The sequence below is a fragment of the Vombatus ursinus genome, unplaced genomic scaffold (assembly GCF_900497805.2).
Source record: "Vombatus ursinus unplaced genomic scaffold, bare-nosed wombat genome assembly UNPS02014812.1, whole genome shotgun sequence".
In the NCBI taxonomy this organism is placed as follows: domain Eukaryota; kingdom Metazoa; phylum Chordata; class Mammalia; order Diprotodontia; family Vombatidae; genus Vombatus; species Vombatus ursinus.
In genome coordinates, this window is record NW_020954590.1 from 61,545,716 (window position 1) to 61,617,804 (window position 72,089).

At 36.8% G+C, this 72,089-nt stretch overlaps 1 protein-coding gene across 2 annotated transcripts; it reads right to left on the reverse strand.

Annotated features, from left to right (window-relative positions):
* Positions 1-297: 297 nt before the first annotated feature.
* On the reverse strand, positions 298-42,997 carry LOC114053895 (desmocollin-2-like). Of its 2 annotated transcripts, XM_027877014.1 has the most exons (17): positions 42,796-42,996; positions 36,470-36,554; positions 30,754-30,953; positions 30,359-30,478; positions 23,893-24,048; positions 22,903-23,047; positions 18,802-18,968; positions 15,353-15,487; positions 14,406-14,591; positions 12,429-12,682; positions 12,146-12,288; positions 10,123-10,350; positions 7,752-7,988; positions 7,058-7,182; positions 2,394-2,660; positions 1,713-1,758; positions 1,537-1,629 (listed from the first exon to the last, which is right to left on the reverse strand). In XM_027877014.1, exons 1-16 carry the CDS (start codon positions 42,862-42,864, stop codon positions 1,723-1,725), a joined length of 2,553 nt encoding a protein of 850 aa, XP_027732815.1. In that variant the 5' UTR covers positions 42,865-42,996; the 3' UTR covers positions 1,537-1,629; positions 1,713-1,722. The 2 variants fall into 2 exon arrangements, with proteins under 2 accessions (XP_027732814.1, XP_027732815.1); XM_027877013.1 differs by lacking the exon at positions 1,713-1,758 and having other exon boundaries at positions 298-1,629; positions 42,796-42,997.
* Between the last annotated feature and the right edge of the window lie 29,092 nt (positions 42,998-72,089).

Consider the following 72,089-nt stretch of genomic DNA (forward strand, 5'->3'; position numbering starts at 1 on the left):
CTTTACCCTGATTCCTTCTTTGATAAACCTAACTGAAAGTGTTATTTCCAGGCTCAAATTTTCTTAGAAGACTCTATGTTCATCTCTCTTCTGCTGTTGTCACACCCTACCTTATTTTCTAGGAATTTGGGTACATGTAATGAACTGTGATTTTTTTCATCTTTGTTGTTTATCACAATGTTTTGCACAAGGTAGGTATTTAATAAATTGTTGAATTGAATTCTAAACGCTGTATATTCACATATTGTCTTTGTCTCTCCTTTTAAAAAAAAAGTTGGTTTTACTGAAAGCATGGAGTAAATTTTATTTTTATCATTTTAATGGCAAAATTAAAGACTCTAAAAGACATAGCAAAACAGTCACCAGAGACATTTGATACAATTATAATAACACATATTTCCATAAAATCAAGAAAATATAGCTTTACATAAAACAAAGGGAGTTGATAGGGCAAAGGGGACGGGTGTTGAGGAAAGATTTTTAGAAGTTTTAGGTTCCTCTAGCCCATATTATAACTATTTTTAGGCTAAACATTTTAAATAAAGAATATAACATTCAGGATATAAAGATTATATCAAAGAAAAACACTGCAAAAACAAACTTCCAAAAATATGCAAATACTTTTGAAAATATATTTGAAGTCTACATTTCCATGGCATTCAAAAGATAAAATGTAGATCCAGTGCTGATTATTTTTTTATACAGTAAATCATCAGAAACCTGGACTCCATTAAATTGTAATAAGTGATAATTTAGATGGACAGTCTTTCAACTGAAGCTTATCTTTGCACTGCTCAAAATGGGTATGCTAAACAAATTGTTACCAAGACTAGAGAAGACTATTTAAAATAATGAAGAAAACTGTTTTTACGCATCCTCACAATTACCAATGCTGAACACATTTGATGAGCTAAGTGACCAAAGTAATAATTAAAAGTAGGGCCTCTCAAAAAAGCTTTCCTAAACTTTGTAATTTTAAGTGCTTGATAATAATAAAACTGTAGTGCTTTTTTTTTAAAAAAAAAAAGGTACTTACTGCAGACTTACTAATTCAGAATGCTCATCCATGAATTAACAAAATATGACTATATTTATAATACTTCTAGTGCAATCTTGCAAACTGCCAAGTGCCTTTACTATCCACTAGTAAAGAATGCCAAGTTCATTCATTTTACTATCTGTCAATCTCCTCTAAGGAAGACAGGTAATTTTTGTGTTTTAAGTGTGACCATAGGTAAGTTTTTATGCTTAATTTAAGATGTGAACATGCATTTTGGCAAAACAGCTTCTCTCAAATGAAGAATAAAAACCTATAATATGTTGTATTCAAGTTTTAAAATATCCCAGCTTTGAAGTCTCCAAAAAACAAAAACAAAAAAAACCACAACTCCACTCCAAGTCCCAGTACTGAATTGTTAGAGAGACAGTTATCTATCTCTTCATGCATGCTTCTGCTAGAGTCCTAAATTTGGGTTCCAAGTGATCTAAAAAGTCAAGCCCTTCTTCATCATGGCGCTCACTGCAACACCCTACAGAACCAGCCGTGGAGCCTTTTCCTTCATAGCTGTATGTAAGGACATAGTCTCGAGCATGGGTCTGATCTTCATTCTGATTGCACAGTTGCACCTTCTGCACAGGGGAAAATGAACAACACATTATTATTTTTTTTAGACACCTAAGCTTATTAACATAAAATTATTTCTTTGATTTACCTTTCATTGTTTAATTTTTAATCAGAGTGTGTCCTCTAATGGATTCCTACATACAAAAAATGCACATGATTGGTGTATATATCATGATTATACTATAAAATCAATCTTTAGCATGCTTCTAATAATCAGAAAGGAGGCAATATACATACATGCACATATACAAATTTTCTTGTTCAATAATAACTAAGACTTGTATAGTGTTTTAAGGCCTTCAAAGAACTTTTTACATATTATCTCTATGTTTCCTTCAGAAATCACAACAAAGAGAAATAATAATTAACTAATCTTGAGCCAGGTTTTTTCTCAGATCTTTTTAATAGAGGTAAGAGTTACTAAATATGCTAAGTACTACATTTACCATGCTTGATTTCAAACTCTGGTTCCCCAAACTCGACAAACTGGGATAATTTACTTAAAAAAAAAAGGTACAAATAACAGTCAAGGACATAAATGGAATGAGTAAGTTAATGTATCTGATTTTTTTTTCCTTAGACATAACCAAATCCAAAATTCAAGGGAGGAAATGTAACTTCTCTGTGAATAAGGCTAATAATTTTAAGGAAGATATAAGCTAATTTTCTATTATTGAATCAGAAATCTACTGCTCATTATTTATAAGTTTGAAAGAATCATAACTTAGATGTACTCTATATTATCTTTAAAAAATTGGGAAAGACTTACTTCACCAAGACGGGGTTGAGTAAAATTCTGCCATTCAGAATAAGTGTATTTGCAGTTGTCCAACTCAACTTGTCCTCCCCTACAAGAATCCAGGGTGTGATGTCCTCCCCTGCATGAATCCAGGGTATGATGCCCTCCTCCCTGACAGGATTCCAAAGTCTGATGCCCTCCTTTGATCATTTCAAAGCTTTCTTGCCCATTTTTTGCTCCTGATATTAATGTGCAACCAGTGCTCACATTCTGCGTAGTCAATCCATTTGTGCAATACTGAAGAAAAATTGAAGAGATTGTGTTTGGGGTTAGGAAGAAAGTGAACAAGGATACATGGAAGAAAACCCATCATTTAGATAATGCTATGTTTTTCTAGTTTGTAAATGTTAAATTTCCAGAAATAATTTTATTTCTAGAATTAGTGCCTAAAAAAAAATCACTAAAATTAGACATACAATTCAATTCAGTGCACATTCATTAAGTTTTTTGTTGATGTAAAGCATTGTGTTGGTCAAGAGTAGACACCATCCTGCCCTGGCTCATGATGCCCCAAGTCTGAAAGGCATTTAAACATAGGTATTATCTTGTCTGTTCCCCTCTTTGGGGGCATTAAAACCAGTATTCACTGTATCCCAAAAAGATATTCCTTTTCTTAAAACTTTCAGAGGAGATTCTCTAGTCTCCCTTGACATTATTTCTGGGTCTTACCCCTCAGAGTCAAGTAGTTAGACATCTTAACACAAATTTCTCTTGCTATGTTTGAAATCTTTTCACTTAGTGTATGGCAGATATAGAAGCGTTCCTCACCATTTCTCAGAAAATGCCCTATGAAGATTTGGTTTTAGATTTCTTATAAAACCTATCACATTTTCCCATATATTAAATTTTCTGTGACTGTCTCCCCACAACTAAACTATGAGCCTCTGGAGGGCAAGACCAGTTTCTTCATTTTTATTATCTTCTCAATGCCTACTGGGAAGTTCCTCGCATAGAACAATTGTTGGATTTGACTAACACTTCTTATCATCAACTTTAAAAAAAAATGATCAGGAGCAAGGATTCTCTAAAAACCCAAACGTAAAATTATAGTCTTCTAATCAAGAAAGTTCAAGATCAACTAGTAACAGGGGCTGTGTTTGTAATGAACTAAGCACTAACCTCGGAGTCAATAAGGAATTAATGAATGAAAATGAATGAAAAAGCATGTATTAAGTACTAATTGTATGTAAAGAATTGTGTTAAGCACTGAGACTGCAAACAGAAAGCAAGACAATCCCTACTTTCATAAAAGATTTGGATCAAGTCCTTCCTCTGATACATACTAGCTGTGTGATCCAGACAAGTCACCTAACCTCTCAGCACTGTAGCACTAAAACTAACACAGACCACATGCTAATCTATATCAGTGAGTGGAATTTCTGCACCAGGAGTGCCTCATTGATGAAATTAAAGTTCTGTATTAAAGTACTGATAACAATTTTAGATAATAGGATGACCAAAATTTTAGGTGCCCTGATATCCTTTTTTTCCCACTCATCAAAATATATTTAATAATTGAAAGGTAGAAGAGCATAATAGAGTGTTAGAATTGGAGTAAGTAAATTTGGGTACAAAATTAGCTTGTGGTACTTGTTAGCTGAGTGACCACAAGCATGCCACAACGTCTCAGTTTCCTCACCCATAAAATGAAAATAGTATCTGTTGCACCTACTAGACATGATGGTCAAGCTCATATGAGTTCACATGAATTATCTAAAACATTTTGCAAACCTTTAATTGCTACATTAAAGTCAGCTATTACCGTTGTTGTTAATCACATAAAAACCAAAATAAGCTAGTAGATGGGGTTTACTGTGCATCCATTTGTTGTCCGCTGTCCAGTATCAACTACAAATGCTCTGAATATCACGGTTGGGTCTGACACTGAGTTCTTTGTAGTCCTTTATCCCCCTTCAACTTTTCATTGCTTTATGAAGTGATTTTGTCCACAATCCTCCTCCTCCATAATGTTTTGCAAATTAGCTTATATTCTTTATCAATGTTGCCCCTGGCTATTCTTTTTCTCTCCGTTTGGCAAAGAGATCAAATATTTGCTGCCTGAGGTAGCTTCTTCCTGCCTCTTTATAGTGGTGATTGCTTTGAATTTGTTAAACTATAAAAATTATAATATAATCAATATCATACTTTCACGATTTACCATCTGCCCAAACCAACAGCTAGGTTAAACAGGTCATGTTGGAACTGCTATAATTTCATATTTACTTTCTCACATTTATCCCTTTTTCCAACTTGGCATTAAATGTTTACCTTTGCTGGTCAATGACCTGATTAGACTTAGACAATTTCCTCTGAAATGATTCCCACATCAGTAACTAGCTGCTGCCAAAGATAAGCTGCTTGAGGAGGGTATGGAAAAGACAACTGACTAGTGAGAGTAGGCAGGCCTGTTCAACTATCATTTTGCAACTGTTTTTCTACCAAGAAGCATAGTCTTTGGATGCAATAAGGACAGAACAGAAATGGAGAACAGACAATAATCAAGATGACTTAAGGAGTTATGGAAGATTGCATCTCACTAACCATGTGTTCAAGTCACCTGATCTTAAAACAGACAAATGGTATTACGACTTTCAAAAAATGGAAAATGGAAATGGAAAATGGAAAAATAGCCTTTGACTTCAATTCTAGGAAAAATTAAAGGAAGTATAACTAGAGATGTGATTACTGAACATCTAAAACTTTTTTTTCTTTTTCTTCCAAGGAGGAGAAACAAAACAAATTCTTGATAAGTAGGGAAAAAATTACAGAAAGAGAAGGAATTTTGATCCTAAGGAGCCAACATGACTTCATTAAGAATATAATATATTGTGTTAGATGGTGTGTTAGTTTTTTTCTTTCTTTTTTTTTTGTTCTTTAATACATGTGATGGCTTGTTGGGTATGAGAGAAGAAAGGGATGTATTTAGAAATGAAAGCCCTTTAAGAACAAAAGATACCAATTTTAAGAAAGAAAATAAATACTCAGATTATTCTGAGATTCAAAAAAATCCGTATCATGTTAAACTAATTTTATTTCCTTTGTTTTTTGTCAAAATTAGATTGACAGAGCAAGGGAATACTACAGCTATAGCTTACCTAGATTTTCAACAAAGCATTTAATAAGCCTCTGATGTTATTCTTGTGAACAAATATAGATAGATGTGGATTGGAGGAAAACACAATTAAGTGTATTTAGAGCTAGTTGAATGGAGGAATGAAAGAGTAGTCATTAATGGTTTGATGAAAACTGGGAAAGAGTTCTACAGCAGAGCACTTCAAAATCTGTGCTGAGGCTTGTGCTACTTAAGATTTTTATCAGTGATGAATAAAAGCACAGACAGGCATTCCTCTCACATTTATAGAATGCACAAAGCTGAGAGAAATAGTTAATATACTGGATAACAGAGTCAGGATTCAAAAGGTCTCGACAGACTAGCAAATTTGAACTAAATCATTAATAGAGGTGAATGTAAAATTGTACACTTGGTACAATGAATCAACTTCAGAAGTACAAGCAATTTCGGGGGCTACACAGAAGTTAATCTTTTAAAAAATGGAGTTTGAAGTGGATTTAAAGTTCTGTAAGTCAACAGTGTGAGATTTCAGCTAAGAATGTCAATTCAGTCTTAGACTACTTTAAGAGAAGTATAGGATCCAGGAATAAAGAGGTGACTGTCTTTCTCTGGTTGGACGACATCGGATAACAAATTTTAAGATGGACATTAAAAGTAGGAAATGCAAATTCATGGTTTTATAGTGAATCCTCTTTTATGTTCTGTATACATGGAAATGTTCTTTTTCTGTCTATATATTTAAGTTCAAAATGAAATTTAAAAAATTTTGAAAGGCCATTAATTAGCTGGATAAAATGCAAGGGAGGGCAACCATGATAATGAAGGGCCTGAAACAGATGCTATATGATGATCACTTGAAGGAACTAGAGATGTTTAAACTGGATTATAGAAAACTTAAGTAGTCTGCCAGTCTTTAGTTTATTTCATTTCTTAATCCCAAATAGTATGTTACATCAAAAATTTCATCGTCTTCTGTGCCCACTTTTACATAAAAGTCATCAGATATCAATGTAAAACCTTAACTGTGTGTAATATCTTAGGACATTCTCTACTTTATCATCCTTTGCAACATATGTGACCAGGGTATAATCATCTTAATGGTTACTCAGTTATCATGAGGTTATCATGGAGAGATGACCAAATATCCTATGAAATGAAGGTTTTGGCAGCCTTTGGTTACATGATGTTAGCATGATATCCTTTATTGGACAGCATAAGGAGAATCTGTGAGCCCGTAGCTGGGCCCACACTCAAAACCTTTCCAACTTGTCAGAAGCTGACACAACTTGTGCTCAATAACACAGTCTGTGAATAATCTTCAAAATTCCATGGTCACCTTAATACCACAAGGAAGCATTGCAGGAGGGCTTTAAACAGTTAAATTAAATGTCTGAGGATTGTTTTATTATTAAGTAGCATCATGTTATGAAAACTAAATATTGTAAAGACACCAATGACCTATTACTAGATGAATACCTCTTGGTTATCAATAAGACTTTCTTGTGAAAAAAAATGAAGCTTTTTTAGCTAAATATTTGTTCTTAAAATATAACCCACTTACCACTCTGTCATCTCCAGGGGCTTCGGTGTTTGATACAATAAGGTTCTGCTGAGCCAAATCATCAGGGAAGGTTTTTTTTGTTTGGGAGGAGCCAGAAGTTCCACAAACTAATGTAAATAGGATACCTATGAGGAGAAAAGAACCACTTGAATAATTTATATTAAAAGAGCATTATGGAATGTATGGAATTATATGGATGAATATGTATGGAATTAATTTCAACTTGACTACTTGGACAACCTGAGTTTAGTCTTGTTTGCATAAGCAATGAGACACACAAGGAATGATGTGCTAAAGTATACCTCCCTAATGGATCAAAATTTTACCTAATTCAAACCAGCTTAATTTATAAAACCAGAATTTTTCTCGTAGTTATTCAGACTAACTTTTGGAGAAAGTTTTTTTCTATGTAAATAAAAGCATTCCTTCAGGGAAAAGATCTTGAAAATTTCTCAAAGAATTGCTTATGTAAATAAATTCAAATCATAAGACAATTTTGCCCTAAAATGACAAATGACATTGTTCTCAGACTAAAGTCACAATATGTATTGTTCATACTTTTAATTATATACTTAAGAATTGGTTGGCTGTAAGACTATATATAGTTGCTGCATTGTATGTACACTTTAAATATAATACTAATTTTCAGAATGACTTAAAATTATTTATATTTGAAGTAAATCAAAACACTTACAAGACAGTAATGCTGCACCCAGTATCATGGCGAGGATGGCCCACTTTCCAAGTGTTACATCATTTGCACCTCGTATTGGAGATGTACGAGATCTACATTCACTTGGAACAACGCAATCACACAGATCAACACTCACTACGCTGGTTGTAGACAGGCCAAGTCTATCTCTGACTGAAACAGGTATCTCATATATCCCAAATGCAGGATCATTGCGGAAGGATATGCGTGTAGCAGTATCTGAAAGAAAATAAAAGGCAGTATTTGTTATAAAACATTCAGATAAACATCTATATCTCTCTCAGGAATTCTCATCAACTATAATAATGATATTCCAAATGATATAAGATATAATGCAAGTGTTGGAATGCAAAAAGAAGATAAAAGGATCCAAAACAGAATCACAGAATTTCAAAGTTAGAAGGGACCTCATTGTCCTGCTAGTACAATCCATGCCTAAAAAAAAGAATTGTAGCTACAACGTATCTAACAAGTGGTCAAATAGCCTTTGCCTGAAAACATTCAAAGAGCAACTACCTTCAGAGGCAGAAATTTCCAAAGGAATTTATAACCCCATTTTTTTCATATCAAGCCTATACTTTTTTGCCTGTAACTTCTATCCTCTACTCTTCATTCCACAGCCAAAAACAATAAATCTAACCCTTCTTCCACAGAACACCCCCTAAAATGCTTAAAAACATCTATAATATCCCCCAAGTTTTTTCTTCTTAATTATAATATCCACAATTCCTTTAGAAGCTGAACATCTGATAGGAATTTGAGATTCTTAGTAATTATTATCATCATCATCATCATCATTAGTAATATTAATAGTAATAGCATTTATATAGTGCTTTAAAGTTTACAAAGTATTTCTTTACAACTCGGTGAGATAGATGTCATTATTTTCCCCATTTTACGTATAAGGAAACCAAGGCAAACAGATTAAATGACTTGCCCAGGTTTACACAGCTAGTAAATGGCTGAGAAGATTTGAACTCAGATCTACCTGGCTGCAGTCCTAACACACTATCCACTGCACCACTTAGCTCCATAGCTTTAATAAAAGAAGAAAATAAGATTGGCATATATACATTACCAGGGCATTCAGTGATGAAATATTTAAATTTCTGGATTTCTAGGTTCATTTGATTTAGTTCAACTCAACAAGCAGTTATTAAGTACTGACTATGTGAATGACAGTTCAGTAGAGAGAGCCAACTTCAGTGTCAGGAAGATCTGGGGTTCAAGTCTGCTCTCTGAAACATACTAGTTGAGTGATCCTGGGCAAGTAAATTAAAACCTCAGTGTCCAAGCAACTCTCTAAGACTTTAGTTGTAGAACAACTAATGATCTACATGATTAGAGGGAGTTTCTTCCCCACAAGTACCCCTAAAATAATAAAATGACAGGGCCATACCAAAAAAAAGTGGATGATACAAAGCCAAAAAAAACAGCCTTGCCCTTTAGGAGCTACTACTGGGTGAATACATCATCTACATATCTAAATAAATACAAGATAATAATGACAAGTGAAGAAAGCATTAACTGAAAGGATAAAGAAAGAATTCACTTAGCATGTAACATCTGAGTTGAGCCTTGAAAGCTGGTAAGGATTCCAAGAAAAGGATGTAAGTAAGGAAAGAGAGCATTCTAAACATTCAGGACAGTCTGTACAAAGGTTAAGAGATGGAAGAACAAGTGGGTCAGTTTGGCTAGAATGGAGAATATATGAAAAGGAATCATCTGAAGTAAGTTGGAGAGGTAGACTGGAGCCAGAAGATGAAGGATTTTAAAAACTAAGCTGAGTAGGTTATATTTTATTCTAGAAATAATAGGAAATAATAAAATAAAAAGTGGCTTGGTTAGACCTGGGGTTTAGGATGATTATTTTGTTTGGACCAGGATGATTCAAGGAGGGTGAATGAAATCCTCAGGGATTCTTGAACCAGGCTAAAGAGGACAACACCTCCTAGGAAAACAAGTGAAAATGTTGCCTAATCTCCACTATAAATGTTATGAGTATGTTGTTCTTACACTGTAAACAAGAAGTCAAAATGGGCAATGATACCAAGATTTAGGTACATCTAAGTGATGTAGTGAATGGAACACTGGCCTTGGATTTAAGAAGACCTAAGTTCAAATCTAGCTCCAGACAGCTTGCAAACTGTGTTACTTTAAGATATCTACCTCAATTTTCTCAACTGTAAAATGTAGATAATAATAGAACCTACCTCCCAAGGAATTTTTTTAGGCTAAAATGAAATATTTGTAAAAAGCTTTATAAACCTTAAAGCACTATATAAATCCTAGCTATTTTGATGATGTTCCATGGAATAAAGTCTTTTAAAAGAAATTATTTATGAATACACACCATTAATTTTGCTAAGTCTCCATGTTCCACCACCAACACGTTCATTATTGCTTGGCAAGGTGAATTCAAAGGGTGGACCATTGATAGGTTCATCAGGATCCACAGCAACGATCTCTGCTGAGCCCATTTGCGTTTTACAGATTATCACTTTTGTTGTAGGTATGGATGGACCATTATCATTCACATCATCAACAACAACTCTCAGGGTACCGGTACATGTTCTGCCACCTAGAACACAGAAATAATAGTAACAATGATGGTGATAACATATTAGCAACTGACATTTATTAAGCGCATTAAGGTTCACAAGACTATTCAGTATATTGTCTCATCTGGTTAAAATGTAATGTATCCTTTAGCATTTGATAATTTCCTGGTGAACAAAATCCAGTGAACATATTTCAGCACTTACTACGTGCAAGGCACAAGTGTCATTTGCAAGTGGGAGATATAAAATATAAGACAGTCTTTTCCCTCAAGAGACATTACAAGACAAAAATGATTCATTATAAAATGAATTGTACAGTCAACAACTCCCATAGGAATTTGGAGAAGGGTACAACTTTTTCTGGCTTGAGTAGACAAAGAAGAGTTTACAGAGTAGGTAGAGTTTGAACTAAATATGGAAAGATGGGTAAAATAGAAATAAGAAGTGCCAAACACATGGTCCACAAGCCACATGTGGCCTAGACTGCCAAGTGCAGCCAAACCAAATTAAAATATAACTGAAAAATATTTAACAGAATAAATAAAAATACAATAAAACATAGATAACATTATATTTTAAAACAAAGTCAACAAAACAAAGTCAGAAACACAGCCCACAGGGATCCTTATGTACAGAATAATGGCCCTGTTTCTATTTGAATTTGAGACCACTGTTGTAGATAGATCATTTCAGGTGGGTAAAGTAGCATGAGCAAATTCAATGACAGAATAAAACAAAATATGCAATGCAGTATGAGCACATAGTTGAATAATTGAAAAGAACTTGTAAAGAGGGAGGGGAAGGGGCTGAATGCCAGCTAAGTGGTCTGAACTTAACCATATAGATAAAAAAGTAACCTGATCAAAGCAGTGTTTTAGGAAGATTAGTCTAGCAATAGGGTAGAGGATAGATTGAGTGGTAAAGGAAAACTGGGAACACCTGTGTGACCTTAGACAAGTCACTTCATCCTTCAGTTTCTTCCTCTGTCAAATTCATTAGACTAAACCAAGAGTGCAGAACCTGCAGCCTCTAGACCACAGGTGGCCTTGTAGGTCCTCAATTTAGGCCCTTTGACTGAATCCAAACTTCATAGAGCAAATCCTCTTCATAAAAGGACTTCTGCGAAGTTTGGATTCAGTCAAAGAGCTGCACTTGAGGATCTAGAGGGCCACATGTGGCCTCGAGGCCACAGATTCCCCATCCCTGGACCAGACAATCTTTAAGTTCCCTACTAGCTCTAAATATGTGATCTTTGACATCACTTTTAGTTTCAATTTTATGATCTAAGATTGTTCTCATATCCTTTCAGTTTATTATTAGTAGACTATTAATGACAAGAAGCTTGACTACCTACTCCCTACCCTCCATCCTGACCAAACATGCAAGTCCTTTTGTGACTTATTTTCCACTTGAAGGCAACCCTTAATACATGGTTTCTCAAAAGTCTTGATGTTTTAATAGCTTCAAACAGCACCAAGACTTTCAAGACACTGTATTTCTTTCAGAATGCAGTACAAAGTTTATTAATGATAAATTAAATTAAATAAATAATTTTAAATTTAATTTTAAATAATTAAATTAAATATATTAATTAAATATTTAAATAAATAATTAAATGATTTGAAATTGAATAAATAATTAAATTGAAAGTGTACATAAATCAGCAACATAGGAATCTCTATTACCCTGGGCCAGGAATGGGGGGTGGGGGTAGAGGGGCATTGAAGATGCAAGCACTGATAATATACACCAATTTCTGCTGTTCTCTTTCCTGGACTATTTTAGTTTTTAGGAAAAAAAAATTAACGTTCTTACCATTGTCTGCTGCCCGTACAGTGATATTATATAAGCCTTGTCTGAAGGTATTTGACTCTCTATCTAAACTTCTACGAATTTTGAGCGAACCTGATGTTTCATCAACTGTGAACAATCCTGTTGGATCATTTAATGCTTGATACCTGTTAATAAGGAATTAAATTCAGAATCTTACAAAATGTCAAAAGTATTACAAAGAGTAACTGTGATACAAATACTTAACATTCTCCAATTTAAAAAATATAATAAATGTATAATTATTTCAACACAAACTTATTAGTACCTTATGCCACTACTGCTTCTGGTTTCTGGGTCATAGGCTTTATAACCAGTGACTTGTGTCCCCAGTGCTGTGTTTTCTTTCACATGAACAGTCTGCATTTGAGGGCTGCATTCAGGCCCTTCATCTTGATCCTTAACATTAACAGTAACTGTAGTCGTGCTTATTGTCTTTGAACTACCAGATCCAGAATATGGAGCCTGATTAGTTACACCAATTTGCAGGACTACCTGGCGTGCTTCCTCATAATTCAGGCCCTGTAAAATCAAGGGTATTAAATCAGAGTCAATTCTATGCAACCCTCAGTTGCTATTTGTCATTGTTGATTATAATCGGTTTAGATGATCAAGTGATTTTTGAGCTATGTAAATGCCGTTCTATTCTCCCAAATTTCCTTTTTCAAGTCCAGGGAATAAGAAGTATTAATAACAAAGAATAAGGATATTCTCCCTTCCTTTTTTTCTCTCCTATTCCAACCAAATACTTTTGGCTTCACCTCTCCATCAAACATGCTAAATATGGTTGAAAGTTTGATTCAGTATCTTGACCCTCATGCTCGGCTGGTGGTAAGAACAATCCATAGTTTCTGACCGAAGCAGTTTTCAAGAAACTAGCAAATCTACATTACTTTATCATAGATGTAGAAGTGGAAAGAATTTTTTAGAAATGACATAGTCCAAACTCTAGATTTTACAGATGAGAAAACTAAGGCCCTGAAAAGATTGTGACTTGTCCTAGGTCATATACATAGTAATAAGTAGCAAAACTGAAACTTAAGCCTAGGTCCTTTAACTCCAAATTCCATACTCTTTCCACTCAGTATTGTGCCTAGACTCCACAAGAGTACAACAAGACAAGTCTCAAATGTTTGTGTCTTCACTGAGGCTGAGAATCAAAAACTCTCATCTACAAAATGTATGTGCTAATATGATCCCATAAAAAAAGGGGCCTCAATGTTTCTGCCCTCAGCTCTCACAGACTATAACAAGCTCACTGAATCATATATGAGGTAAAGAAGTGAAAGGGAATTTCCCTTAAAATGTGGCGGTCAGCCCAGGTCAATTTTCATTAGGTTATAGGAGCTACCTTATTTTTCATTGGGGAAGTCTGCCTTCTTATCTAGCAAAAAATTCCTCAATGATGAAAGAGAATCAAGGTTCCCTTTTACTTTGAGAAGCTCCTTAAACCATGTTTTGGAAAAGCTTTTTTATATGTTAGAATCTGTGATGATACTGATGTGAGAAATTACCTCCCTTCTCATACAAAATGAAGCAAGAAATCAGACCCTGTCCACTCTAGGCAAAAAAAAAAATATATAATGTTCAGGACAAATTCCTCTGTGCTTTTTCCTCCATCAAAGCACATCTGATGTACTGCGTTTCACTCTGGATGTAATAGTTTAAGCAGGATACTGACAAACTAGCTAGAAAAAGTGAGGATAGTAAGGGAGATGAGGGGTCTCTAAACCATGTCATAAGAAAAATTATTATAAAGATTGAAGGGTTTTAGCCTACATAAAAGACTTGAGAAAGATATGATAGTTTTCTTCAACCATGAAAAGCTATCATGTGGAAGAGGGATCAACCATGTAGTTCCAGAGATTAGAATAAGGACTACTAAGTGTAAACTGCAAGGAGTTGTATTTGCCATATGTTTTTAAAACTTTCTAAAAATCTACTATTCAAAAATAGAATGGTCTGTTTTATGAAGTACTGCACTCTCCATTTTTGGAAGTATTCCAGCAATGCTAAATGACCCTTTGTCAGGGTTCTAGAGATGAAGACTACACTTCTTGAGAGGTTGAACTTCATGTTTCCAGCATCTCCTTCTAGGTCTGAAATTACATGATTCAAACACAATAATTTTATTCTTTATATGAATATTTTACTCCTATAGCTATCAAAATAAATCTTTAATTTGCACTAAATATATATTTTTTTATTTCTTAAACTGAATTCTTAATTTTTTTTACTTTCTTACCTTAACAACACAAAGAATTCCTTCATTGGTTTTGGGGTCTGTCACAATGTGGAAATTCCCATTTTCATTACCCCTTAAAATGGTGTAATTAGCCCTCCAATTAGGAGTGTTAATCAAATCTTTATCTTCTACACTTAATCGAAGTATTTCCACATTGCTTTTATTTTCTTCTACTTCTGTCACATACTGAAAAAAAAATTGTTATTACTAAATATTGCTATAGAAAAACACTACCATATAAAGGAAGTGAAAATTATTTTCCTGATTCCTAAATCTCTCAATCTCTGTCTCTTTCTCTCTCTCTCTCTCTCTCTCTCTCTCTCTCTCTCTCTCTCTCTCTCTCTCCCTCTCTCTCTCTCTCTCTTTCTTTCTCTCTCTCTCACTTTCTCACTTTCTCTCTCTTTCTTTTTTCACACACACACACACATACCCACACGCCGTATAAAACATGAATTTAAACTGTGATTATATCCCTGATTTACAGGCTAGAAGATTTGTTAAGCTAATCTTACATGTTAGAATAGATAAGTACATGGAGATATATAGTCTCAAGGGGCAAGGTTAGCTTCTTACCAAAAAATGTCTTGCATAAGACACAGTCCCTGAGGCACTTAGATCTGATTCAGAGTTATTTTTTTTTCCAGAGAAGACAATAAAAGAAACAGGGGAAAAATGGAAAGACAACATAGAAGAAAAATTTGTCTAAGGCTGACCCTGTCTGAAACTGAAATTGTGTTAAATTTAATTATAGTGGAGAAATAACTACAGTGGTAATCCAAATGGCAACTTAACTCTTACTAATTATTACTCAAGTTACTGACTATTATCCTAAGTGATAAATCTTATATTATATTAGACAATATGACTCAAGTTGGGATGCAACAACATTTAACACTGGCATTAAACATTTTTTTGAGAGGTTACATTTGACAAAGACATGCCCTTACAGAAGCTCTTGTAAAAATCGGCAAGTTGTCATTCACATCTCCAACTGAAATGATGCAAGTTGACTTAGTGGACAGTCCAAAATACTGACCATTCATATCTTGTACTTTTAGTGTCAATTTGTATTTGTCCACGAGCTGAAAACAAAGTAAAACGTTCATTACTAGGCTGAAAGAATCAACCTATATACATTAAATATCATTTTTCCCAAAACATGGTTAATTATCATTATTACCACTGTAATACAAACTCAAATTTGTGTAATGCTCTTCAGTTTTCTGGGAATGGTTCATAAGCTATCTCATTTGATTCTCCCAACAATTCTATGATGTAAATGGAGCAGGCATTTTTATGCCTTTGAAATCCTTTCCCTCTAATTTCTCTGTTTCTGATGATGGTACCACTATTCTCACCCTTAACCAGGCTCAAAACCTTAGTCACCTTTAAGGCTCCCATTCAATTCAAAGAGAACATTTTTCTTCCTATTAAATCAAATGCAAGTTCTTTTGTTTCTACCTCTGAGATATTTCTTGGATCCCTCCCCATCTTTCCACTTCCTTTGAGATCTTTAAACCTTTTTTCATCATACCATAATAATATCCTAACTGATTTTCTGTAAACCTAAACTCTGTCCTTTCCAAATTACTCTTTATCCTCTTGGCCAAATAATTTTCCTAATGCCCCTGCTCTAATCATGTCACTCCCCTACTCAAAATAAATCAGTGATCACTCGCTTTGCCTACTAAACAAAATATAAACTCCTTTTCCTGTCTTTCAATATACTCTACAACTTGAATCCATCTTCTAGGAAATATAGGAAGAATGGGTACAGAAGTTACAAGTAACCAGGATGTTTTCACAATGCCATTACTGCCAAAAATAGGCAAAACAAGTGGTAGCTAACTGTACTAACACTTGTACCAGGATATCTAGAGTAGCAGATAAGGGAAAGAGACTGGCATATCTTAGAGCCAATAGGCCAAAATATGGTTACGGGGAAGACTGTAGCAGGAACAAGTATGGCAGAGAGAATGAAGGTGGAGCAACGTAGTTATGGTGCCCATGGTTTTTCTCCCTTTGTGTTTTCATTATGGCAAGTGGGGGTGTACCCTAGCATTTGTTCAGTGTCATAGTTCATGCTGCTTCAGTGCCATTACATAAATGTGTATTGGAGAGTCAGTCAATAAATATTTATTAAGTACCTACTATGTGCCAACCACTGTGCTAGTCACTGGGAGCAAGCAATGATGAAATCATGCTTAGTCAAGCCCAGAATTGCCCATCTGAATTATACCAGCTGAGTTTACTCATAATTTCCCATTCCTAGAGGAGAATACTTAGTGCCAAGCAAACTTTCTAAATAGTATTTCCAGGTGAATTGGTCTATTCATTTTTCCACCTTCTCATTCTGCCCTTTTCAGTTTCCATGCTTTCACCTATGCCATCCCCCATGCCAGGATCTCTATCTCCTCCTCAAACCATCCTGTTGAAATTTCTCTCTTCTTTTAAGGCCAAACTCAGGTACCACCTCTTCCCTATTCTCCCCCACCAAATGAAAGTGATCTTTCCTTCCTCAAATTTCTCATGGCACTTTGTCTGGATCTTTCCTGCATGCTAAACACATTCTGTTGAATATCATTTATTTGTACTCACCTTATGCTACCTATTAGACTGTAAGCTTGTTAAAAATAGGGCATGTTTCTTAATTCACTTTGATCCTCCACTACCAAGCAAAGTGTCTTACACAGTAGTTACTTAGTAAATATTTGTTGAATTTGACTTCCCATTTTACAGATGAAGAAACTGACTTCCTGAGAGAGTAAGTGCTTTTCTCAAGACCACAGTAAAAACACTGTCCTAATAAGACTCTTCATTATACAATGAAACAGTTCTCAGATCTTCAAGCTCTGCTCCAATACGGAAAGTAGCCCTTTATATTCTGTTCCTTCTACTCTGTTATAAATAATCTGCTTCACCTAACTAATTAAAAGTAAATTTTGATGTGTTTGGGGAAAAAATAGCAAGAGAAGTCGGGAGACCTTTGTCCTAACTCCCTACATCTTCCCTCTTAAACATCCACCCTTCTTAAACATACTTTTCTATTCATAAAATGAGGATTTTAAGATCTGGATTATGCTACTCACAAGATTACTGCCTCATCAGATGAGAAACAGACTCCCCAAATTAATCTTCTGCCTAAAATGTCTTTCTTCCCACTCCAACTCCTCCTTTCCTTTATTCAATTAAATCCTGCGATTCCATGTCTTCTATGAAGAGTAACTTGAGCTGAGGTAGTATTTCTTTCCTGATCCCCATCCTTACTAAACTCATGCAAGTCCTACATAGCATCTCTTTCCCTTACCATAAACACCTATTTAAAAAAGACATGAGCTAGTTAGTTTTCTAGAATCTAAAGCTTCAAACCTAAAACATTTAGAGAATGGAGTATGTTATTTATAGGCATATGTATTGGCTAAACAGGCTAAAGTAAACTAGGCTTATTGCAAATTGCAAAAATCAAAATAAAAGAAAAAAGCTGAAATGTGAGTGTTCTAATACTATCTTAACAGATACTCAGGTATGGGAGAAATACCAAGGATTGAGCAAAGATGGAGAGCAACAGAGGAAAAATGAGATATCAGGGTTAGGAAATTATTGCAAAGTTTGTTGTTTATTTTTTTAAGTATCATATTAAATATGCCATAAAACTAATTTCATCTCTGCTATATGAGATATAGTATTGCACAGTGGATTGGATACTAGGTTTGTCAGGATGACCTAGATTCAAATCTTGCTTCACATATGAGCTGTATGACCCTGGGCAAATCATTTAACCTTTTGGTTCCTCAGTTTCTTCATCTATAAAATGAAGCACTAAACTCAATGGCTTCTAAGTTTCCAATCTATGATCCTATCATGACTGCTTTTCTTGTTGAGATTGTTTTTTAACTCAATTAGAAGAATCTTTTCTATGGGAAAATATCTTTTAAAATAGAAGTCAATGATAAAGTGGTATTTGCCTTATAATTACTTTTCCTGAAATGTATTTCATAGAGCAAAGAATACAAATAACCTATAAAACATACAACTTGTGAGTCATGTGAAGCAAACCTTTCTTTGCATTCTTGTATTCAAGTGGATTTTCTTTGACTTTTAGCAAAATGACATTTCTTGAATTTGTCACAATTTGTACATATTACAGAATAACTGATCAAAAAAGTCTAAACTTTTAAAAATTAGCTATTAGCATCATAAAAGGATTCACTGCTCGGGTTCACAAATTCTGCTAACACAATTTTTAAAATTTAAAAGAATTTACTAGTTCAGTTTAAATTTTGAACTAGTGAAATTCAAGGTACATATTCCTTTACTAGAATACATATTTAGCACCAAACGAGTTATTCCTAAATGTTTATTCTTTAAGTACTTAGTCTTGTAATATTTATGATACCTCTCTGTCAGACCGAGATGATGTTGTGATGATCACACCTGTGACTGGGTGTATAGAAAATAATATAGGTGATGGTGGCTGTTGCTCTATAATGGAATACTTCAGGCGAGTATGCATTGTGTCAGGTTCATCAGCATCTGTGGCACAGACTTGACCCACTGTTGTACCTACAAATTGAAAAGGCATCTTTAATACACATATACTTTACACGTTTCCATAGTGCAGTGGAAAGAGTACTGAACCTTGGAGACAGGCAACTAGGTGGCAAAGTGAACCGAGTGCTGTACCTGAAGACAGGAAAACCTGAGTTCATATTTAATCTCTGACACTATGTGACTTTGCATAACTCACTTAAACTCTGACTGCTTCAGTTTCCTCATATGTAAAATATAGCTAATGATAGCACCTACCTGTCAGGGTCGTTGTGAGGATAAGAGGAAAATATTTCTAAAGTACATTCCTTTAGAAAGAGCTATATAAATGCTAGTTGTTATTGTTGTTTAAAAAAATATTGTTGCTGTTATAGACCAGGGTTGTGAATCCTATCCCTGATACTTATTACTTATGTCATGATATATGAGCTATGCAATTTCTAAAAAACCTCAGTTTCCTAATTAAGAAAATGAAGATAATAACCATAGTATTTATTTACTTCTGTTATTGGGATATTCAACTGAAATAATGTATTGTAATCCACTTTGCAATCCACACTTATAATGTCCTGTAAGTAGCAATTATTATTACTCATTTATCTTCATATCTTAAGTGGAGGAAGGAGCATGGTATAATAGAAAAGAATCCATCTTGCAGTTAGGAGACTGATACTCAATTCCTGACTCTGTCACTTACTTACTGAGTAGCCCTGAGCAAGTCACAACCACTTTGGGCCCCAATTGACTCATCTGAAAAATGAATGAATTGGCTAAGATGTAAGGTTTCCTCAAACTCTGATGTTCTATGATTCCTTGAAGAGGAAGAATGACAAAGCAGATAGAAAGCTGGACTTGGAGGCAGGAAGTTGTAATACATTGATATTGTGCCTCCAACAGTGATCAACTCCAGGCAAATCACTTAACCTCCTTCATGGCTCAAAAGAGACTATTTATGTAAAGCATTGTGCAAACCTTAAAGACCATGTAAGAGTCAATTATTTCTACTACTTCTACATTAATGATTGTCAAATTGACATCTCCAGGCCTGACATCTTACTCAGACTCTATGCCCCAAATTTCCATACTTTGGGACATCTTCACTCATATGTCCCATTATCAGTTCAAACTAACATTAAACACAGTTTGTTTGTTTTTTCAACTTTTCTCTCAAGCTGGTTTCCCTTAACAAATTTCCTTTCTTTATAAATGGCACCAATACACATCTATTCAGCCAAGCACAAAATTCTGGCATGTTCTTTGGCTCACATGCTTTCCTTATCTACATGATATAGAATCTCTTCCCTCCTTCCAGACTCAGCTCATGCATCACCATTAATATGAAGATTTTCCACTTCCCTCTTATCGTTAGTGCTTCCCTTCCTAAGTAGTTTGTATTTAAGTCCATTGTGTTTGTTTTATTCATATTCGCCTCTTTTTGTATACTGAGTGCTTAGCATAATGCCTGACACATAGTAGGTACTAATAAATGTTTACTGATTGATTGATTGTGTATATACTTACATATGTACACACGGTCTCTCCCAACAGAATGTAAATTCTCTAAGAGCAGGGACTATTTCATTCTTTGTTTTCATATCTGGGAAACCCAGCATAGTGCTTGGCACATAATCAGGGCTTGATGAATGCTTGTGGATGATTAGTACTTTGCTCCTTATATTTAGTCAACCACCAAGTCTGGTTAAACCTTCCTTTACAAATTCATCCTTTCTTCAATAATCCAATTGCCAGTTTTTACTTCAAGCCCTTATAATTCTCTTCCCTAAATTACTAAAATAGTTTTCTCCCTGTTATCCTTTCTTTCTTTCCTCTGATCCAGGGGTCATTAAAAATATAAAAACCATTCTCAGCTTAAGGGCCATACAAAACAGGAATGGGCAAAGGCTATAGTTTGCTGACCTGCTCTAATCCATACGACATAGACTATTGTCAGATCTTCTTTAAACAATATTTTCTTTATGTCATTTCTCTGCTCAAAAAACTTTGTCAGCTAGGTAGCACAGTAGGTAGAGTGCTGGGCCTGGAGTCAGAAAGACCTGAGTTCAAATTTTAGTTTAGCTCCTTACTACCTGTGTGACTTTTAGCAAGTCACTGAACCTTTGTCTCAGAGGATGATAATGGCACCTTCTTCACAGGGTTACCATGAGAATCAAATGATAACATTTGCACAGCACTTAGAGTAGTGCCTGGCATATAGCAGGTACTTCTCCCCTTCCTTCAAAAAATTTACAGGGACTCCCTACTACTTGTTGCATTTCCCAAATCTTTCTTGCTGACTTTTCAAGGCCTCCTAAAACCTGGCTCTACCCTCCTAGTCCAACCTTATTTCTCATGAAATCTTTCACTGTAAAATGAAAGTATTAAATTACAGGGTTATTTTTTAATGTAAAGATTCTATATTCATTCATATGACCTTGCTCACATTATTTCCCTTTATCTGGAATGCCTTTTCCCCACTTCCCTTCAAAATATTACTTATTCCAAAGGCCAAAGTCAAACTGTCTTCTCTGACCATTCTAACTCACTAAGCCTTCTCCTATCTCTGAACTCTTATTGTGCTTATATTCTATAATCACACTATTTGCAGTACTGAACAGAGTATTATCTTGCATTATTTAGAAATTATTACATGTTCATTAATAATTTATTTGGCTTTAATTATTATTAATAATAACACTAATAATCATCATTCACATTTGGATGTAATACTTAGGGTTTACAGAGCACTTTTCTTGGTAAAGTTGTTCAAGCAGTATTAGTCACATTTTACAGATGAGGAAATTGAGGTTTGGAAAGTCTAAGTGATCTGTTCTCTGTCATGTAGCTAGCAAGTGTAGGAACTTGGACACAAAGCTAGGATTTGGGCTCCCAGACTAGTGCTCTTGGTACTTATCATATTGCTTCATTCCTTTATAAAATATTCAAGGGGAAGCTGTGGACCTGTACCTTCTGCCATTCTCGCCACAGCAAAAGAAATTGAATTTGTCATTTTCTGAACCCCCTGGGCCTCATCAGTACCATAATTGAATTCTTTCTCCTATACATGTTGTCTCCCCCATTAGAACAGAAACTACTGAGGGCAAGAATTGTCTCAATATGTATTTGTATTTACAGAACAGAATAGCATTCAGCACATAACACTTAAATGCTTTTTCATTCATTTACTGAATAAACACTTAGCAGTAGTCATATTCTACCTCTGTTATCCCTCAGAGAATCTAGCACTGTATCCATATCCATATACATATTCAGTATGTCCAACATACTCAATAGTAAGTTGAGTTTAATAAATCTATTATATTTTAAGCCAATACTATTTTTTAGAGTTTTGATTTATGTAAGTTTACTGCTGTCAAGTAAAAAGAAACATTTCATTTCATTTTTACTAAGTACTCCTGCTTTCAAGCTTCAGGGGGTAACCTCCTACTGTTAATATTTCAGTATTTGGTGAACATATGCGCACTTCATAACATCATTAATTTTGCTGATATCCCTGTCCTATGGTCTTTGTCTTTCCAAACCAAATAATGCTATTTAGGGGCCAGTATCATTTGTTAGCTTCTATTTCCTTTCATCAATTTACTTGATGTTCTCCAGATAGTTCTAATTCAATTACATCTTTATTAACTAATAGTAACAAGAAAGAAACAAAATCCAAGCTATAGACTAAGAAATTTTTTTAAAGAAAAAAGTTAATATCATGTCTGGTAAACCTCTCTGGAGTGCCCAGTATTTGTTCACTGATCTTACCACAACTCATTAGATAGACATTTTGATTAATCAAAGAGCCCATTTTTGGGTCTCATGCCTCAGAATCACCATTTTACAAAATACATATTTTCTCCTAAGTGTATTTCCTTTACCTGCAATAATACAGGTCACTGAAATACATTCTATCTTAGTATAATCTGTTGTTAAAAGATATGCTTACCAGCTCCACAATTTTCAAGAACTTCAAATTGATAAGGGTTTTCAGTGAAAATTGGGTAGTTGTCATTTTCATCCTCAACTCTGATTTCAAGGGGTAGTGGAAGGTCTACAGAATAACCATCTGGAGTTGATGCATAGGCAATTATCTATTTAAAAAAAAGGAAAAAGGGAGGAAAGAAACATATCTTTAGATCTTTAATATAAAATGTAACAAAACCTAATGATTCTAGTTTTAGGAATTATAAATATCATAGTCAGAGAGGACTACATCATTAAAATGCATTAGTTTTTAGACCTGTGAGATATACACTTTTATATTCAACACACATTTATTTACAATGTATATGACAAACAGAAATTATGAAATGACATTATGCATAAAAATGGCTAGAATCTGTAAAATCAGCAAAACGAATTGTATTGCATGCTTTGTTCTGGTTAAGAGAAAAAAATAGAAAAGAAATATATTCAAGAAATTTGAATATACAATAAAGGTTTTTCTAAATAAAAAAGTTTACAAAAAATGATAGATAATTCAAAAGTAAAATCAAATTAGAAGTGTAATTAAAAGAAAAATGGTTCTGGAAAAAATGAATAAATTAGAACATGCCTGTGTATTTTAAAGTTATTATCTTCAAAATGGTTATGACAAAAGTATAATCTTAAGTTACCTCTGGATCTGTCAATTAGAAGAATTTAGATAAGTGGCTGGGCTGTGGGTTGTTGTTTTTTTTTTTAATTCCCTCATATCATTTTGTTTAGACTGAAAGATAAAAAGCTTAAAGACACCAATAGTGGTCATCCAGCCTTTGTTTGAAGTCCTCCAACGAGGGAGGTCATACTAACTTGCAAGGTAACCCATTCTACTTTGGGATGGCGGTAAAGGTTGAAAAGTTTTCTTTTCATCAAGCCAAAGGAAAAAAAGGGATGGTCTGCCCACTAAAGTAGAACCACTGTAACTCCACATAAAATTAATAATTTTAATATGTACCTCGTAAGATGCACATTTCTCACGATCTACAGGACGAGTAACAAAGAGGTTCCCAGTATCTCTCTCTATGTAAAACAAATTTAAAGGTTCTTGATCAACTCCAGGCCCTCTGATTGAATAATAGACTGTGTAATTCTGTGCTGAGTCAGACTGGACCTATAAAGAAAAAAAATGAAAGAATCAAGATAGAATGAGAAATGACTAAGTGTACTTTTGATCAATATATTATCTTGTGAGTTATTACAACATTATATTTGGTGAAAAAAAGAATCTCAATCAAAAAGTGCCATGTAATAATCTCTAAGGTATTAGGACAGTGACAGCATAAAGGTAACACTGAAGATTAACAAAATAATAACAGATTTTAAAATGACAAAACCAAAAGATTAGCAGCAGATTACCAAATAAGAAATATAAGAGTTGTAAAGCAACACCTCAGTTTGTCCAGAATGTTTGAAGAATTAAGATTCTGGATACCTGTAGTTAAGCTCCAGTAAATTTTTTCACTTCAAACTTTTTAAATGGAAAATTTCTAAAAAGTATTATACACTTTGCTTCCATTAATTGTTGTGTGAAAACATGAGGTCAGGTGAAAGATTGCTACAGGGAGTCAGCTGTGTCCACAAGAAAAATATTGTAAATGGGATAGCAAGTGAATTGATTTATGGGAGAGTTATTAATTTGCATCCAGCTTCACCAATGCCTTCAAAGGTGACTTGAATAATGCCTCAACATGTGTCTGTTACATCTTATTGGGTCTGGTTATATTTAGGATATTATTGCAAAATATCATTGGCTACTAAATTATCAGAAAACTATTAAATTATGAATATCAATTATTGTACTGTGTTATAAACATATTTGGCTGTGTGTTTACTAAGCTATACTCAAGAAAATAATTCCAAAGAAATAATAATTTACATAGCACATTAAGGCTGGTGGAACACTTTATATACACTAAGTGCTTTGATCCTTACAACACTGTGAGTTAGATAGTACTGGCAGGATTATCTCCATTTTGCAAGTGAGGAAACTAGGGCTCAAAGAGGCTTATGATTTGCCAGTGGTCGAATGACTAGGAATCATGAGCATTGGGATCTGAACTCTCATCTTCCAGATAATGAGTACAACATTCTCTCTATCAGACCATGTTTTCTTGCCAATTGCTTCATAAAAGCAAATGATACATGAATAAGAATAAACTTATTTATTGAATTGGACCCCAGAAAATGGCAACATCACCATCTTTTCAAAAATTTACAAAATTTAGAATTGAAAGCATCTTCAGGGATGCCTTAGTTCAACCTATGCTTAAACAAGATGATAATAATAACAGAAGGAAGCCCTCTATAATAGTCCTGAAAATACAGCATAATGTATTAACTTGAAGAATTCTAGTGAAGGAAAACCCATGTGACTTTTTGAGGCAGTGATATCAAGCTGGCTTCAGAACAGTTTTCACCCACTGTTCCTAGTGTTGCACCCTGAGGCTAAGAAAATGTATAATCTCTAATTCCACAGGACAGCCTTTCAATACTTGAAGACAATTTTTTTGCCTACCCTCCCCCCACCTGTCTTCTCTTACCTAGGCTACACATCTCTAGTTCCTTCAACTAATTCTCATCTAGCATGACCTCAAGGTCTTTCATAATCCTGGCTGCCATCCTTTGGATACCCTCCAGCTTATCAATACCATTCCTAAAATGCACATACAGAACTGAATGAAATACTTTGTATGGTGGCCACTTTAAAACTGGATTATTATATCCATAGTCCTAACAAAATCTTAACTTTTTTGGCCAATGTATCACACTGATTATTCTTATTGAATTTGTAGTTCACTAAAATCTCCAGACGTTTTCAGATGAACCATTATCTAAATATGCCTTCTAATCTTAAACTTTTTTGGACCCAGCTGTAAAACTTTTCATTTATCCCTATTAAATTTCATCTCAGCAGATTCAACCCAGTGATGCAACCTGCAGAGATCTATTTTGGATCCAGGGTGTTACCTATGCCTCTCATCTTGGTTCCATTTACAAATCTAATAAGAATGCCAACTAAAACTTTATCTAAGTCACTGATAAAATGTGAAAAAGAAAAGCACAGAACTAAGCACAAATCCCTGGGGGCACTACACTGGAGACTTTCTTCTAAGTCTTTATTTCTAATCATTTACAAAATTTGGAATCTATCTATGGATTTGTCCATAAAATTCACAACAGAGTCATTGTCAAATGATTATCTAAGATAAAAGCAAATTATGTCTACAACATTTACCCTATTTATCAGTCTAGAAACCCTATCAAAAAAGGAAATGGCATGAATCAAATATAATTTGCTCTTAATGAAGCAATACTTGGCCCTTTAGACTCACCGCTTCTTTTTCTACATGATAACTATTCCTTAAATACTACGCTGTAAGATTCTGCCCGAAATTGAATTCAAATTCACAGGTCTATATAGGTCGCTGATTCAATTCTCTTTCTTTTTCAAAAATTAGAACATCTGTACTTCTCTAGTCCTATGGCACTTATCCCATTCTCTGTGGTCTAAGATGACATATAATTACTTAACTATCATATTCATAACTTCTTTTCATGCCTCTAGATGTACTTCACTGGAACATAATGACACATATTCATCAAATATAGCTAAGTACTTTCTCATTATTTTCCCTACTTATCTTGAGCTTCAACTTTTTTATTAGTCATTTTTTGCTCTGGTCTTGATAGTCTATGTATCATTCTTGTTGCAGAGAAAACAGAAAAAAAAGAATTGATTGGTTCTACCTTCTCTCCCTCATACTCTATCATCTTGTTCATTATGAAGTGCCATCCTAGATCTTCTTTAATCCTCTTTGCCCCCAATATAGCTTCAAAACAACCTTTTTTGGGGGGATGCTCCTTATGAATGCCTAGCCTCAGCTTATTCTGAGCATTAGTTCTCTTGATATTATAGGACTATATGACAATTTCGTGTTCATTACCTGCCCTTATTTCCATCATCTACACATATTGTTTATCTTGTTTTGTTTTAATCTAAGTTGACTTCTGAGTATCTTGTAAATTTACTCTTGCCTCTTTGAACAATTTCACTTCCTTTGTGGAGTTATATCTCTGGGTCTTTGGCATTTCCTTCTTACTAGCTTCTAGGTTGCTTTCTCTTATGGAATTTTAGACCATGGTATCCCACCTATCCTCTCTCTGAGCCCTCTGAAACATACTCGTCAAATTTGTGGTGCAGGTCAGATTGTCCCCAGCTTTTTCACCTTCTTTCTTACAAATTCTAAGATCAAATGACTATTTTCCCCATATACTGAATCAAAATCTAAAGCAGTCATCTCCTAAGAAATTTTCTCATTCTCCATGAACTCTTCACTACCTTTTTTTTTTTGGCAAGGCAATTGGAGTTAAGTGACTTGCCTAGGGTCACACAGCTAGTAAGTGTCAAATGTCTAGTGTGAGATCAGATTTGAACTCAGGTCCTCCATATTCCAGGGCCGGTGCTCTACCCACTGAGCACTTAGCTGCCCCTCTTCACTATCTTTATCAGTGTCTTTTGACTTCTTAGGAACATTCAAAACACACTGTCTTAGTGAAACTAAAATTTAAAAAAATCACATGAACTTCCTTGTGAGCTTTAATCCATTCTTCCTACAGTAACTGTGTTAAAGAGGTAAGGAGGAATACTATTCCTTGCCATTTCAACAATATGCAATGACATTTTCTAATCCTAATTATAAAACTTTCAAATTATCTCTCAACAATAGACATTTCTGTAATCATAAATCAGTTCAAATTTTTGTCCCTAAATCCTCAACAATGTTTGCCTTTGGACCTACATAGCATCTTTAGTACCTGTTTCTCTTCCAGTCATAGACCACCACCCTAATTCAGGGCCCCACTCATTGTTGTGGAAATGATTGCAATAGCCTCCTTGTTGGTCTCTCAAGCCTAAAGTCCCTCTACTCTCCAGTCTCTTCTTGTACAACTACCAAAGAAATATTCCTAAAGCACTGTTCTGGTCGCTCCCATGCTCCAAAACCTGAGTGGCTCCCTATTATCTCTAGGATAAAATACAAACTTCTCTGTTTCATATTCAAAGCCCACTGAAATTTGGTTCCAGCCTACCTTCTTGGTATTATTATGCATTCTACATACCACGCAAATTACCATGCATGCTCTTTGGTATACACAGTATCTTATCTTCTGTCTCCTTGCGTTTGCACATACTTTTCCTTCTCCTTAAAATGTATTTCCTTCTCACCTCTCTGCCTCTTAGACTTTGTGACTCCCTTCAGGCCTCAGCTTACATATTTCTGCTATATAAAACCTTTCCTGATCCATGCCCAAGTTGTTATTGTCACTACCACCACCACTCTGTATCCTCAGAAATTATTTGTCTTAAATATATGCTATATTGTATTTTATTATGTATTAATATAAGTGAAAGACAATTACCTGCATGCATACATATAGCATATGTCTCTCCATATGTCTATATGTATCTATTTCCACTTACATGTGTACAAGTTGTTTGCCCTCATGAAATGTAAACTCCTTGAAGGTAGAGACGGTTTCATTTTTTATTTTCTATCTCTAGCATCTAATACAGCACCTGGCACACAGTTGGTACTTAATAAATGCTTTTCAATTGACTGATAGAATTCCAAGTACAAGCCATATTAAAATTTGTATTGTTTACATTAGAATAAGATGAAAAGCCTTATATGACATCAGCATGATGGCATCTCATGAAATCTCTTTTGTAATAATATTTCATATTCTTAATGGCACTCATCCAAAGATTGCTAACATTATCTAACACTCATTTCAATAAGATACTTAAAATATTTCCAGAAATTAACTCTGATCACTGGAAGAGGATTGAGGGAGGAGAATACCATGATAATCTAATGAGTGCCTTTTCAGGTAACTGTATTCTGCTAAGATGATCTTTCATTCACTGAAGATACATAACATATTATGGAACAAATTAGAGAAGAAAAAAAAAAGGAAAACCTTTTCCCATTTAGGTGAGTGTGTAGTACCTTAGAAACCTCTAGGATAATTACATTTTCTCATCATTAAAGGTTTTGTTTTATGGGAACCCATACATAGCATTAAGACATGTAATAGCAGTCAATCTGTCTTTAATCTTTGTAAACCTGAGGGCATTTTATTCACTGGCACCATCAAGGGCAAGTATAATCAAAATAGACTAGTTTTGGCAACACTATAAAATGTTACCAAACATAGGGTATCCCCTAAACAAAGTTCTATAAAAGAGCCACAAAATCTTTCTGCCTATTTAGGTTCCACAGACTATGTGGGATCACACTTTAAAACACTGGGACACATATTTTCAAAATTCCTACTGGGTGCAAAGAACTATGCTAAGGATTATTATGCAAAAACAAAATGAAAGTCTCTTTGCTGACAGAATTTATGTACTACTGCCTTTTAATACCATGTCTAACTTTGACATTCAGAAAATACGTATAATTCAAACTTAAACTCCTTGGCTTTCAAAAATATTTTACTTTTCCACACTTATTCAAAGATAGCAACACTTTTTGATTGGAGAATTCCCATATCAGAATGGCACTTTAATTTAGTGAAACTACACTTGTGTACATGTACATATGTATGCACACATGCACATAAACACATACATAAACTATATTTGTGAATATTGTTATACCTGTGTACATAAATACATATTATATATGTATGTGTATATGTATGTATACACACTATGAAATCATATCTTAGCTTGCCAGTATGCCAGTATATATGTCCACAAATTAACACATTATATATTACCACATCACTCTCTAAATGTCATAATGCTAAACCAAGTAGGATTTTGCATAAGGATTTTTGCTTTGAATAATTTTTTATACCTCCATTCATATGCATCTTTGCTCCCTTCCCATTCATACTATTTCTCCATCTCATTTTCTTACACCAAGATCCCATGGTACCCTTCTCTAATTCCTACCCCACTTTTGTTCTCCAGTGTGATCTCTCCTTTGAAAATTTTATTTTTTGCTCTTCTCCTGTTAAGACACAGGATTTGGCTTTTATATTCACTGCCAATCAATAACAGTACTCCCTTTCTCTAGTAGACAATCAAAATGCATACAATTTAAATTTTGCATTTTATTATTTCTGACAGTGTCCATTCTCTGAGGCTTCTTTGTTGATTTCTGGGAGTCACTTTCATACTATGAAGTTTCATGCACCTAGCAATCAAGATTTTACTACTTTATGAAAGGTGGCAAAAGCTTTTCTAAAAAGAAAATCCAAAAATATATATGTCATGTGTACCTAAATACATAGGTCCATAAACACACACCACATATAAAGAGGGTAGCCATGATATATTTAAGTGATTGAAAAGTCAGCGTCCAAGTTGCAGGGATATGAAGAACTGTAGAATTAAGCAAAAATGTAATTACCTGTTGAAGAAGCATGGGGAAAGGACCTAAAGAGTTCTCCTGCAATGAACAAGGGATAGGAGCCCATCTTCTCTTGGCACGCTTAAGGACTGTTTCTCTCAAATGTCTTTTCTTCAGTACCTGGATTTAGAAAACAGAGAAAATACACATGTGAAATCAATGGCTATTTTTCCAAACATTAGACTCTCCATAAGCAACCTGTCTCATAAGAACCAAGAATGAGATGCAAGATTGATGAAACAGAAGAGGAATGAAATAATAGCAACTTGAAAAATCTGGCCAAAAGTCAACATCATGCAAGGGTAGGCAACAGGCATAATTCACCAATAAAGAGACAACGTAATGATGAAAAGCAAATAATACACATTGAAAAATATTGATATGTTCTTTTATACCTTCTTTTGATATTCTAGTAGGACAACTAGATTCTTCTGTTCTCTTTTCTCTGTGTTGGAAAGTAGAATAGTAAACATTCTCTTCTCAGGAGACAACACAACAGGATTGGTTGTATACACCGAACCATCTTTGAAAATTCTGAAGTGAGGGTCACTTGAATGGATTATATTTGCAGATGGAAGGCACTCATCTAGATTAACTAAAGGAGAAACAAATCACAGCAATTTGTAAAATGCAAACAAAAGCAAAATATATTTTACAAGGAATTATGTGGTCTTTATAGCATAATGAGTTATTTGAAGATCATTCTCCTTCATAGAAAAGATGGAAACCAAATTCAAGTTGTATGATTCTCCTTTCTCACTGTTCACAAGGCAATTAAAAATGGATCTATCTGTCCCATATTGTTCTTTTTGTTCCTGATATACCCTATGTTGTCTTTAGCAGTTTTTGTAAGCTTCAACTCATTTTGCATTTTTCCCTTACTGATATTATTCTTATAGTTCCATGGTATTTTTTATATTCATCCTTAGTTTCATGATCATTCTGTCTCTTTTGTTCTTCTCAACTAGGTCTAGTAACTGAACCTGCAATATCTTTAGTACAATGGACTCTCAGTTAAGGAAATTCTCTCAACCATTGCAGGTTAGCATCCTCTTTAGAGCTTTAAGGACTGTTTCTCTCAAATGTCTTTTCTTCAGTACCTAGTCTTAGAGAGCTGCTCAGAGCACTGGGAGGGTATGTGAATTGCTCAGGTCACACAACCAGTGTCAGGTGGCACTTGAACCTGATGGGGTGTTTGGGTGTTGTTGGATCCCAATTTCTCCCTGGCCTCAGAAACACTATCCCTGCCAGTTTCCCTCCAGCCCAAGGACACTGTGCCTAGCAATTACTCATGAGTGGGCCCCAGCAAGACACTTATCTCTCTCCCTAGTGACACACAGCTGAGTGAGAGGGTGCTGGGCTGCTTAAGCCCCAGCCCTAAGATCATGTCTCTGGAGGCCTCCCAATTTTTAGTAAGCTCCTGTCCTGTGAGGAAAATTTTCTCTTGTTGCAGAGCATTCTCTAATCAGGATAGAGAGAGAGGGGTGCCTGGCTCAAGGAGTTTTGTCCCTGGCTGGCCAAAGGACTCTTCCTCCCACCAGATTCCCAACTCCCTTTGACAATTCCCTCCCTGTCTGGCATACTCCCTACACTTTCCCATCCATAGCTCCCAAAAACACCTGGACTTTTAGATTACCTAATTAGTATCCCTAGCATTCCTTTCCCATGCCCTTTTCCATATAAACCCCAGCTCCATCCTCAGACTCTCCCAGGCTCCTTAAAAATTTTTGCCTGCTATATAGCGTTAACAATAAGTCTTTGCCAACTTGACTCAAAGAATGCTTGAATCTGTGAATTCATTCCAGATGATCCTGTCCTGTACTCCGGTCTTTGAGGGGTCTCAACCCCTCAGACCATAACACACCCATGTTGGTAGAGAGAGCAAAGGCACAGAATGCTTCTAGGAAACTATTGCAAAAATTTCATCAGATGGTAACAAAGGCATGTAAAAAGAAAGGAGAACACTAATGTGGAAGAGGTTTCAGAGCTAGAATCATCAAAACTTGGCAACTGAACAGATGGAGGAGAGGAAAAAGTCAAAGTTAAAGTCAAAGAATCTGGTACCATAGATGCAGATGTGGCACACTGGAGGCGAATGGTGTAGTGGGAAAGGCATGGAACTGTAAGGCAGAATCAAAGCGACAAATGTGAAAACACACATGAATACACTGAAGTAATTGTGAAGAGCTATATTAATGTAAGTTAGCATAACATATGCTCCTAATGCTTCCAGGAAGTTTTCTGGAAGTAATAGATCAGTAGGACAATGGGAAAGGTAAAAAATATATGCAGGTGTACATTTTCCAACATTCCCAAGTGTTTTTTTTTTTTCTTCTTGGCCTTGAGAAACTTGTGAGGACCATTAGGATTACCTATCATACTATTATTTTTGTAGTTGGTGATATTGTGAAAAGATATTAATTACTAACATATATTAATAAGATGATAATGATTACAATGATGATGATGACAATGATGATGATGATGATGATGATGAGAGTACCACTTTTCCCAAGGTTTCTTTTATTAAACTGCCAACAACAAAAAAAAGATATTTTGGGGGGGTCAGAAGTCAGCCAAGAGTATCCATTGGAAAGTAAGCTTTCAGAGTAGCAAGTTAAGAATTTATCAAATGCTCTACTGTTAGTGGAATGAGAATGCTGATCTCAAAGTAGAAAGTTAAAATCCTCTATTAATGCTTCAAAATATTCTTGATCCCAATAGTGTGGGTACTCCTTCAATTGTTACAAGTAAAAAACCCTTCCACCCTATGCTAATATTTTCCCCATATTTCTATAAATTCTTCATAAAGGAAAAATCTAAAGCCTTCTTCAAATTCTTTTAAATATTTGGTGGGGACTAGTACAACACTTGGGCCGTCTTGTTAACCCTCACTCTCACTACATGTTTGGACCACATAGATTTCACAGTCTTGCTCAATGCCCAACTTCACAAGGAAGTCATATGCATCAAGGTAAATTCTGACATTTGAAAAGGCAAGGTCAAATTCTTCACAAAAACTACCCGCCTTGCCCCTATTTCCAACAGATGTTAATCTATAAGTTTTCATGATCTTCATGGTGGTCTGCTTATTTACGAGTACTCTGAAGTAAGATGACCAAGTGTTACATGAAATGATTCTTTTTGTTCCCTGTTGGCAAACATTGACTCTTTCATCTAAATCTATTTACTTCCCACATTGTGTCCATCCATACAATTCCAATTTACTTAGGTCTTTCTGGTTTTATTTATAGTGACATATTGTTATATTTATTTATAGTGACAAGTTGTTATTTAGTTCCACTGTTAGAATGTTAATTCACTGGTCACAGAACAAATATCCTATATTTAGAGAACCAACAGTTAAATTAATATTGGTAGCTATCCTAAATAACTGTGATTCTTGGTACTCTCTTCTCCATTATCTATCACTGTGACACTTTAACTGCAAACATAGGAAAAGGGATTTAGGGCTGATTTGTATTTTTATTAGTTTAAAAGGTTATTATGAACAAAAAGTTCATCATCTAGCTGCCAGGTTGGTGATTGGCCTCTCCACATTAAGCTAGGCAGATTCTTGGACACCTGTTTACCCACAGGACCATGCCTAAAGTTCCACTTTACCTTGGGTTCTGCTGACAGAGTCTTTGAGGAAACAAAATCAAAACTTCCAAGTCACATAGTGAGGTATTTGAGTGGGAGATTCGTTGAAGTCTCACTTTACTTTCTTTTTTTAATATGGACCTGTTATTTAATTAATGTAGGGGACTCCCTGGTAAGCAATTTCCTCTATCAATGTAGACAAGCACGTATTATAGTCATAGGGAGTTGTCTGTTACACTAATAAGTCAGTGGGCTTGCCCAGGGTCACAGATTGTATGTGCCAAAAGTTGGACCTGGACCAAGGACTTGCTGGTTCTGAGGTCAGCTAGCTGAGGTCAGCTACTCCACCACAATTCTGTCTTCCCACTACTTCAATATCTAAATGTTGAATATCTGTACATAACCTTCACTTATGTATTACTAAGGAAAATCACTAACAATGACTGATTTTTAAAGGCAAGTTTTGAAGGATAACTGAATTGTTTTTCATTTAAGATAGCTTCTAATTCATTTCTATTCTTAATTCCAAAGATTAGTCATACCTAATAGGTTATGGCCCATTTTGGGCCTTGCAAAGGACCTGACCCAATGACAATAAAGAAAAGAGGAAAAAAGAAAAACCAAACTTCTCCACTCAGAGGATGTCTGGTTCCAACAGAGTACCCAAAAGAGAGAAGAGACCTAGGTTGACAAAAGCTAGTCCTCATAATTAGGAGAGAAACTAATCTGCTTTGTCTTGGCTCTTATGTAAAAACACAGACCTACTTGGAAGGGCTGGGGATAGAAGTAAGAAGATAGGGTTTTGACTTTCCATATAAGCAGCCCCTCTCCTCTAGACCCATGTGTGCAGGCTGAGTTCAGTTCTGAGGAATCTCTGGATTCCTCTAATACATAGGGAACTCTGACTGAATGTCTGGGGGAAAATTTCCAAAGAGTTCAAGAAACACAGAGAGCATCCAAAATCTCCTCAGTGAATCCTTACAGCACATAGATCAATCTAAATGGATTTCTGAACTCATCTCACTAAGGCAAACAGGTTAGCTTAAAGGAAAATAAACTGTAAAAAGCTCCAAAGAGGTGTGAGTCTCCCCAAAAGAGACTTAGCACTTGGGGTTATTCACTGAGGATTTCTAATATAGTAGGAAACATTATCCTAACGCCTTGCAGCCCATAAGGATCTCAAAAAAAAAAAAATGACTGTCCTCATGTTTAGCTTTTCTATTTATATCCTCAGTGACAGCAAAGCACAGTGCTTTGCATATAGAAAGCACTTAATAACTGTTTTATTCATTTGTGTCACAAAAAGGAAAAAAAATGTGGTTGAACTATTACATTATAGTCTAGGTGAAGTGTTAGGCACCACTGTCCTTTGGAATAGAAAAAATAATGAACCAATAATATTTAATAGCCTTTTAGAGAAGTGATTTTTTCCGCTAGGATAACATATTTGAACTCAAATTACCTTTACAATGCCATAAAACTACATGTACAACAAAAATAAGTAAAAATAAATAAATAAGCCCAGTGTATGTAACACTGGCCTCAAAGTCCAAAAGACCAGGACACAAGACTCATTTTTAACTTAAACCAGCCCTGTCCTTGACCTCTCATTGTCCCAGACAGCTAAGAATATAAGTTATAGAACAGTTGCTTATCTGTTTAGTAAAGGGAGTTTCCAAATTAAGAGTTCTCTGTACTGATAAAAATTCGCAGGTCAGAATTCAATCCTATCTTCCCCCTCAAAAATAAAAAAACATCCTCACATTGCATAGCCTTTGAGTTATAAAACACACTTCTTCCAGCAACATGGCAAGGTAGAATGTACAAATAATATTATCGTACATTTTACAGATGAAGAAACTGAGGTTCTGAAAATTTAAGTGACTTGTCCAAAGTCATATGGTTAGTAAAAACCTGAGTCAGAACTCAAACTCAGGTCTTCTGACCCCTAAATCTAGTGAAGCCTTACAGGAAATCATCTAACATGTTATATAAAGTGTAATTTGAGTTTGCAGTCACTGACCTAAATCATATATGTATTTTAGACACCCTCTCCATGCCAATCAAAAGTTTTAAAAGTAATGTTTTTCATCTTCAAAACAAAATTTTTGAAAGGCAAAGTCATTTTTCCAGATCTCATTTACAAGGAAATATTTTACTACAAAAATTCTATTTTATTAAAAATTCAGAATAGTGCCTTCCCCCCCATAAAAAAACCCAAGTATCTAGAGACCTGTAATTCTTTTAAAAGTTAGGGGATGGAGGGAAAGTAGCTCACCTAGGAGACATACAATATCTAAAAGAGTATTCACCACCCCAAAAATGAATCCTTACACTATGAAGCACAAAAGTTTTGTGAAAATTATACTCATTTAAATCTACTTCTAACTGATTCCCATGCTAACTCCAAAGATCTATCACCTAACAGTTTCCCTGACTTCAAACATCACAGTTAAAGAAAATATATCAAATTACAGGTCAGGAAAAATTTCTCTTTCATTTTCTTACCTCTACCAACAAAAGTCTCAGCTTCAAGTTTAGAAGGAACAGAAAGTGTCACCCTTTTGCAGGCTTCACAGGAAAAACTCAAGACCTATAAAGAAAATCAAAATTAACTATTGTTTGCAACTATCCAAGGAGAGGTCTTTCATTATTGTTCAGTTGTGTCTGATTGTTCATGATCTCATTTGGGATTTTCTTGGCAAAGATACTGGAATGGTTTGCCATTTCCTTTGCCAACTCATTTTACAGATGAGAAACTCAGACAAATAGGGTTAAGTAACTTGCCCAGAGTCATATAGCTAGTAAGTATCTGAGGTCAGATTTGAACTCAGGAAGATGAGTCTTCCTGACTTCAGGCCCACCACTCTATCCAGTGGGCCACCTAGCTGCCCAATTCAATCACTTGAGCAAACTAAAATGGAAGGACAGTATTTGGAAGGGACATACCTGGAAAAGGTATATGGAATAATAAAAGGAAGCCCTAAATTCTGGTCCCCTCTTCTACTTAGTAGCCATTTGACCTCTAGCTATTCACAACCTCTGAATATTCTCATTTGTAATGTAGAGATGTTTGTCCTGAATACCTTAAAGTGTTACAAGAATCATGAAAGCATGTCCAAAAATGTAAAGTGTTACACAAGTGTACAGTAAAATGTGGTGCATGTTTAAAAACAGGATGAATGTGGAAGAACAAAAATCCATATAATAGTTCTTTATTTATAATTGGATTCCTTCCATGGCTAATTTAAAAAATTATTGAATATGATCTTGAAGAAAATAATGTGCCAAGGATGGCAGCCAACACTAACATGGTTTAGTGGCTGCTTGCTGCCAGATATAGACATACAATGTCACTTTCAATCTCTCCATTTGTATGAGCTGCCTCAAAAATCAGAACTAATGTTACATTGAATACACACATAGGGATAAAACAAGACAGATAAGCTTCAAATATTTTGAAAGTTGAAAGTATATTCAGAAATTTACTGAATTTTGTTCTGTCTAGTCCTTTCCGACTTTTTTCAAAAGTTTTCTTTGTTTTGAAAGTTTTGTAACAGCAACAAGGGCAGGGACTGTTTACCACCTTGTCTTTGCAGCCCCAACTTGTAGCATAGTACGTTGCCCCCAGAAGACATTCACCAAATCCTTGTTGAATTGACTTCGATCTGATCACAAGAGCAGTGTGGTATAGTGGAACAGGAGTCAGGAGAACTGGGTGACTTGGGTGCATTATTCTACCTCTCTGGGACTCTGATTCCTCAAATGTACAATAAAGGGGTATAAAGCTCTTCTGGTTCTAAATAAAGTTATCTGTTCTATTTCTTAGAGAGTCGGGAATACTTTAGTGTTTAACCTAGACTCATGATTTCATTAGTATACAGAGTGTTCCCTTGTAAAGAAATATCCTCCACTAATGAAGATTTTAAATTATTCCTTAACTTACAGCCTTAGTGGGCAGTGAGAGGTTAAGTGACTTACCCAGCAAGCATCACACAGCCAGTATGGAGCAGAGTCTGACCTTGAACACAAGTCAACTTGACTGGGGAGGCTAGCTCTGTATCTACTGTGCCAAGTTGACACAATGTTTAGTAAAGAAATTATAAACATTTTATAAAGTTCATAAATATAGATCAATACTTTAGAAAATTATTTGGTTCAAAATTGGCTTTTCAACAAAATCAAATGAGTTTTCCTTCCAAATTCTCATATACCACAAACCTACAATGTATATTATAAACAGATCTAACTTTGTCTTACATTTTTACCTCTCAAGATTATATAGTATCCTCATTGGTGTATTTGCAAAATTACTGTTGTTCTTCAGTTGTGTCCAACTCTTCGTGACCCCATATAAGGTTTTCTTGGCAAAGACACTGGAGTGGTTTGTCATTTCTTTCTCCAGCTCATTTTATAGGCAAACAGAGTTAAGTAGCTTGCCTAAGGTCACACAGCTAGTAAATGTCTGAGGCCAGATATGAACTCAGGAAGATGAGTATTCTTGACTTCAGGCCTGGCACTCTATCCACTTCACCACCTATGGGGTATTTTTTTTCCTGTCTTTAGCCTCCTTTTGCTATAGGTCTCACAATGAAATCTTCAGGTCTGAAATGTCTCATGGATGTTAAGAATAGAAATAAAGGACGCTTTTCCCACACAAAACTCGCCATATAAAATCTCAGCAAAGTACATTTCTGTGGATTTTTAAAAAGCTATATTTTATAGTCCTAACTCTACCATAATTTAGCCATATATCAATTTAAATTATGTGAAGCATTTCTACCTCTCAGTACACAAAGCAAAATTAACCCAAAAAACAAAGCATAGCAATTGTTTGGGCATCATTCATTATGCATATAATAGGTTCAGCTTAGAAGTAAAAAAGTATTATGTTCAGAATCAAGATGACCTGGATTAAAATCCCCATTCTGATATTTGAATAGCATAGTGATCCTAAGTCATTAGTTAACATCTAATGGCCTCAGGCAACTTTTTAGTATTTATAACTCATCTATGATGGAGTGAGTTTACTATCCAATATATAACTGCATAAGTGTACCCTATAGTATTCAGAGCTATGTATGCATATATCTTCTTTGAAGGGCAAAAATATTTCAGAAAAAGTGAAACAATCTCTCACATTTATATAAGTTTACAGTTATAAAATTGTAGGCAGCTAGGTGACTCAGTGGATAAAGCACTGGGCTTGGAGTCAAGAAGAGCTGAGTTCAAATCTAGCCTCAGACATGTAATAGTTGTATGACCCTGAGCAAATCACTTAACCTCTATTTGTCTTAATCCACATGGCAAAATACTGTAGTATTTTTGCAAAAACAAAACAAAACAATGGACAAAATATGGACAGTATATTCTGAGCCAGGAGTCACAAAGAATTGGACACAACTGAATCACTGAAAAACAGTAATTACACATTAACTCTAACTGAGAATCAAAAACTCAAGGGATCTCCTTTGGGCTCAATTTTTAAACAAACTTGCACAAAATCTTTTGTACTCTTAATACTTCAGTTTCCTCAACCATTAAAAAGAAAGAGTTTTATTTACAATAACTGTCTCTTATTTTAAAGGTATATTTTTAAAAGTAAGTTTTCAAAGCAGTTTGAGCTCCTTGGAAAAGGTACCATATAATTAGTAATTAATGTTATTTTATAAATTTAAGAATTAAGTTTTTTTCAGAGCCAACCTGGATGTAATGGAAAGAACATTTGATTTGGGCTCCAGAGAGCAGAGGAATCACCTTAGGTCAAGCACTTAGCTATGTGACCTAGGGCAAATCATATAACCTTCCTGGGTTAACTGAGACTTTCTGGGCATCAGTTCCCCTGCAGGGGTTGAACTAGAACAATCAAGGGTAGGGAACCTGCAGCCTCAAGGTCCCATGTGTTCTTCTAGGTCCTTGAGTGCAGCTTTGACTAAGTCCAAGTTTTACAGAACAAAGCCTTTCATTAAGGGGATTTGTTCTGTGAAGTTTGGATTCAGTCAAAGGGCCACACTTGAGGACCTAGATGGCAACATGTGGACTTGAGGCCACAGGTTCCCCGCCCCTGGATGATCTCCAAGATCCCTTCCGACTCTAAAATGTTATGATTTTGATGATATTCTCTTGATTCTGGATAGATATTGTAACTTTGTAAAAAAAAAAAATATATATATATATATATTTAAGTAGAGCAACAATTAAGAGTAACTTTGGTGGGGGGGAGTGTTTGTTTGGAGCTTCTTGGTTTGGGTTTGGGTGCTCTTTTGTTTCTTTGCTTATAAGGTCCCTGACCTTTTTGTCAGGAGTTACTTTTCATTTTGCCTTGAGATTTTTGGGTGGTTTAATCCTTGACAGAGAAATCCTGAGTAATGGAAAGGACACTAGTTTCCCATTAGAGAACACCACCAAACCAAGGTGGAGAATGAGGTGTGGCCATTCTTTTGCTATTCATATTACTCTTCTAATAACAAAACCTGTCATAGTTCAACTCATCCTTGTCAAAGCCACAAAACCTCAAAGATTAGAAAGGGAACAGAGTTTGTGGGAAGAATTCAGGGGTGGAGGAGAACAGATAAATCTAGCCTATTCAAGTAGTTCATACTTGGCCAATAGCCAGCTTTTGAATGCTCAACAAATGATTGAGACTGTGATTATATGTATGCTTTAGGAAATCCAGGGTTCAAACTAGAAGCCATCAAAAAAGAATTCTCCTGAGCTTTGTCTAGAAAGAAGTAACAGACACTAGGCTTTGCTCACAGTTGCTCACATAAGCAATCTGGTTGCATATGAATTCCTCCATATATCTGGAGTTTTCATTCTCTCTCTTCTGTTTTCCTTATATTTTTCTTATTTACATCCCTGTTGTACCCACCCAGTAGAATGTAAAATCCTTTTTATTCATAGGGATTTTTTTTCTTTATATCATCATTGCCTTGCACAGTGCCTACTGTATAGAGAAATATTTGTTGAATTGAAATTGAATTGAACCCAAAGTTTATGAAACACTGATTTGAATTCTTATGGATAAGTGAAAACCCACAATGTTCACATATAACTAAATTACTCTCCATTTGCCAAATATAACATAATATAACATAATGCCAAATGCACTACCTTTAACCATGGACAATTCTTCTAAATTATTATATAATGTAGAGAGGGTATGGAGATTAAGATAACAGTTTGACAAATATTGCATGTTGCCAATATGTGTGACATTTTTATGAACATATCAAAAACATTCATTGAGATCTGATGACATTTCTGCACATGTAATAACCACTCTAAGGTGTAAAAGTTGAGAGTTAACACAAATTTTACTGCAAAGGTGAAATATATGATCCATACAAATAGTTACACATAGGAAAATCATTTATTATTTAGGTAACTTTCCCTAACCATTCTAGAGCTACTAACAAGCTCCTAACAGGTCACACAAATATTCTTATTTCAAGACTCAAAAAATGGTGATGTGGACACTTTATTAAGTCATAAGTAGACTCATATCTACTTGTATAAAAAATAAAAACAACAACAACAAAAAAAAAAGGCAGAGAAGTAGCTGAGTAATTCAGATGTTGAATGGTTACTCCTACACCTATTCTCCACTTGGTTTTCTCAATAATTGCCTCTTTTCCAAAATTATCCACAGAGCTCTTCAGATGGTCTAAATTTAATACAAGTCTACTCTGTTCTCCAGATAAAATCACTCAGGTCAGTTACCAAAGGCCCTGTGAATGCTTCTGGATTCACTCCCCTTTCAGGATGACATTGGCCTCAAAGCCTGAAGCTCCACCAGAAAAAGCATTTCCTGAGACTAAATCTAGGACGCTGCCAAACTCCACATCTTTCCGCTGAGCTTTTCTCTTCTCATTTGTCCTCTAGCCCCAACTAATTCTACCAGCCGGTCTCCTTCCTCTTCCCACAGGCTCTCCAAGTCACCTTCAGATCAGCTCACCCCAGCATCTGCCAACCCCTTTCCAAAACTGCAAGAGAGGAGAATCACTAGTTGAAGTTCAGGGGAAGAGATGGGTGATAACCTCACTTCCGAAAGGAACATCAAAATCTCCACAACTACTCCCTCCCTTCTCCCACCCCAGCTTTCTTTTACCTGGGGTTTAGAAGTGACCTGGAGGGAGAAGCTCCCAGAAACACTGCTGCACTCTTGGGAAGAGGTATAAAAACAGCAATCGCTCTGATACCAGCCAAACACCTCAAGCAGCAGTCCCTGACCCCCAATCCTGCGCCCCGACTCAAGGGGTGATTTAGTACCAAAGCAGTAGAGGAAGGAAGTCAAACAGCAAAGGGCAGTGTATATTGGTACAATAGAATGAGTCAGAACTCTCTCCAGAGTCAGAGTTCCTGAGTTTAAACTTTGACTCTTGACAATTAGTAGTTGGATGACCTTAGGCAAGTCATTTAACCTCCCTGGCTCTCAGTTTCCCCATCTGTACAAAGAACAGAGTACAAAATGGCTTCTAAGGCCCCTTCCAGCATCTAGGCTCTGACACGCGCTCATCCACACCCTATACCTAGAGGCCACAATTTGGGAGTCAGTCAGATGCTTTTATCTCCAGCTACTTAAACTGATTAAAATCTAATAAAGATATCCGTTTGCCTCCAGATCCAGAAACCCGGTTCTAATTCCTCTACTTACCCTGGCTCACCTCTCCTCGGATCTTGTCCAAGTCTCACCCCGTCCCTCCTCCCCAATTCCTTCACGGGTCCCCGACCCCAGCGCTACACATCCATCCTCTGGTAGGGCTCCCCGGCTGGCTCGCTGGGAGCGGTGTTCGCATCCTCCCAGGAGCGGGGTGACCCGCAGCCGAACTCACCAAAAGGGTCAGCAGGAGCAGTCGGAAGCCTGCTGTAATTCGGAAGTGCTCCGGCCCGTTTGCGGCCATCGGGGCGGGATCCAGGGGCAAAGAGGACTCTGAGGCGGAGGGGACAGGCTGGAGAGGGCAGGCAGGTGGGGAAAATTAGGGTCGAGCGGTGGCAGCCAGGCAGCAGAGGGTGGGAGCCTGGCCTGGTGCAGGTGTAGGTGCTGCTGCTGCCACGGCTGCTGCCCAGGTGAGAGTGAGCCCAGGAAGCAAGAAGTGGCAGTTGCTGCTGGAGGAGGAGCAACAGGGGTGTAGGTTTTCTTCCTTGTTTCTCTTAAGCTACCAAGCATCTCCGGCCTTTCTGCCCAAGGGGCTTTTCTCTCCGACCCAGGGGTGGGGCCTCAGAGCTTCTGTAAAACAGAATGGCCCCTCCTTTGCATTTAGTCAACTCTTCCTGACACTGAGAAAGCCACAGGTGGGAACTCCCTTTTGCTGCCACTCACCTTGCAAAAAAAAAAAAAAAAGTTTTTTAACCTGCTATGGTTTTTTCTTCCTCTGAAGAGCAAACGCCACCTACTTTACACAGACACACACACACACACACACACACACACACACACCCCACTCGTTCCCGAGCTAAGGATTATTAAGACGCCCTGCTCCAAGCAGAGATACCAACTTGTAGAAGAGACTCATTCAGGTGGTAAAGGAGTGGAGTTGAGGCGGTCACTAAAGCTGGCTAGCTGGCTCACAATCTTGCGGTGATCCACTTTTTTCTTTGCTGTTCCCTTCCCCCTTTCTCCTTCCATTGTTTAACTCCCTATCCTTTAAGTTCACCTAAGTGTGTCTTAGTTCACAGGCTTCAAGTTCACAGGTTCAAGTTCCCTTAGGTAAAGGGACTTTCTGTCCTAGCTACCAGCTGTGGAACACTCGATTCTGGTGCTGGCTGGAGCCCGTCTTCTCACCTTGCGCTTCCGGGTGCAGTTCCTGCTCTTGGAACTTGAAGGTTAAAAAAGGACATCAGAGATTTCTGTAATTCATAACTAAATGTTCAGATTCGGAAAGGGCATTGGAGAATCATGTAGGTCCCTGGGTGTGGCCTTTTGACTGAGTCCAAGTTCTATAGAACAAATCCTTTCATTAAGGGGATTTGTTCAGTAAAGTTTGGAGGACAAAGGACAGTCAACTTGAGGGCCTAGAGAGCCACATGTGGCCTCGAGGCCACAGGTTCCCCACCCCTGGACCAACGTTTTCACTTTACAAATGGGCAAACTGAGGCAGAAAAATGAAATAGCTTGTCCAAATTGACACAGCTAATAGTAGAGCCAGCATTGGAGCGCACCTCGACTTCCTTGATCAGTTTTGGGTTTTTTTTTTAGTAGGAAGTAAACTTTTGTCCTCTATGAGCCAATAAAAATAAGCTTGGAATACAAAGAAAGTTAAAAAAAATAATAATTCCTGCTCTCTAGGAGTTCTCAGAGGACAGTGGCTGTTGTTTATTTTGTCATTGTATCTCCAGTGGTTTATATCTATATCTATATACCGCTATATATACATATATATAGGGTAATGTTTTGCAAATTACATCAAAGGGTTATAGATTTAAATCTTAAAGGCATCTAGTTCAGCCCCTCCATTTTACAGAGGCCAAGAGAGGATAAGATTGCTAACAAACAGTAAAAGGTAGTGAAGTGGGGGGGGGAGTGGGAGGGATCTGAACTTAGGGCCTCCTCCATCCAAAGCCAGGGTTCATTCCACTCAATCAATTAGATTTAGTTAGATTAATCAAATTGATTTTTTTTTAGCTTCACCTTGATCATCTACTTAATTCAACCCTCATTTTGCAGCTAAGGAAACTAAAACCCAGAGAAATGGAACAACTTCTTTAATTTAGCTGCCATGCCAAAGATAGAACTCAGCATAATTCTCTTCTGTCATACCTTGAACCTGTTAAACATCTTACTATGTGATCTTATTTCCTTGGAAATCAAGGGTCCCATGTTACAGTTAAGATCAGTTATGATCAATCAGAGTTGATCTATATTAGACTCCTGAAAACTGAATGTTTTCCTTTCTCTATTCCTACCAAATCCAGTGATTAAAGGGAGAGAACATAGTAGAATCAGACTGATTGTCATTTGAAACTGAGGATGACAGGAAGAAGCAGTGTGGTTTACTTCAAGGCAGGATGTGGGAAGATGGGATGGGGGAGGAAGGGAGTCAGACAGATTTTCAGATCCTGAAAAGTAGTGGCCAGGTGTCTGTTCTACCTCCTTTTACTCTTCTGTGACTGCAAACAACGACCTAAGCCACTAAGGCAGAAACTTGCAGTTCGGCTTTGTTTGGCTTGGCTCTAACAAGGGTAGAGGAAGAAACCTATTGGGAAAACAACAACAACAACAATTGCAAGTCTGGAATGGTGACCACCATTTGGAAACATTTCATTTAGCATGAAAATTGACATATTCTTGACCAAAATACGTTAGCAATGTTTATTGTTGAGTCTGTTCAACTCTTCTTGACTCCATTTGGGGGTTTCTTGGCAAAGATACTGAAGTAGTTTGCTATTTCCTTCTCCAGCTCATTTTTATAGATGAAGAACTGAGGGAAACAGGGTTAAGTAACTTGCCCAAGCTCACACAACTAGTATCTGAGGCCAGATTTGAACTCAGGAAGATGAGTCTTTCTGACTCCAGGCCTAGCACTCAATCCATTTGCACCACCTAGCTGCCCTGTTAGCAATGAGTGTACTGTTAAACTTAAAAATTAAAATAATCTACAATTGGATATGTCATTCATTTCATGTTATAGTCCCATACTCTGTTTTCTTGGTATATTTCAAAAGCTAGAATCAATACTTTGCTTGTAAATAATTATGGTATTAGACATTAGTGTAAGGCACAGCTTGACATTCTCTGCTGAGTCTTTTCTTTTTGTGCTTTTTTTAATGACTGTGAAGCTAAAGGCTTGCTCTCAGGGGCACACCCCATCTAGGTAACAATGACATCATTATCTTGAGTGACTATTCAACAGAAACACACAGAGCAACTTTGCTAACACCAAATTCTAGAAACCGATTCAGACTGTTGTCATAATTCTCTGACAATAGGACACTTGCAAACTCTTGCTAGCTCTCCAATGCCTCAAAGATGTATCATGTTTTTTTTTTTCTTATTGCAGAAAGGGTGGAGAGTAATTTCCAAAGAATTTGTCTTGGGTATATAGTTATACTTTTCAGGCTGAGTTAATTCAGGCCTTTTGTTGCTGTCATTGTTGTATCCCCTCCTCTATTCTCTGAAATCAAGTAAAAAAAAAAAATTTAAGAACCAGAGTATGAAACAAATTCACTTAACCTGCTGTAGTGGTTTTATACGTGTTACACATTGAAATAGGTGGCCATATGAAAATATGTTGAATCAATAATAATCACATTTACAGTTGGTTTTTTTTATTTACAAAGCAAACTTATTTTAAGTTTATAAAGATTTTTCATACAATTATTTCACTGCCTCCACTCTAATCCATTTACCAAAGTGATTTTTCTAAAGGGCAGGTCTTCTTAATAACCTCCAATGGCTCCCTATTGCTTCTTGGATAAAATGTGAACTTCACTGTTTGATATTTAAAACCCTTCACACCTGACCTTTAACCTACTTTTCCAACCTTATTGCAAATATTCCCCCTTATTGCATGCAATAGTCCAACCCAGTTGTTCTCCTCATTGTTCTCATACAAGATGTCCCATCTCCCATTTCCGTGCCTTTGCCCTGCTCAGTCCTCATGTCTAAAATACATTCCCTCCTCCTCCTCTCTACCTCTTAGAATTTCAAGACTCCATCAATACTTGCTCAAGTGGGGTCTTCTTCATGAAATCTTTCCTGATCGCTGCAGTTGCTAGGACCTTCCCCATCAGAATTACCAAGCATTTATTTTGCATATACTCTACTGAGCAGCTTCTTCTGGATATCCTCCCCTCTATGGGCGTTCATGACACTGTCCTATATTGGTTGTTCTACCTATCTGACTGATTTTTTTCAGTTTCCTTCACTGGTTCTTCATTGCCATCAAGCCCCCTATATCTTTTTCCCCAGGCTCTGACCTAGGTCATCTTCTATTCTTTCTCTACACTCTCTCACTTGGTGACATCATCAACTCCATGAATTTAATCATCATACAACTGGCTCCCAAATCTATAAATCTAGTATTGTCTCAAGCTTCAGTCCACATCTCCAACTCCCTATTAAATTCTTGAAACTGAAATGGCTTGTGGGCATCTCAAAGTCATCATATTCCACACTGAACTCATTATCTTTGCCCCAGAACCCACTCCTCTTCTAAAAAGGCATAACCAAGCTTCCAGACTCTTAGGTATACAACCTCAGTGCTTATCATAGGACCACAGATTTAAAGCTGGAAAGAATGTTGAAGGACACCTAGTCCAATCCCCTCATTTGACAGATGAGGAAACTGAGGTACAAAGAGTTTTTGTGACTTGCACAGACACACTGCTTGATAGAGAATTTTAACTGAGGGCTTGATTCCAGATCCAGCACTATACCCACTCTATAACATAATCGCCTTTTTATCCTTAACTCCTCACTCTCCCTCACCTGATATATCCAATCAATTACCAAAACTTATTGTTTCTATCCCTACAACATCCTTGCTATCCAACGCCTTCTCACACCCTAGCCCAGGACCTCATCACCTCTTACTTGGATTGTTGCAGTGGAATCAGAATTGGTCTCTCTGCCCTAAATCGATTCCCCTCACTAATTCATCTTAGATGCAACTGCCAGTTATTTTTCCTCATTTTATATTACACATCTTCCCACACTTTATAATCCTACCTTCTTAATGTTCCCTGTACACAACATACCCTATCTTCTATCTCCCCATCTTCGTACTAGTTGTCTTTTATATCTGGAATTAATCAATAAATATTTATTAGGTGCCAGGCACTGTGCTAAGTGCTAGGGATGCAAAAAAAAGGTAAAAGACAGTCCCTGCCCTCAAGGAGCTTATGACCTAAGGGTGCAGACAACAAACAAACAAACATATACAAACTAGCTATATACAGGATAAATAGGAAATAATTAACAGAGGGAAGGCACTAAGAATTAAGATGATTTGGGGAAAGCTTCCTATAAAAGACAGGGTTTTATCTGGGACTTAAAGGAAGTCAGGGAAACCCAGTAGTCAAAGATGTGGAGGAAAAGCATTCCAGGGTTGAGAGACAGCCTTAGAAAATGCCTGGAACCAAGAAATAGAGTAGAATAACAAGTAGGCCAGTGTCACTGGATCAAAGAGTACATTCTCAGAAGTAAGGAGTAAGAAAACAGGAAAGGTAGGAGGGGCCTGGGTTATGAAGGGTTTTGAATGCTAAACAGAGGATTTTGTATATGATCCTGGAAGTAGTGGGGAACCACTGGAGTTTATGGCTTTGGGTGAGATAAAAGATACCTGGCCCTTTGCCACCTTCCCTCAGGAAGGTGCCCAGCAAGAGATGGATAGACAGGGTTCAGTCTGTGAAAGGTTAGGCTCCTCTTCGTACCTGAGAGGGCTGCTGTCTCTTAGAATTCCTTGTTTCCTTCAAAAAATATGCTAAAATATTACTTTTGACATGAAACTGTACGTGATCCATGCCCTCACTGCCCCCACAGCTGCTAGTGACCTTCATGCAAAATATTTACATGCATATATTTTGCATAAACTTATTTACATAACTCTCCAGAATGTTCCTGCAGGGAATGTTTCATTTTTGCTTTTGTATCTCTAGTGACTAGCATGGTTGGCACTTCATAGGTGCTCAATAAATATCTGTGGGTTGATTGCTTGATTTAAACCTCATATCAACCCTGAAAGGTAGGTCACTGTAGGCATTAATATCATCATTTTAGAGATGAGTAAAATAAAGATTTATTTTAATATAAAATGACTAGATTCTTTTTTTTATAAGTCCCCTTTGACTGAAGTAGTGATTAAGGAATTGTACTAGAAATCAGGAAAACTTGTTTTCAAATCCCACTTTAACACTTTAATTATGTGATCCTGGGCATCTTAACCTCTCAGATTCCCAGTCTCCTCATCTGGAAAATGAAGTGTTGGACACAATGATGTCTAAGATCCTTTCCAGTTATAAATCTATGATTCTTTAAGTACACTAAATTACACAAAATCACCTTGCTTTATGTGAAAACAATGCCATATATCTCATACAATTTTCAGAATAAGAATGTACCTATATTTTTCATCAGGTTGCCCCTTGAAGTGCTTAGTCAATAAGTAAACTATATAAATTAAAGCTAATATTTCCTCACGTTTTTCCATCCTGTACATTTGGCAACTGCAAAGCTTTCTGGTCCTCATTAGACAGTTTCTTTTTCCTACTTCCACTTGTTTTCCGTTTTGCTTCCATGTTGATTTTGACAAGTACAAAAAGTGCCAGAGTATATCTCAAAAATATCTCTAATTATTTGTATTGTTTTTACAGGATTTCAGATTAAGGTATCTTTGTCAAACATGTATGTATTTATAAATTAGTCAACTGCATTCTTTAATGGGGAGAGGGTAGCAATAATCATTTAGCCGTAGGAGAGGGAGAAGAACAATAATAATAATTATACTTCATATTTACATAGTGCTTAATTAATTTTTTCTCCCAACAATCTTGTGAAGCTCATAGTATTTTTTTTTTAATTTTAGCATAATAATGCAGTAATGCCCTACTATTATGGTCAGGTGCCTTATTAAGAGGTAGCTCCTCCCCTTTCAGCTTCTTTTTTAATGTGTTTTCTTCCCCTATTAGATTGTGAGTCCTTTGAGGGCAGGGACTGTCTTATGCCTTTGTCTGTATCCCCAGCACTTAGCATAGTGTCTGGCACATAATAGGCACTTAATAAGTGTTTACTGACTCTGAATCTGAATGTCATACCTGTCCTTTCTAAATGTTTAGTAATATTCCATTAGAATTAAGTTGCTACAATTTGTTTGACCATTCTCCAATCAATGGGAAATCCCTTGTCTGAGTATTCATGACCCCACTTGAAGTTTTCTTGGCAAAGTTACTGGAGTGATTTGCTATTTCCTTCTTCAGCTCATTTTACACATGAAGAACTGAGTCAAACAGGATTGTGATTTGCCCAGGGTCACACAGTTAGTAAGGGTCTGAAGCCAGATTTGAACTCAGGAAAATGACTTCAGGCTCTGTACTCTACCCACTGTACTACCTAAGGAGCCTTTTTATTTTTTCTGTCTTTAGTCTCCTTTGAGTAATAGGCCTGGCAGTGAGATCTCTGGGTTCCAAATGTCTCATGAATCTTCTTTTTTTTTTTAGTTGGGCAATGGGGGTTAAGTGACTTGCCAGGGGTCACACAGCTAGTAAGTGTTATGTGTCTGAGGCCAGATTTGAACTCAGGTGGTCCTGAATCCAGGGCTGGTGCTCTATCCACTGCACCAGCTAGCTGCCTCTCGTGAATCTTTTGGTCACCTTTTAGCACAGTTCCAAAATAGAGCAGTGATATTTATCAGAGATACCAAAGTCTTCAGGTGAAAGACCTAAATCTTTGCAGAAGGGTAGGAGGAAAATAAATTCAATTTGACTAAAAACTGACTGGTTGATAAAAGCAAAAGATGTAAAAACCCCGGAGATGAAGTGATTATATTGGAAATTCCTCTAAGATGACAGCATAATAAAAGTCCAGAAGATTCTAGCTATGTCCTGTTCCCCTCAACAATTTAGAATTGCTCTCCCAACCACCTTGCAATACCACAGAAAAAGAAGGAAAAGAACTGAAAAAGAAAATATGCCCTTGTCTGTATCCCTAGGTACAGTCACGTAGAAATGAAAAGATAAAAGTATAGATTTTGTCTCTGAAATCATGCTAGCCTGCTACTCTGGAGTCAGAGTTTGCCCTGACTCTGAAATCATGTGGCAATGACTGTGTTTTAATTTCTTCAGGACTACCCCATCTCCAACCAGTGGGAGACTATCTACCACCTCACCTCTTCCTCCAGAAGGCAGCAAAGCACAGTTTAAAGAGCATATGGGGCTAGCATGACTTCAGTGGAGATTGGGTCTGGGACCTGCACAAAGGTGAAGACTCCAGGTGTGACTAGCCTCAGTGCTAGCCACCTACCATCTTACAAGAAGAGTGAAGATTTCCTTAGGTTCCTCCTCCCTAGTGTCAGACTTGAGCAGGAGGACCATCTACCTGCCTTCTAAATTCTGCCATGGGGCAGCTAGGTGGCACAGTGGATAGAGCACTGCCCCTGAAGTCAGGAGGACCTAAGTTCAAATCCGGCCTCAGACTAGACACTTGACACTTACCAGCTGTGTGACCCTGGGCAAGTCACTTAACCCCAATTGCCTAATAAATAAATAAATAAATAAATTCTGCCACAATCCTTTGCTCTGGCCAAAGTCCAAGGAATTCTTAGACCACTGTTCCCCACCCAGGTTGAAAGCTGTAGAAAGAGCATTGACTGGATTGGAAGGATCTTTCCCTGGATCTTCCAATCCTAGATCCTGGATATAACCCCCACTCTTCACCTCTATCAGTAAACTTTCTGAAAGCAATCAATCTGCAAACATTTAATAAGCACTTACTATGTGTCACACAGTATGCTAAGTGACATAGATACAAAGAAGAAGAAAAAAAGTTTCTGCCCTCAAGGAACTTACATTCTAACGAAAGAAACAATATACACCTATAACACACACACATGTATATTATATATATGTAAAATAGAGTATGTAAGATAGATATGTAATATAAACAGAATAAATGAATGGTAGGTAACCTTAGAGGGGAAGTCACTAGGAGCTGGGGTAAAGTTTGGGTGTGGGAGTGGCAGACAAGTCCGACTGCAGGAGGTGGTTCTTGGAACTGAGTCTTAAAGGAAATCTGGGATTCTAAGAATTATGATTTGGAGGGACAATATTCCAGGCTATCCCCTTCTACCCTTTCCTATCAATAAACAGAAAAAGTATATTTATTAGTGGTAGTGAATTTTAAAATAACATTTAAGGTGATAAACACAGCTGCATAGGACCTTAAAAGCCATATAGTCCAATCCCCTTACTTTATAAATTGGGAAAATGAGGCCCAAAGAGGCTATCAATGCCCAAGGTGATAGATAGCAGGTGGCAAACCTGGGATTTGAATCTAGGTCCTCTGACTCCAATCCCAGCATGCTTTCTACAATCCTGTAATGAACATACTTGCATTATAACACAATAAAATGTTCTGTAATATGAAATGTTCAAAGGATAAAATTCCTTCAGTTATGCAAATGGATTCAATAATGGATAGTGCAGAAGAAATACAAAAGATGAACACTATTGGATGATAAATGTGTTTTCAAAGTCGCAGAATAAGAGAAAGAAATGATTAGGTAAATTACAAAGTAGCATTCAAGGATTTAAAACATCAGTGGTATGGAAAATGAGAGAATAAATGGAGTTGAACAAATATCAGGGAATGACAAAAATAAAATTGAATAACAACCCCAGGATTTAAGAGAACTAAACCGTCACCTAATGAATATGCAGGACAAAATAACAGATCTGGAAGAGAAAGCAAGGAATACAAACATTAGATTAACTGAAATCTAATTAACTGAGAGGGGGGTGGGGCAGGGGGATGTGGAGTAAGACATTGAATTCAATAATCTAATTAGACAAAACTTTCCAGAGTAGCCGGAGTCATAGATCTAGAGGCAGAAAGGACCTTACAAGTCATCTTGCACATATATCCTCTGACTCCAATTCTAGCTTCAGTTCTTTTGTCTTACATATTCATTAAATAAGTTTTTACTCTTTTCTTCTTTTCTTGTACTGGTTCCTTTACATTCTTCCCTTAAACATTTGAGTTGTTTTGCTTAGGACTATTCTCTTACATATCATGCCCTTTTTCTTAGACCACTCTACTCCCTCCCTTGTTTCTCTTCCTTCCCTATTTGCGTTCTGAATTTAAGGTATTTCTGTACTGAAATTTCAAGGATGAGGTGTGGGAAGGTAGATGTATGTAATTGTGAGTCTCTACATATCTGATTCAAGTGAAAAAGTGAGGTTCATGGGATATCCATTCCCTCCACTCCTTCCAAGACTACATACTATTCACTGAATGTACCTCTATTATGCAATAATGACTTCCTTTCTTTTCTTCCTTCTTTTTTCTCTAGTATATTCCTGTGTCTCCCATCTGTGTCTTGTCCAAAGACCATTAAAACAGAACAATGCATCCCACATTTTTTTTCAATGAAACAAATGTTTTGGTGTTCCTCTTGGTGATAATGTTTGTATGATTCTCTTGGTAACTGAATTTTCATTTCAAAATGTCTACTCATTTCTGTCTCATTAAAAATGCTTGGAAATCTGGTGTTCCATAAAAGGTCCATTTTTTCCTAGTATGATTTTACTTAATTCTTTGGGATAGTTTAATCCTTGGTTGTTAACCTTTATCTCTTACCTTTTGAAATATCATATTCTAAGCTATCTTCTTTATAACATCATTTGCTAAATCTTGTGTAATCCTTTTTGTCACTGTTTAATATAGGAACACCTTCATTTTGGCTCTTTCTAATTTTTTTTTCTTTGACCTGAAAGGTCTTGATTTTGGCTATAATATTGGGGTTTTCATTTTAGGATTTCTTTCCAAAAGTGACTGGTAAATTCTTTCTTTTCACTTTGCCTCCTGGTTCTAAGAGTTATAAGAAATTTTCATTTTTCAATTTCCTGAATTATGGTAACCACATTTTTTTTCTGAACATAGTTTTTAGATAGTCTGGTAATGTTTAAATTGTTTTTTTCTCCTTAAAATATTTCCCAAGTCATTTCTTTCTGGTATAATATTTCTTAGACTTTCTTCTGTTTTTCTTTCAATCTTTTGGTTTTGTTTTGGTATTTTCTGTTGTCTTCTTGAGTTGTTTTCTGTCCATTGTTCTAGTTCTAATCTAATGCTCAGTTATCAAGTGAGGTTTTCTATTAACCTGTTCTAAGGTATCACTGGGGGGCAGACAGAAATTCCACCATTCTCTTCTCCATCCCTCTCCCAGTACATATCCTGTAAACAGAACTGTATGGTTTGAAAACAAAAGAATTTGCTTTAAAAACAAAACCTGGGGGACAGAGCCAAGATGGCAGAGTAAAAGCAGTGACCTGCTTGAACTCTCCACCAAACCCCTCTAAATACCTATGAAAAATGGCTCTAAAAGATTCTAAAGCAGCAGAACCCACAAAAAGACAGAGTGAAACAAATTTTCATCCCAAGACAACCTGAATGATTGATCAGAAAGGTACATCACGCCAGGCGGGAGAGGAGAGCTACTTGGTGTGGGCATGTAGTCCTCAGCAAACCTGGAGCAGGCCTCAGAGGACTGAATCACAGGCAGTTGTGGCAGTTTCCAGACTTCTCAACCCACATACACCCAAGATAACTTAGAAGGTCAGTAGGAAAAGTCTGTGTCTGCAGTGAAATGGAAGTACAGTCCCAGCCCCAGTCCCTGAGGTTGGCCCAGGGCAGTGGCTCCCTCCGGAGCTTCTGGCCCACAGACTGAGGGGGAATCAGGTGACTGATCAGAGGGAGATTGCAGGGATCTCTTTGCTGGTGCAGAATTCTCTTGCTTTGCCCATACTTGGATCTGAGTCTCAGTTCTGGCTGGTGGTACTAGGACAAGAAAGAGCACTGGCATGGTGGAGCTTGTAGTGGCAGTGGAGAGGAAATCCTCCTCACAGTTCCAAAAAAAGAAAACAGTGCTTGTGGTCACTCATAGTCCAGAGCACAGGCCAGGAAAGGAGTAAACACTTCACCCTTAATCATATCACCTTGGAAGAACTGAAAATTTACAGGTCCCTAGGAGTATCTCTTAAAATAGCTGTACAAAATCCCCAAAGCTTGGGACAGTACATTCTCCATGCTGGAAACAAACCCCTACCTTAACAAAGAGTTTATAACTCAAGTAATTGGCTGGGATCATGAGCAAGCAGAGTAAAAAGAGTCAGACCATAGTATCTTACTTTGGTGATAAAGAAGATCAAAACTTACAACCAGAAGAAGACAACAAAGTCAAAGCTCCTACATCCAAAGCCTCCAAGAAAAATATGAATCAGTCCCAGCCCTTGGAAGAGCTCAAAAGGGATTTTGAGAAGCAAGTAAGAGAAGTAGAGGAAAAACTGAGAGTGATGCAAGAAGATCATGAAAAACAAGTCAACAGCTTGCTAAAGGAGACCCCAAAAAATACTGAAGAAAATAACACCTTAAAAATAGCCTAACACAAATGGCAAAAGAGGTCCAAAAAGTCAATGAGGAGAAGGATGCCCTAAAAAGCAAAATTGGCCAAATGGAAAAGGAAGTCCAAAAGCTTACTGAAGAAAATACTTCCTTAAAAATTAGAATGGAACAATTGGAAGCTAGTGACTTTATAAGAAATCAAGACACTGTAAAACAAATCCAAAAGAATGAAAAAATAGAAAACAATGTGAAATATTTCACTGGAAAAACAACTGACCTGGAAAATCTCCTGGATCTCTAGGAGAGAGAATTTTAAAAAGAATTGGACTATCTGAAAGCCATGATCAAAAAAGGAGCCTAGACATCATCTGTCAAGAAATTATTAAGGAAAACTGCTCTGATATTTTAGAACCAGAGAGCAAAATAAAAATTGAAAGAATCTACCAATCACCTCCTGAAAGAGATCCCCAAAGGAAAACTCCTAGGAATATTGTAGCCAAGTTCCAGAGTTCCCAAGTCAAGGAGAAAATATTGCAAGCAGCCAGAAAGAAACAATTCAAGTATTGTGGAAACACAATCAGGATAGCACAAGATTTAGCAGCTTCTACATTAAGGGACTGGAGGGCATGGAATATAATATTCCAGAGGGCAAAGGAGCTAGGATTACAACCAAGAATCACCTACCCAGCAAAACTGAGTATAATCCTTCAGAGGAAAAAATGACCATTCAGTGAAATAGGAGACTTTCAAGCATTTGTGATGACAAGACCAGAGCTGAATAGAAAGTTTGACTTTCAAATACAAGACTCAAGTGGGACATGAAGAGTTAAAAAGGAAAGAGAAATCATAAGGGACTTATTAAGGTTTAACTGTTTACATTCCTGCATGGAAAGATGATATTTGTAACTCATGAGTCCTTTGTCAGTCTTAAGGTAGTTGGAGGGAAAAAAATATGTAGATTAGATAGATAGATAGATAGATAGATAGATAGATAGATAGATAGATAGATAGATAGATAGAGAGTATAGGGTGAGTTGAAGATGAAGGGGTGATATCTGGAAAATAAAATTAAGGGGTGAGAGGTGATTATACTGGGAGAAGGAGAAAGGGAGAGGTAGAACAGGGTAAATTATTTCACATTGAACAGACAAGAAAAGGCTTTTACAGCAGAGGGGAAATGGGGGAAGGTGAGAGGGAATGAGTGAATCTTATTCTCATAGGATTTGGCTTAAGAAGGGAATAACATACCCACTCAATTGGGTATGGAAATCTATCTTACCCAACAGGAAAATAGTGGGCAGGGGGGACAAGAGAACACGGGGATGATAGAGGGGAGAGCATATTAGAGGAGGGAGTAATCAGAAGCAAACACTTCTGAGGAGGGACAGGGTCAAAAGAGAAAATATAATAAATGGGGGACAGGATAGAATGAAAGGAAATATACTTAATTTTTCACAACTTGACTACTAGGGAAGTGCTTTGCATGACTACACATGTATAACCTATATCAAGTTTCTTGCCTTTTCAATGAGGGTGGATAGGGAGGGAGGAAGGGAGAAAATTTGGAACCCAAAGTTTTAAAAACACATGTTAAAAAAATTGTTTTCACGTGCAACTGGGAAATAAGAAATACAGGAAATGGGTTTAGAAATCTATCCTGCCCTACAGGAAAATAGAAGGGGAAGAGGATAAGAGAAGAGGGGGGAGAGATAGAAGAGAGTGGGGAGAGGGATGAGATGGGGAGAAAATTTGGAGCTCAAAATCTTGTGGAAATGAATGTTGAAAACAAAATAAATTTGGAAAATTAAAAAATAAAAACAAAACCTGGAAGAATTTATTGACAAAAATTCACAATTAAGGAAATCATTACAATGAACTGATGAAGACCTGCAAAGATCAGCAAATTGTAATGGAAGGAGAAATTGGAAACCTTCTGCAGAATCCCATAGTAATTTGGTAAGAAATAACTTTTTAAAACTAAAAGAGTTGAAACGTTCATTGCCTTGTTTGGAATTCAGAATTTGGTGCTGATACACTTATAAAGATGATGATGGCAAGTGTAATGGGGGTCTTGTGCATGTGTAGATGCTATAAACTTGCTAAGATAATATCTCGACATGGAACATTTCTATTTCAGGTTCCAGTCAGCTAACCTTTCACTGCGGAGGAAGTTGTTTGATTGGCTGTGGGACCATTCAAAAAAGCTTATTAGCTTTATCTACACTCTCTGCTTCATTTCTTTCTTAGGGAATTTGGCAATTCCTTTACTCATATCTTCCTGTGAAGGAAACACAGTCTCTATCTTGGGAGTTTTGAAAGGCTAAGTCCCTAGAAATGAGAGGAACACAGCCAGTGGGGGATGGAAACATATAGCAGAGTAAAAACACACACACACACACACACACACACACACACACGCATACATGCAAACATGCGGACACACCTCTCAGAGAACCCTGAGGGGGAAATATAACAGGCCTGGCCTTGAAAAGGTGGGGCCAGAACCAATCATGTTATATAAGCGATTTTTAAAAATGCAGATTAAGCACTAATAAGAAACAATTCCCACAAATAGGGAACAGTCATTTTGTGACAAACTATAGGTAAAACTACTTTGCTATGATATATTAAATCTAATTCAAGGGAGGTTTCTGCTGCTACCAGGTAGTTTCCCTCTATATCAGTGTATCTCCCCCTCACATGGACACTGGAAGGAAGAAAACAAGTAGGTGAACTATCAATGCTCATGTGCTTCCCACAAGTGAGGTCTGGTACAGTCCCCCAGATTGTGAACTCAGTATATGGGACCAGGTGTTTTTTTGTTATTTTTAATTGGGCAACCAGTCCCAGGCCTCTTTCCCACAATCACAAACACAGGTTTTCTGCCTAAATCTCTGTGCAGCACTCACGGCACCCAAGACCTGCCTAGATTCCTAAAGTTTAAAATATTAAAATCATGATCAGCCAACATTTCATAAGTTTTTAAAGATTGGCTTGGGCCCCTATCTCTCATTAAAATTTGAATATCCTTCTTAACTTCACATCACCTAAAAGTACATGCTCACATTAAGGATCAGAGTACACTTATTGAAAGCCATTGGAAATGAAAAGTTTAAGTATTAAAACTCTCCACTGCATCATCTCTCAAGTAAAGAAGGAAAAAATCTCCACTTCTCCTCCATCTTTAACTAAGTATCCCTTTACATCCGTGTGACCTTTTAGGAAAGTCTATTCCAGTGGTCCAGTTTCAAAGTAAGTGGGAGATTAACCCTGAGGGAGAAACGTCCAGTTAGGTTAGAATATAAACTTTGCCAAGGGAACTAGTATGTGACAAGATTGACTAGGTGGATTATGGCTCTAAGAGCGTATGATCTGATAATCTTCTGAAGACCCTGTATTCTCAAAGCAGACAACAGCACTATCGAGCTTCTCTTGCTATAGGCATTTTGTAGAGTTTGTCATTGAACTGTTAAAGAGAAGGAAAGATTGAAAGGAGGAAAAAGCAGGAAGTGGCAGGTGGAAGTGCTGAGCTGCTGCTGGCACATCCAGGAGTTTGCCTGAGCTGAATCCTTGTCCAAAGGTTATGTCATCCTGGGAGAGAATGAGAGAGATAGACTTCAGAGACACCCAGAAGGAAACTGAAAGATCCAAGAAAGAGCTGAACTATGTGGTCGAGAGTAAGCCAAAAAAATTAGTTATCTCCTGGGGCAGCAGCTAGGTGGCACAATGGATAGAGGCTAGTAGCTAGATTCAGGAAGATCTGAGTTCAAATTTAGCCTCAGACAGTTACTTGCTGTTTGAGCTTGGGCAAGTCACTTAACCTCTGCCTCAGTTTCCTCACCTATAAAATGGAGATTAATAATAGCACTCACCATGGTTGATGTGAAAATAAAATGAGATGATGTTTGTGAAGCACTTTAGAAACCTTAAAGCATTATATAAATGCTAAGTATTATTATTACTGGCTAGAGGAAACTAAGGATTGCAATATAGAAAGTTGATTGTCCCATAAACAACAGGCTTAATGCTGGCTGACCCGAGAGGAGGCCTGAAAACTAGCTCAGTTTGAGTTCATGGAGGCATCCCTCAAGAAGACTACTTCTATTCCAACACACGTTGAAAAGGAGGGTCATTTAGGATGCCCAAGATTTAGCCTGTTGAAATCTCTTCTTAGATCAGGCCTATCCCTTAGGGTCCTATAGTAGAGAGATTCTGAGGGATTGATGAAACCAGGACGAGGGTTTCACATTAGAATAGACAGAAAAATTGACCACATTGAAAGCAAGAAATTAGAGAAAAATGTGGTGCCAAATCTTTGCTTTTGTATTTGAGGAATAAACCAGAGGAAGTTCTGCTGTTAAAAAAAAAAAAAAGGCAGTGAGAGAAAGAGGAGAAACTGTCTCACTAACACTTACTCCATCTCTCAGCACAGATGGCAGCAACTTCTCAGATTTCCTAAATCTAGAACCAAAACTCTTTCCACTCCTCATCTCCGTCCCCTGGAAGTGGCACAAGAAACCTAGTGGGAGGAGGGGGTAGTCTTTGATGTAGAGTTCATCAGTGTAAGGATTTTATGTGTCTGAGGAAACTCCCCTACCCCTGCAGATCATCAGTTATTCTACAACTTAAGAGTCTCTGAGATTTCTTCAGGCCCTGAGAGGTTAAAGGATCAAATCAGAGATACCAGCAGTATGTGTCACAGGTGGGATGTGAACTTGTATTTTCCTAACCCCTAGTTAGGCTCTGTAGCCACAGTGCCATGATGCCTTTCAGCATATTAATGCAACAGAGGTCTTCACCTAGGTTTCATGTATTTACATATATATATTTGCTTTTTTTGGTGAGGTAATCAGGGTTAAGTGACTTGCTCAGAGTCACACAGCTAATAAGTGTCAAGTGTCTGAGGCTGAATTTGAACTCAGGTCCTCCTGACTCCAAGGCTGGAGCACTATCCACTGTGGCACCTAGCTGCCCCCAAAATATATATTTTTATAATTACATGTCAATATAATTTGTTTTTTTGATAATCCTCTGCCTTTTATTTTATATATTTGAAATAATTCTGAGCAGGGGTCCATGAGTTTTGCCAGACTGCAAAAGAGAAAAAAACAATTTCTGATTTAGAGAGAGAGTCATCTGGGTTCTGGACACTAGAGAGCTTGGCCTTTTCCCTAGCTCTCCTGCATAACAAAGCAAAGTGCTGTAATAGTCATTGTGAATGTGGGAATTCCCAGCTGTGATCATTCCTATTGAATAGTGTTAGGTAAGTGGTAAACAACACCACTCATTGCCTCAATATGTATCACCTCTTGCCTGGATTACTGCAATAGCCTCCTAATAAATCTATTGAACCAACAGATGGTTCTGTCAGTGATTTAGCTGAGTCCATTCCACAGGATCACAGCCCCAGCAAGTCCCAGCCTCATTCTAATGGATATAGAGTATCACCCTTTTACAGAAGTGCTTCTCTATGGTTCTTAGACAGTGGTCAATCTTGTCTCTCAGCTCTAGCTTTCTGAAGGTGGTCATGTAGACTCATTACTTCTAAAGGACATTTTAGTGTGGATTTACCCAATCAGAACTGGTTGTCCAGCTCCTATACTACCAGCAAAATCTTGCCTCTTTACTGATCTTGATATACTTTACTGAGCCCTATTCCCATGTTCCTGGCATAAAGGGAGTGGCTCTCCAAAGGAATGGAGAAAACATGCAGGTCTGTGTAGTGCTTTATATTTGTCAATAAAACAATAAAGGTGATAAAACAATATATTATAACAGTAAAAACCGTACATAATAAAATTTTTACCACTCAACCCATGAACTCACAACTTTTCCTAGATTCAACTAGATATCTCCTGCCCCATGACAGTTCATAAGGTACTTCAAACCCAGGAGTTCTAGGAAGGGCATTAATGGTTGGTTTGTTTAGTCCCCCATGGTTACTCTTCCTTCAAACAGGTAAAAGAGAATAGTCCTGGGACGGGCAACCTGAGGCTTTGAGGTCACATGTAGCCCTCTAGGTCCTCAAGTGCAGGTCTTTGACTGAATCCAAACTTCACAGAACAAATCCTTTTATAAAGGATTATAAAATTATAAAATCCTTTTATAAGCAGGTTTCCCACCCCTGGTACAGACTATAAAGCCCTAATTGCAACTGACATCTCACTCACTTATTGACTAAGAGTAGTCATTCTATGAAGGAACATGGGACCTGAGACCTTTGACAACATGGAGGGCAGTCTAAGATCCAAGGCCCACTGTAATTACTGAAAACTGATGTTTTTCTTTTTGGAGTCCTGTTCCTTGCAGGGACCTCAAACTGTTTCTCATCACAATTAGTTCATTTTCTTTTTTGAGCAGGGGTCTATGTCAGAGTAGACCAGACATAAAGAGATGCTCTTTTCACTTTTCTTACTCTCTTGCCTCTTTAGTGTCCCTCTGACTTTTGAACTTGAGCCCTTTGGTTTAAGTTTTCAGTGAGCAAGATAGGATATATTACATCTGCTTTTAGTCTCTTTAATTACAATGGCTTTGTCTGTAGCATATCCACTTGGCTGCCATTTCTTATAACTTCTGTTCATCACTTCTCTCTCACTTCTTATGAGCAGCCTAAGCTGTGCCACTCTGTACAGTGAGGAAAGGTCATATAAAACAAGAGAGGCCTGCCATATACTTAGAATAAGGACTTCACATAGAGGATGAGCTATACTAGAGAAAAGAGGAAGGTAAAAGAAGGGAATAGGGTCATTGACTAGGGTGGTTGGAAGGAAAACTAATGACAGAAGGCAATACAGTTCAATTCTAAATTTGCTTCTGCTTTCTAAGCCAACAAATATGAGCTTTGGAATGGAAAAGGACATATTATGGCTAATAAGGAGTGGGTATGTAAGTGGATAAGTAAGGGGAGTAATAAGAAGGATAAGTAAGAAAGCAATATAGTGAATAAGTAAGGAGTGGATACTTAATTAGATAAGTAAGGAAATAGTAAGACCACCTCTCTGCTCTGGAGTAGTTGCATTGACTGGCCCAAATGAACTACATCCTTACATACTAAAAGCCCACCAGTCCTCCCACCAGTTGTGATAACTGAGCCCCTCTCAGTGATCTTTGAAAGATAAAGAAGATAGAGGTAAAGATAGTAAGAGAGGTAAAGAGAGTTAAAGAAATAAAGATAGGAACAGTAGGGCTGGAGAAAGGCGAATGTTATGCTAATTTTCAAAAAGAAGAAGACAGAATTGACAAGCTATAGGCCAATGAACTTGATTTCCATTCCTAGTAAAATTCTAGAGCATATTAAACAAAGGTGAAGAAAGGAAGGAGTGATCACAAAGACTCAACATGGCTTCATCAAAATTAATCACATTTCCTTTTCTAGTAAGGTTATTAAACTGATAGATCAAAAGAATACAGTAGGATTAGATTTACATTTTAGTAAAAATATTGCATGAGGTCTTTCATGGTATTCTTGCTGAAAAAAATGAAGAGAAGTATGATAGAAAATAGTACAATTAGATTGATTCAAAACTAGTTAATTGTTGGACCCAAAGAATAGTCATTAATAGCTCATTGTCAGATTTTTGGGAAGTCTACAGTAAAGTGCCTCAGGAATCTATGTTGTTTAACATTTTCAATCATTTAATTGAATAAAATTGAAGATTGTAGACTTACAAATGACACGTCTGCTAACATACATGATGACAAATTCAGACACTACACAATGATCAAGGCAAACTAGAACACTGGGCTAAATTGTAGAAGATGAAACTTAATATGTATAAGTATATGTGAAGTCAAAATTTGTCTCAAAAATACAATTTGCAAGTAGAAGATGGAAGAAGCATGATTAGATAGCAATTTGTCTGGAAAGATTTTGGTGTTTTAGTGGACTACGAGTTCAATTTGATTTAACAATTCAGTATGACATTCAAGAAAGTTAATGAGATCTTAGGCTGCTGTTAAGGGAGTCATAGTATTCAAGAACAAGCAGGTAATTAATAATAACAATAATAATAATAGCAACTATAACTAACATTTGTATAGTACTTTAATGTTTTCAAATTACAAATATTATCTCATTTTATCTTCACAACAACACAACAACAGAGGAAGAAATTGAGGCAGGCAGAAATTAAGAGATTTGTCCAGAGTTATACAGCTAACAAATATCTGAGGTAGGATTTGAACTCAAGTATTCCTGACTCAAGGTTCAGAGCTCTATTCACTGCATGACATTGCTGTATAATTTTAATTAATAATAAATTAATTTTGCTATACCTTGCCCTGCTCAGATTACAACTTGAGTATTATTTCCAGAGTTTAGTTTAGGACATTTCATTTTAGAAAGGACATCAATAAGGCAAGCATCTAGGTAGCACAGAGGACAGAATGAGTCCCTGGAGTCAGGAAGATCTGGGTTCAAATCCTGCTTTAAACACATACTAGCTGCGTGACATTGGGCAAGCTATGTAACCTTACCAGTTTCTCAGTATCCTCATTTCTAAGATATTACTAATAAGAACGTCTAACTCTCGGGGTTTATTTGAGAATAAAATGAGATAATATTACAAGTACTTTGGAAATCGTAAAATGCTATGTAGGTGTTTAATATTTTTATTATAAGGTAGAGTGTCCAGAGAAAGGTAACCAGGGATAATGAAAAACTTTGAGATCATGCTAAGCGAGAATTGATTGAAACTCTGAGGATGGAAGAGAAAAAGCAGAGAAAACATGATAGCTGCTTTCAGTTAAAGGTCTAGCACATGAGAAAGGGCTTAGATTTATTCTGCCAAGGAGCAGCACTAGGAGCAATAGGCAGAATTTAGAGAGAAGTAGTTTGAAGACCGATGTGAGGAAAAGCTTCCTAACGAATAGAGGTGGCCATCAGCACAACAGAACTGGGCTGTAGTAGATTCTCTTTCACTGCAGATTTTCAGGAAAAGGCTAGCTGACTACATATCTGATGTACTGTAGAGGAAATTCTGTCAGGTATGGAGAGGACTTGATGCATACTGAGGGCCTACTAGCTAGGTGACAAGGTTCACATTGATCACTGAACCTGGAGTTCAGAAGACCCGAATTCAAATCTCATCTCAGGTACCTACTAAGTGTGACTTCGGGCAAGTTACTTAAAGCCTTTCAGCCTTTCAGTTTTCTCACTTGCAGAATTGTAATGATGATAGCATCTGCTTTCCAAATCCAGTGAGCTAACATATGCAAAGTACTTTGCAAACTTTAAAGAGCCGTATAAATGCTTGCTATTATTATTATTCTCAATCTGAAATTCTGTCCTTCTTCTGTGGTCTTTAATGTTTCCTAAGTTCCTAAAAAAAATTTTTTTATTTGAGTATAGGTAGATTAGAATCCAAAGGGTAAAGGCAAAATAATGTTAAAATCATACTCCAATCATGCATGATGCTCACATACCAGTTTTTTCTAGTGTTCCGGGTCAGAGAAACCAAAGGCAGTAAGTATCCTTTAATATTTTTGAGTGAATATGGTGCATGCCCTATAACCAAAACTACATACAATATATGATATAGAATGTTATATTCTAAGGAAACATTCATATTGTTCCTTTATTAGTAATAATTCATATTTAACTGATCTTTTAGATTTTGCTAAGTATTTTCTTCACAACAAGCCTAAAAGATAGTCTAAATCTTTTCATCTTTATTTTACAGATAAGGGAAATGAGCCCAATTGTCTGCTCATGATGCCATACGGAAGTAAAAACAAAAGGAACCCTAGGGGAAAACTATTATTTGCTTTTACAGTTGGTGACAGATATATTGCTGGAAAAAATCTGATATGCCCCCATAATTGAAGAAAGTGAATTTTACAAAGTTTAGAGGAAAAAATAGGTAAGGTCCCTCTAAAAATATAGATATTTTTGTATATTTTAAATAATAGTATAAGGTCAAGGTGTGTGAAAAACTCTTAAAAATTATTTCTAACAATTAAATAACAAATGATCCTGATAAAGAGGATGCTCAAAGGGACCAATACAGTGGCACAGGATTTTGTTTTGTTCTGTTTCAAATTTTACAAAGTCATGTTCAAAATAAGCAAATGAAGGACTCAGACAAAAGTGGTGAAATCCTGCAAAAATTGTGTCAGGAAGGCTAAAGCCCAGGATGAAATGAAGCCTTTGAAGAACATTTATCCACAACAGAACAGGTCTTTATAGTGACATGGAAGGGATGGAAAACAAGAGAGAGGCACTTCTTAGAGTGGATAAAACAATGGTTAGGGATGACAGACAGAAGGAGGAGCTTCTCAACCTCTATTTTGCTTCAGTTTTTTCTATCAAGGACGGCTCCTCAGAAGAGATAGGATGATGAAACAAAACAAAACAATAGCAACAAGGACAAAAAGTTAGGAGGGCTTTGAAACCCCAGATAACTACAGAGAGAGTAAGAGATCTCCTCATTGCCCTCAATCAGTTCAAGTCTCCTGACCCAGATGAATTCTGTCTCAGGGTAGTGAAAGAACTGGAAAATTTCATCTCTGAATCACCATCTCATATCTCAGGAACTGTGAACAGCAAGAAAGGTACTGCAACCCTGGAGATGGATACGTTTTACTATAATCTTAAAAAAAAATAGCAAAGACACAAACTCTAAAAACTCTAAGCCATTGAGCTTGACACCAAGTCTTTGAAAAATACTAGAATAAATTTATTAAAGGGACAATATGGGAGCGTGCAGAAAGGTATGGGGTGATGACTACAAATTAGGAAGATTTCATATGAATGACTGTGATAGTATTTACCAAAGGTAAAGATGGATAAAGCATTTGAGTGCTTACTATGTGTCAGTCACTATGCTGAGTACTGAAAATATGACAATGACAAAAATAACAACCATAAAAAAGATTAGAGCTGCACCTATAGTATGCCTGGATTATAAGTCTTGCAGAATCAATAGACTGTCAGAGCTGGAAGGGATATTAGAGATCACTTATTCTAGCCCCTGTTTTCACAAATGAGAGATGAAATGATTGGCTTAAGGCCGCAGAAGTCTACCATATAATTGGATGAAATGATTTGCCCAAAGCTACATGTCTACCTCTCTCTACCAAAATGGTCAAGACCACTGACCTGTCTGGCCCTCAGTTTCCTCATCTGTAAATGAAGACATTGAATTATTAGATGCTTCCTAACACTCTTTCACCTGTATTCTTTATGGCTCAGACAAAGGTAGGCAGATTGTAGCTAGGAGTATTTACAACCTCTCCCCCTTATGGATCAGGGAACAAAGGGCAAGGCACGTGATGAAAGCCCATCTTGGGCAAGAAGGTGAAACATACATGGACTTGGAGGGAGGGACACAATGGCAGTCAGGCATCTCATGAGAGTTAGCATCTAGGACATTTTATCTGAACCTCATTCTGAAACAGCAGAGGACTTCTAGATCCCGAGGAATAGTGTTCACAGGATCCTAGAGCCAGCATCCTGTTTTTCTGTTTTCCTATGTAACTACAACTGTGAGAATCACAGAATTTTCTACAGTACTTTCTAAAGTAGCAGTGAATTAAATCTATGTATCTTTCTCTCTTTAATGGGGAGATAAAAATATCTAAAAATAAGGAAATGAGTAACTGATAATCTTTCTAAAATTTTCACTTAATGATGAAGAAACTTGTCCTGATCATACCCTTCCAGGGATGCTGAAACTTTGTAGATCATCATTTAAACCTCATTTCCCAAGCCTCACTACCTGATTCCTTATTCTCACTCCCCTTAACCTACACTACCTTAACCTCCAATGTTTTACTCCAAAACTACTCATCCTTCCACTGTATCCTCTGGAATGCTTGCTGTATTGGCAACAAATTTGATTTGATCTCATACCTTTTCCTTTCCCATTCCTTCCATTTTCTAGCTCCACTGAGACTATGATATTCTCTCTATATACTATTTCATTTAGTGATCTTATTAGCTCCAATGGATTAAATTGTCATCTCTGTACTGATGATTCTAAAATCTACTTATCCAGCCCTCTCTGCTAACCTCTAGTCTTGCACCTCCAACTGCTTATTAGATATCTCAAATTAGATGTTCAGTAGACATCTTAAACTTGTATGTTCAAAAGTAAGCTAATCTTTCCCCCAGAATCCCCTCTTCTCCAAACTTCTTTCTTACTGTAGAGGACATCACCATCCTCTCCATCCCCCAGGCTTGCAACCTAGATGTCTTTGACTCCTCATTCTCTCTCTTTCATCTGCCTTATATCTAATCTGTTGACCAGACCTTTGTAACATCTCTCAAATACCATTCTCTCCTCTGATACTTCCACCACCCTGGTGCAGAGGTTCATTTCTTCATACCTGGACTATTGCAATAGCCTACTGGTTGGTTGGCCTGCCACAAGTATCTCCCCTCTCCAGTCTATCATTCAGCCACTAAGGTAATTTTCCTAAAGGGGTTTCAATCGAGTCACCCTCTCTACAAAATAAACTCTAGTGGCTCCCTACCACCTCCAGGACTAAATATATAATTCTTTGTTTGGCATTCAAAGCTTTTCTTAACTTAGCCTCTTGCCTTCCACATTTCCAGTCTTCATATATCTTTCCCTCCCCCCTGACATGAGTACATGTGATCCAGAAACACTTGCCCCCTTGATCTTCCTTAAATAAGACATTCCATGTTCCAACTCTGGGCATTTTATTTTCATTGACTTTCTCATTCTTGGAATGCTCTCCCTTCTCATCTCTGATTCCTGACTTTCATGATTTCCTTCAAGCTTCTGCTAAAATGCCACTTGGCACAGAAAACCTTTCCCAATCCCCCTTAATTTTAATATCTTCCTTCTATTAATTATTTGCTTCTATTCTGTATGTAGCTAGTTTGTACACAGTTGTTTGCATGTTGTCTCCCCTATTAGGCTGCTCCTTGAGAACAGGGACTGTCTTTTACCTTTCTTTGTATCCTCAGCGCTTAACACAGTGCCAGGCACATAGTAGATGTGAGAAATGTGATTCAGCAACTCACTGCTCCCCTAGAAACATACCATATGGAGTTCCATCCTCCCTTAAGAAACAAAACTTAAAATGAAGTGAACAAAGGGACGTTTATTTATTTATGGTTCTTACAAAATAACCGGGTGTGTGGGGTAGTACCCCAAAAAAGAAAAGAAACACATACACTGTACAGAAGAGGGAACAAGCTTTATACTGTTAGTTCAGTCCTACTCCTCCCTCCAGAGTCAGGATTGGTCCAGATTCTTTCAGGTTACAATCTTCCTGATACTCCCACTTCATAACATGTCCCTCCTCCCACTAACATATGAAATGTGCCTAGTTCTGTGCTATTTCTCCCCTCTGGGCAGAGAAGTTAGTATTAATGAGCCTATTACACAGCATGAGTACTCTAAGTAAAGCTTAACCTTTGTCCTACTTCTGGCCTCCTCAACCAAACAACCAATTTAGCCGGTTCTAAAACCTCTGACCTAAAGTTACCTTTTCTCTCAATTTCCTTATATGGAAACATAATCATTTCTTGTATCTCACAGTAGATAATAAAATATTTATTGACTGACTAATACTAATGCCAAAAGACCTGAGTTCAAATCTTATGTGTATGATCTGTAGCAAACTTCTCTGAGAAGTTTCCCCAATCTGTAAAATGAGGTGTCTGAACTAAATGGCTTTTGAGGTCCCCTCCATCTCTAGATTTATGATCTGATAATCCTATAAATGGATAATGTGGTTGATATGCACACTGTTCCCCTATGTTTGTACATACATTTGCAAATATTCTGAAGTCGAGAAGGCAACAGAATTGGAATACAAAAAAAAATAATCTCAGTAAGTTGTAATCATGAACAGAATCTAATGAAATGAGATTTAATGAGGACAAAGGTAAAGTCTGACATATATAAAAATGAAAAAGAAACCAATGGCATAAACACAAATTTGAGAATATGTGATAAGATAACAGTTCACATGAACTAAAGATGCATTATTTTGAATTGTTTGAGAATATCATAGAGGGGATTCATGCTTCATACACTAATTAAACTAGATGACTTCTGAAATACTTTCAACCTTAAAGATTCTATGATGAATAAGTGGAAAGAAGGAGAGGAGGAAAGAGAATGAGAATAGTGTGAAGTATGTGTGTAGCTAGGCTTTTTTTTCCCCTCCCCCTCCAAGTTTTGATAAATGAGCACCTAAATAACAGCAAGGCATATCATTCTATGACTCTAGCTTATAAAAACAACGAAAAATACTTATTCTTTTTTTGGAAATACTTTGTTCCCTTTTGTTATTTTCATTTCTTTAAACTAAGTTTACAGTGAATAATATGGAGGAAAACAAATGTTTTACATATATGCACAATCACATCAGAAGTTCTGGGACTTCCAGAAGCCAAGACGGTGGAGTAAGCAGTAAGTTGCAATCACTCTCCCATATTGACCTTGAAAAAACCCGAAAATACTGCCCCCAGGAAAAATCCTGAGACAGTGGAGTTAGAAGAAAGATGAGGTGCAGCAGTTTTTTAGCTCATGAAGCTAGGGGGATAAATAGGAAAGGTCCCTCTTGCTGTGGCTGAAGGGGACCAGTACAGGACCCATCTCAGCAAATCAGCAGGAGATCCTGAGCCTCAGGGCAGTGGAGCAGGTAATCACCAACACTCCCTCCTCCTTCCCTCTGCCCTGTGTGCCTTGTCACAGCCAGGGAAACAGGTAGACACTAGCGTGGAGACAAACAATTGTGTGCAGATGGGTGTTCAGTGGCTGAGCTTACCTGTGCTCTAGTGCAGCCCTGGGTGAGGAGGTGACCTTCAGTGGCCAGACCACCTCCACCCCCTCATCCCACCCTGCAAGCTTCAGTGTAACCCTGGGGAAATGCAGAAAAACCCCACCTGGCCTCGGCACACACCAGCCGCCACCACCAGATCCAGCTCAGCACCAGGTAAGCTATAACCTCTACATCCTCCAGCTGTCAGCACCTGAGGCCCCAGCACATAAAGCCAGTAACCAGGCCCTTAGCACCCCAGCACTAGAAGTGTGGGACAGTGCCCCTTGTGCCCCAGAAGCAGAGATAAACTTTAAAAGCCAGAAAAAAGGCAAACACCATGAGCAAAAAGCAACACAGAAAAACAAAGACTCTAGATTCTTACTATGGGGACAGAGAAGATCAAAACACAAATTCAGAAGAGGACAACATTGTCAACATACCCACATCTGAAACCTCAAAGGGGAATATGAACTGGTCTCAAGCCCAAAAACCTTCTTGGAAGAACTCAAGAAGGATTTTAAAAATCAAATTAGAGAGGTAGAAGAAAAATTGAATAATTATTCCTTAAAAATACAATTGACAAAATGAGAAAAAAAAAGTACACTGAAGAAAACAACTCCAATTGGAATTGGCCAATTGGAAAAGGAGGTACAAAAGCTAACTGAAGAAAACAATTCATTAAAAATTGGAATTGGATTCCCCAATTGATAAATGGTCAAAGCATATGAACAGGCACTTTTCAGATGAAGAAATTAAAGCTATCTATAGTCATGTGAAAAAAATACTCTAAATCATAAAGAAATGCAAATCAAAAAAACTCTGAGGTACCACGTCACACCTATCAGACTGGCCAACATGACAAAACAAGAAAATGATAAATGTTGGAGAAGATGTGGGAAAATTGGAGCACCAATGCCTTGTTAGTGAAGTTGTGAAATGAACCAACCATTTTGGAGAACAATTTGGAACTATGCCCAAAGGGCTACAAAAATGTGCATAGAATCTTTGACCCAGCGATAGCACTTCTAGGGCTATATCCCAAAGAGATCATAAAAATGGGAAAAGGACCCACATGTACAAAAATATTTATGGCAGCTCTTTCTGTGGTAGCAAAGAATTGGAAATTGAGGGGATGCCCATCGATTGGGGAATGGCTGAACAAGTTGTGGTATATGAATGGAATGGAATACTGTTGTGCTATAAGAAATGATGAGCAGGCAGACTTCAGAAAAAATCTGGAAAGACTTGTATGGACTGATGCTGAGTGAAGTGAGCAGAACCAAAAGAACTTTGTACATAGTAACAGCCATGTTGTGTAATGACTAACTTTGATAGACTTAGTTCTTCACAGCAATGCAAGGATCTAAGACATCTCCAAAAGTCTCATGATGGAAAATACTGTTCACATCCAGAGAAAGAACTATGGCTTTTGAATGCAAATTGAAGCATACTATTTGTTCTTTTTTTTCTTCTGTTTTGTTTTGTTTCCTCTTTCCTGTGGTTCCTTCTATTGGTTCTAATTCTTCCTTACAATATGACTAATGTGAAAATATGTTTAATAGAAATATATACATACAGCCTATAGCAGATTACATGACATCTTGGGGAGGGAAATAGGGAAGGAGGGGAGAAAAATTTAAAACTCAAAACCTCATGGAAGTGAGTGTTGAAAACTAAAAATAAATTGATAAAAAAAATTGAATTGGGCAAATGGAAGCTAATGACTTTATTGAGACATCAAGAATCAGTCAAAAAAAATCAAAAGAATGAAAAAAATAGAAGAAACCATAAAATACCTCATTGGAAAAACAACTGACCTGGAAAATAAATCCAGGAGAGATAATTTAAAATTATTGGTCTACCTGAAAGCCATGATGAAAAAAAAAGTCTGGACAGCATCTTTCAAGAAATCATCAAGGAAAACTGCCCTGAGGTCCTAGAACCAAAGGGTAAAATGTCATCAAAAGAATCCACCTATCACCTCCTGAAAGAGATCCCAAATTGAAAATGCCAAGGAATATTATAGCCAAATTAAAGAATTATCAGGTCAAGGAGAAAATACTGCAAGCAGCCAGGAAGAAACAATTCAAATATCATGGAACGACAGTCAGGATTGCACAGGACCTTGCAGCTTCTACATTAAAATATCAGAGGGCTTGGAATATGATATTCCATAAGACAAAGGAGCTTGAATTACAACCAAAGATCAACTACCCAGCAAAATTGAGCATAATTTTTCAGGCGAGGAGATGGATATTCAATGAAATAGGGGACTTCCAGACTTTCCTGATGAAAAGACCAGAGCTCAATGGAAAATTTGATCATCAAATACAA

What these genes read in the sequence shown, in the direction of transcription:
- LOC114053895 (XM_027877013.1), bottom strand. Translation starts at nt 42,864, where the DNA reads ATGGCCGCAAACGGGCCGGAGCACTTCCGAATTACAGCAGGCTTCCGA. An exon ending in TGCTCCTGCTGACCCTTTTG is followed by an intron (nt 36,555 to 42,795) that starts GTGAGTTCGGCT and finishes TTTTCTTTATAG; the next exon opens with GTCTTGAGTTTTTCCTGTGA. An exon ending in AGAAGCAGTAGTGGCATAAG is followed by an intron (nt 12,289 to 12,428) that starts GTACTAATAAGT and finishes CCTTATTAACAG; the next exon opens with GTATCAAGCATTAAATGATC.